Here is a 71,589-nt window from a genome sequence, read left to right on the forward strand (position 1 = left end):
TTCTTTCCTTTTTGGGAAATATGGGGATTTGAACTCAAGGCCTTGCACTTTCAAGGCAGGTGCTCTCACTCTGAGCCATGCCTCTAGCTCATTTTTGCAGTTATTTTTTTAGGTAATTGTTCACATCCTGCCAGGTCTGTGTCTGCACCTCAATCCTCCGATTTTTCACTTCCTACAGGAGCTAGGATAGCTGGTACACACACTACCATGCTGCTGCTGCTGCTTGAGATGGAGTCTTGCAGATTTTCCTGCTGGGGCTGGCCTTGAACTTCAATCCTCCCGATATCAGCATTACCCATGGCTGGGATGACAGGTAGGTGACCTTATGGCTTGTTGTTGGTTGAGAAGGAGTCAAGTATATGCCCAGACTGGCCTTGAACTGTGATTTTTCTGATCCTAGTCTCTCACACAGGTAGGATTACAGGCCTGAGCCACCAGCATCTGGCTCTTAGTTTATCTTTATAGCATTTGTGAGAAAGACAGCATTACAATTAGCATTGTAGATTGGAGAATGACATGTAAGTGGGTTTATGCTTGGGCCATGACTGGGGACAAAACCCCAAGGGTACATCCCACAGAGGAGCAACTCCTGAGTGTCACGTGAAAAGGGCAAGAGGAGGTTGAACCAAGCATTGCATTGCCTAAGGAAAAATGCCCTTCCTAGTTTTATTCAAAATTAGAATGAACGTCCCATGAAGATAGACTCACTGTTACACCCGTGGAAACAGACTAATCATATGGGAAATCTATCCTCTTAATATGTCTCCAAGCTATGTTGTTGGTTATCTAACAAGTGAAGGGCAAACCTTCTCCCCCACCCCAAAAGACAATGACCTAAAACACATGTAGACTTTGCGAACACTCTCTTTCCTACCTTCTATATAAGTTCACTCCCTTGTTCCCAAACTCAGAATTCCCACAGAATTCTGGGTTCCTTTCCTTTGTGCACTCTTGACATCGATGCTGATTCCTCTGCCTCCAAAAATACGTCTTTCCTGAGCTCCACCCATTTATGTTTATGGGCTAGGTGGATAGTAACATTAACAACTTCATTAGGCAAAAGTATCGTACAATGAATTTTACATACATGAAGAGTAAAGTTTGATATAATTGACATGTACATAGCTGAAGAGCTGTCCATCAAGATAAAGGACATGGTTCTCACCTCCAAAAGATTCTTCTCTTTCACATTTCCAGGCATGCACTGCTTTTTTTTATTATGCTCTAGAATTTGTATGAAGGGAATCTTTTAGTGCATAGTCTCTGGCTCCTTGAGACACATCCATATTGCTGACTAGATCAGCCACACATTCCTTTTCACTTCCAAGTAGTACTGTACTCCATTATCTGGATATACCAGTTGGTTTATCCATTTGACTGTTGATAGACATTTGAGTTATTTCTAGTTTATAATAGTACAACCAAAAGTACTTAGAAGATTTCTGTACAAGCCTTTGTACAATATTACTTCATTAGAATAAATACCTAGATATGAAATGTTTAACTTAACTCTAAAATTGCTTTATAAAAGGTTTGTCACTTTTTTTTTACCTTTCCCTCCTCAGTGTGTAAGAGTTCAGTGACTATATTCTTGCCAACCTTGGTATGATCAGTCTTCTTAATTCCAGCCATTAAGTTCTAGGCATGCATGCATCTTACCTGATTCGTTGCCTCCTCGTACTCGAGGCAATCTTCTTTTCTACCTTGTCTCCATGCTATATTTCAAGCCTCCACTCAAGTCTCGGAGGTCTTCCAGAGTTCATACCACCCAAAGAACCTATCCCCTTCCACTGCATCCCACATTCGTACATGGAAACAGGTGCACCTGGTAGGTGTGATCTACCTGGCACTATCTTTAAAAGGGAGATGGAAAGAAAGGGAAAAACAAAAGCCAGCATCACTTTGAATGCATTGGAATTCATAACAAATGATATTAAAAGTTGTACCTTCTTAAGGAACAGTGAGTTATGTTACTGTTCAAGCTGAAGTTTAAAACAAACTTTCTCTTCCAAATAGCTTCTCTTTCTTCAATAATCTCTCCCCTTCACACAAGTGCCATTTGTAGTAAAATATAGCCTTCATATTTCTGCGAAATAAACCAAAAGAGGGAACTAGCAAGAAATGACTGCGAATGATGTTTCCATTAAGAATTTCCATTCTTTTCAAGTTTCAGACGTACAATTTAAGTGCTTGTCACCTTGGGGGGAAAGAATTCTAGAGTTGTTCAGCCCTGGGTTTTAGGTAAGAAGCAGGACCGTGTTCCAGATGCGCCAAGACCTTAACAAAAGCTTTGTAACTGGAGGAACGCCCACTCCCTACCGGGACGTAATACAAGCCTTATAAGCCACGCAAGGTAGATGGAGCACAATGAAGAAGATTATTTTGTGTTTGTCTTTCTCTTTACTAAGTGAGGTATCATTTGAAGCTGATACTTTTAACTATTTGTTCCCTAGCACAGATAACAACCCTATCTACGTAACCTGTCTTGGAGTTTGAATAGCCCAAGCTCAGTATCACTCCCTACTGTACCCTCCTCCCAGGGGTAATTGGTCTTGTGACATAGCTCTTTTGCTTGCTAGTCTGGTGCTCTCTGTTGTATAGAGAGATCTGTAGTTCTGCCCTACATGCTTCTAAGGAGAAATGGATCAGATTCCTTATCTGTGTGCCTGGTGCCTGAATTCTGAAGGAAGCCATTTTTGTTGTTTTGGTTGTTGTTACAGTACTAGGGTTTAAACTGAAGGCATTTGCTAGGCAGATGGGTGATTTACCGCTAGAACCCTTGTGATTCTCCCTTTTGTTCGTAGTGGTTATTTTTCAGATAATGTCTTGATTGCTGCCCAAGCATGAAGGTGGGCTGTGAATTTATTATTCAAGTATTTTAGGCTTCCCCATGTAGCTGGGGTGACAGACATGCACTTCTGCACCCAGTTCTCAGTTGAAAAGGGGTCTCATGAGTGTTGCTACCCTAGCAGTTCTCAAACCGTGATGGTCCCAATCTCGGCTTCTCAAGCAGCTAGCATTACAGGCATGAGCCACTGGTGCTCTGGAAATCAGCTGTTCTGGATGTCAATGAAACAGATACCAGACTCAAGCCTGAATGCCAGAGATCTTTAACACTACTTTTGCAAAGCCAGAGGAAGAGGAGGATGGGGCTGGGCTCACAGATGGGAGGGCTTTAGCAATTAGTGACCCATCTGGAACCTCTTCTGCAATGGTGAGCGTGTGACTGAGTCAGTAGCCAAAGATTGGTGGGCCTTGGCGGAACAGCCCTAAGAGTGGAAGTCTGTGTGCTTTTGGCCACAATGAGCATGGCCTTCATCTACATGGGGTCTAAAGTGTTGCATTACACTTGCATAGGGCAATAGTTTTTATGCAAAAGAAAGGAAATGACTTCATTTTTTTATCCTGGAAAGGAAGTGAAGATCCCCAGAGCAAGACTGCACAATCAGCCCGCAAGTGTTTATATTCTTTCATTTTTTTGTAATTTACAATTTTATTATCGTTAAGTAGTTGTCGGTACCTCTGTACAATGGGATTTCAGTCTGCTGTGTCAGTTTACATGCCCAATGTATCTTGAGCACTGAATACTCTTTCAATGCTTGCCCACATGAACATGCATGGGCACACATACACACGTGTACACCCACGTGCACACACACTAGAAGGGTAGCTGGAAGGGGCAGACTAGAGATGGTGGCCCATTTTTTTGGCAAGCTTCCCACTGAGTCTTGAGGTCGACTTGTCCTCTCTGTGAACCTGAGCCGGCCTGGGAATTTTCCCTATAGTGGGAGAGAAGTGAATCTCAGCCACCCCAAGGCCTGGGCTTTCAGATAACTGGCTATCCTGCTGTACGAGAAGCTCAACCACTTCCCTGCCAGAGATACTATAGGTGGAGAGAAACGACAGGAGGCTGCACTAAGCTCAGCCTTCCGGCTGTTCCTGCCAAGGCCCAATGCTTTGCAACCTGTATCCCAACCCAGTCATCAGCTGAGTACCACTGAGCGACTCCAACCGACCACTGAATGCAAAGACACCAATTCTTAACCCACATAAAAGGAACAAAATCTTTGCCTGTATAAACTCTTTGTTTTTCAATTCACCCAAGTTCGAGTATTCTGTATAATATAGTGATAGAGTCTTGGAGTCCCAGGAAAGAAAATCTTTATAGGAATCTCCAACCCGTGTTCAAGACTCCCATTCTCTTTTCAAGACCCCAACAAAATCCTGCCTTTATCTTTCCACACCAGACTTTCCCCTAGTTTGGATGTCCTGGGCCTCTTTTTATTTTTATTTTTATTTTTTTTTTTTGGTGCCTGCCCTGGGGCTTGAACTCAGGCCCGAGTACTGTCTATCCTTGAGCTTTTTATTTGCTTGAAGCTAGTGCTCTACCACTTGAGCCATAGCTCCATTTCTGGCTTATCTTTGTGATTAATTGGATAAGAGAGTCTCATCTCATGGACTTTTCCTTCCCCAGCTGGCTTCACACTGCAGTCCTCAGCTCTCTGCTTCCTAATTCATAGCTAGGATTACAAGCATACCCCCCCAGTGCCTGGCTCCTAGGACCTTTGAAGTATAGTTTTTAAGAGACAAAGGGAGCTGATTTGATCAGTTTCAAAATTTCCTTTAGGATGTAATTACTGTATCCAAAGGGATGCATTCAACATAATAGAGCCCCATTCTCTGCTGATGTTGGACTCCCTGTGACATGAATTTTACTAGTTGTCAGAACTGTTATTTCAAAGTTAAACAAACAGATTAGGAAATGGATTATGAGGATGATAAAGTACATGTGTTCAAAAAAGTTTTTTTGGAAAGGAAACATTCAAGGGCAGAAAACCATGACTATTTTGGAGTGCTAATCCTTCTCCTCCCCCCCCCCCGCCCTTTTGTAATCATTACATTGCTCTCACCTCAATGCTCATGTCCTAAACCCTGTACTGCATTCCGGGATATAAATTCAAAGGTTCCCAATTAGAGGCTCTGTTCTGAGCTATTTCTCCTCATTTTCTCTCTCTCACCAGCTAAAATTAGCCTCCCTGGCTGGGATCTGGAGTTAACGCCCCGTACATTTGCTCCAGCTCTGAATTAGATGCCAGAAACACCTTTTCAGGCTGGTTCCCAGGGTGCACATTGATATATTGTGCTGGGGGCATCAATATGATGTTCAGTGATGCACAGTTGTTTCTATTCTAAGGGATACATTCGATTGTTTATAGAGCAGCAAGAAACAGCCTAGTCTTTACCTGCTGACACAATGAATATGTGTGCGATGCGTCTAGATTCATGGCACGGATGTGTGTGGGCAGTGATCAGCTATCTGTGTGGCTTGCAGCAGGTAGGACCTGACTGGATCTTAGATCCCTGGATGGTCTTTTTATTGGATCCAGCCACAAAAAGACCTTTTCACAGCTGGGTAAAAGCATAAAAGACTTACTAACATGATGTATCCTATTTATTGGGGAGTCTCTAATTCATTCTCTTGACCCTCTCACATTAATTTGTAGGACACTTTCCAAGAAAAAGTATTTTCCAAGTGCAAGAAGAAATCAAATTTGTCTAGGGAGGAATTAATGGGTTAACTAAGCCTTTCTTTTATTTTTATATTTTTTATTTTTCTTTTGCCAGTCCTGGGGCCTGGACTCAGGGTCTGAGCACTGTCCTTGGCTTCTTTTTGCTCAAGGCTAGTACTCTGCCACTTGAGCCACAGCACCACTTCTGGCCATTTTCTATATATGCGGTGCTTGGGAATCGAAGCCAGGGCTTCATGTATATGAGACAAGTACTCTTGCCACTAGGCCATATTCCCAGCCCCCTAAGCCTTTCTTTTAAAGTTAAAGAAAACTTAGAGTGCTTATATGATTTTTGTCCTCACACTAGAACATTTTGAGAGCGAAAGTTGGTGCCTTCTAATAATTTTCCAGTACACTTATAAACATTGACATTGTTAGCCAGTCAAGGGTGTTTTCCCCCTTGAGATATCCCAAGTCAATTTGGCCTTTGCAGTAAAGGGGACTCACTATTCCACAGACCAGGAAGTAAGTACAGAGATCTGCTGGACATTGAAACAGTTCAACCAACTTCTTCTAATGTCTTCACTCTGCCCAACTCTAACTTATCCTAAGACTGCCTCTTCTTGGGGTTGTAGGATGGATGCAGTTAATATACTATGGGTTTTGTGTGTGTGTGTGTGTGTGTGTGTGTGTGTGTGTGTGTGTGTGTGTGTGTGTAACTGAAAGAACCTCATTTCCCTAGTGTTCTAAGCAAGAAAGGCCTGGTTAAGAAATGTCCATCATCTGTCCACTGCTGTATAGGTGACATGGCTGAAGACACAGAATACTGATGGAGCTGTGTTTGGATCAGTTTCTCACACATACTTTGAACAGTTTGGATATGTCCCTTTTTTTACCCATGAAAACCTGGATAACGTTCACACATAGGAGAGGATTAGGTATGGAGGTACATACCTATAACCCCAGCACTCAGGAGACTGAAACAGGAAGATTGAGACTTTAAGGTCAATCTGGGCTCTATTGTGAATTCTAGGACAACCTAACCTATATAATAAGACTAAAACAAAAAGTTGGTTACTGGTGGCTCACACCTATAATCCTAGCTACTCGGGAGGCTGAGGATTGTAGTTCAAAGCCAACCTAGGTAATTATCTAGCAGAAAGCTGGACATAGAGATGTGGTTCAAGTGGTGGAGTGCCAGCCTTGAGTGAAAAAGCCAAGTGAGAATGTGCAACCCTGAGTTTCTAGCCACATCTCTCTCTCTCTCTCTCTCTCTCTCTCACACACACACACACACACACACACTCGAAGGGGTAAATATATCTGCTTTATCAAAACATGTCTGAAACTTAATTAAATGACTTCTTGCATGCTGTGATAGTTAAGAGGAAGACTCTGGTGTCCAGTTTCCTCTGGTAAACCCAGGTTTTTCCTTTAATCCTTATGTGAGCATGGCCAGCGTGTTTAACCTAAATTCCACTTCCCCAGCCTAGAGATTGAGGGTGATAGATTAAGCAAGATACTATACCCAGTGTGATGAGGAGAGCATCATAAGCATGTAATAATTGTTTACTGAATGTTAAGATCCACTGTAACATTTATTAAAACAGCTGTAAATTTAAGATGATTGTGACATTACAATACAGATTTCTCTCTCTCTCTGTCTGTCTGTCTGTCTGTCTCTCTCTCTCTCTCTCTTTGTTTCCTTCATGGTTCCTGGATCAGTAAGTTCCTTCCCCAAACAGGCCAAAAAAACAGCATTTCTTTTCTTTGAATCATGTCATAGAAAATATTTCTGTCTTGGAGCTGGCTATAAAGAAATTCTTTTATGCCTGGAGGGCCAAGGAGAATGCCCAGAGCATTTCCCACACGGTCTACTAGCATTTGATAGAGTAAGGTCTCCATAAAAATCCCTAAGGATAGCATTTGTGAACATCTAGACGTTTGAACCTATGAAGCTTCACAGGAAGGCAAATGAGAAGTCAACCAAAGACTTGAAGGTCAGATGCCCCTAAATTCACAGAATTTGACCTTCTATGCTCATGTCTTCTCTGAATACCTCTAGGTGTCTCATCACCTGGCTGTTGGTTTATATTGTTTGTAAATTTTTTGAAAATGTAATTGCATTGTTATCATTAAGGTGCTATACCAGAGGAGTGACCCTAAGTCAGGTAATGAGTACATTTCTTTTTTTAAACATTGTCACCTCTCCTTACCCTTTCCCCCAGCTTCTCCCTCCTCTTCTGCCTATAAATTACACAGCTCATTTTCCACATAATGTATACTACATGGCATGATTGCATTTGTTCACCCTTCCTCCCTCTCATTCTGTGTTCCCCTTTGCAAACTAAACTGGAAAGTAAAAACAAACAACAAGAACAACAACAAAACTCCATGTTTCCATTTCCTGGAATTTCTTTTGATAAGTAGTATTTTAAATGTTCAGAGATGTTATAGCTTTGGGTTCCTCCCCTCAGTGTATCCTCCTTTAGTCTGTTTGTGTGTGGACATCTAGAATCCTGTGTGGGTTATCATGTCCAGTTATATTTTATATGTAGCTTCCACATATGAGACACAATATGTGCCATTTGTCACTCTGAGCTCATCTATTGTAAGGCATCTGGGCTGTTTTCATAACTTGGGTATTGTGAATAGTGAGTGCAGCAATAACCATGGATATGCAAGTGTCTTTACTGCGTTCTGATTAGTAATGATCTAGGTGGATGCCCAAGAATGGTATGGCTGGATCTTAGGGAAGTTCTATGCTTATTTAATGGACATTGAGTGCTGTCCTTTAGCTTTTCACTCAAGGCTGGTGCTCTGCCCCTTGAACCACAATTCCACTGGCATTTTGCTAGTTAATTGGGCTTAAGAGTCTATGGATTTGTCTTCCCAGGCTGGCTTTGAACCATAATCTTCAGATCCCATCTTCCAGAGTAGCTAGGATTACGAGTGAGAGCTACTGGCGCCAGCTGGGTATTTATTTTTAATCCTTTAACATGTTTTAAAATAAGTGTATTTTATATACACAGTGTTTTCCTGAATTCTGTGACTAGTTTCAGCAATGAATAGAACAGAAGGAGTGGATTGTGGCAATCCCAATTTGTAACGGGTTTGTCAAAAGATCCAGAAGCCCAGACTTGCAACTGAGAACTGAGTCTGAAGAGGATGGAGATGGTTTGGGCAATGGAATCCTCATTCTGTAAGATAGATTTCTCCATCTGATACAGATATTCTGCAGATATAAGGTATAGATAGAACGAATCCGATCAGGCTTAGAGGACATCTACCTAGCTAGTACCCGCTGCAGGATGGCTTGTTGGAAGGGAGAAATGCCCATAGCTTTTGAGATCATAGAAGACTCCCGCATTGATTGTGGTATGACAGTAAAGAATATATTTTATCAACAGTACAGAAACTCAATGTTTTTGGTTAGTGGAGAAATAATGAAGGCAGGCATAGAGAGAGAGAGGAAGAACCAGGGCAAAGTCTGCAGTACGAGAGAAGGATGGTAGAGAATAAGCAGATGAGTAAAGTTGTCCTTCAGAAAATTTAAGCCTTTCCACCCACAGCGAGTCCGTCATCCTTCTACATCACCACAGTCTAACACAGCAGAGTTTTCCAGCATCTCACCGCCAAAGAGTTCTCCCTTATATTCAAGATAAATCCCCTGGGTTGTCACCCGAGCCAATTTTATATCATCACACAGGGTAAAACGTGCAAAGGCTTTTGAGATGTGGAAGGCTGAGATGGAGCTTTAGACATGCTGCCGAGGAAAAGTGACAGGGCTTAGTGACATTCACATCTCAGTGACAGGAGCGAAGGGTAGTGTCAGATGTAGGCCCGAGATAGTGCACTGGAGAGAGCGGGGAGACAATGATATCTGTGGCATAGAGAGAGAAGAGAGAGGTTGGTCTGTTTGATAAGGAGTTGGATTTATAAATATGAGGTGGCATTACTACTAGGTCTTTGGGAGGAAAATCAAAATGGTGCCAGAATAGTAAAGACATTTTCCCTTCCTGTCTGTCTTCAACTAGATAAGTCAGAAGCTACAAAAGAGGAGAGAGAATACTATTTATTACAAGCAGCAATAACACTCCGCAGCTTGTATCCATTGTGGTGGGTTACCCATTTTTGGTGTGAGTGGAGGAGAGGGGTGGTAGTGGAGGTTGGCTTTCTTTGCTTCCAGGGGTTTTGTAACAAAAGCAATTCTATCACAGACGCTGAAAAGCTACTTTGGCTGAAAAGCACTGACTCCTTCCCAGCACCGGTGAATGAACTAAAAGCCGGAGAGAAACCTTGCATCCTGAGTCCGTTCTGTGCCTGTCCTTTGCTCTGAGCTCTCCCCTCCGCAGTCCCCTTCAGTCAGCCACTCTGGAATCCAGCGAGGCAGGACTTACCAGAAACAGTTTAACAAGGGGAAGGGGAGGAAAAGCCCCCAAGGAAGCAACGGCTGACCCACCCACCTCCAGGCTTTAGTAGATTCCCTCCAGGCAGTCTAGTCTTGTTTATCCTGACAGGGGTAGCCATTTCTCTAAAACTCCTGCCCAAACAAGAACTGAGGTAAAGGTCTACCAGGCCCTGCTTGTGAACACATACATGCCTTTGGCTCTCTGCCCAAATTCTTTTTTTTTTTTTTTTTTTTTGCCAGTCCTGGGGCTTGGACTCAGGGCCTGAGCACTGTCCCTGGCTTCTTTTTTGCTCAAGGCTAGCACTCTGCCACTTGAGCCACAGCGCCACTTCTGGCCATTTTCTGTATATGTGGTGCTGGGGAATCGAACCCAGGGCCTCATGTATATGAGGCAGGCACTCTTGCCACTAGGCCATATCCCCAGCCCTCTGCCCAAATTCTTGAAGCAGAAAAGCCCCTATGTTGCTTCTTCCTGCTGCTTGGGCTGCTTTGGCTATGTAACCAACCTTAGGTCGCCCTCCACCATTATAGTTTGCGTATTTGGTTTGTTGGGTAAGCAGATGGACCTGATGTGTAGAGCTCCTTGAGTATACTTTTTTTTTTGCACTGTACACCAATGAAATTATGAATAAAGTCTACCTTATCAGTGCAATCTAGAGTGTGTGTAGTAGCTCACAGCTGTAATTCCAGCTACTTGGAGGCAGAGAGCAGGAGGATTAAGGTTAGAGGTCAATCTTGGAGAAAAGAGAAGACCCTTCCTCCACAAATACATGGAGTACCTTGTATGTCTGTGACCACAGCTAAGTGGAAGATGGCTATAGATGAGGGGTAGGAAAGAGGGTCACAATCTGAGGCCTGCGCTGGTTTATCAAACATCTTTTCATTACAAAAAGTTGCTTGAGGGCTGGGAATGTGGCCTAGTGGCAGAGTGCTCACCTCGTATACATGAAGCCCCGGGTTCGAATCCTCAGCCCCACATCTATAGAAAACGGCCAGAAGGGGCGCTGTGGCTCAAGTGGTAGAGTGCTAGCCTTGAGCAGAAAGAAGCCAGGGACAGTGTTCAGGCCCTGAGTTCAAGCCCCAGGACTGGCAAAAAAAAAAAAGAGAAAAAAGTTGCTTCAAAGTGTTGTAAGTAGTTTCACTTGCTATTCTCTCAGTAGCTGGGAATTTTGCTGTATCAAAAGTAATAAAAAAAAAATAAGGTTCTGCCTGTGAAATTTATATCTCCATTTTGGAGGTAGAAATGAAAAAAATCTAAAGAAGACTCTATCCCACTAGGAAGACAGACCATGAAAGTAATAGTCTTTTTATTTTTGTTTTAAAATCACACTTTGTGTAACCAGGTATAGGCTTGTCTTGTACCAATATTGTATCTCTGTTTCCAATTGAAGCAAACAACATGCTTTTTCTTTTTGCAGATAGTAAGTACAAAAAATGATGCTATGGAAGGAAGGAAGGAAGGAAAAAAGGAAAGAAGGAATCTATTATCCTTGAGAAATTCATTCCAGATACCGGAGATCATTCCTGAGAAGCTTTAAAATGTTATGTGCATGTACTGATACCAAGTTAGGGACACAGTGAAGTTTCACTTTGTATGTTATACTATATCGTCTCCTAAATTTATTAAGATGTTTAAGAATTTAATTCTTTTTTTTTTTTTTTTTTTTTTTTATTTTTTTTTTATTATCAATTGAACATAAATTTTTTTTTTTTTTTTACAAGATGCTGTGCAAAGAGGGTGCAGTTACATAGTAGGGCATTGTGTACATTTCTTGTGATATCTTACAACCTGTTTTCCCATCCCTTGTCTAGGTCAGGTAGACCCATATGCAGTATACAATGTATCAAGCACATATACAGTGTTCACAGACTTGGTCTCTACTGTCTCTCCATCTCCCTTTGTTAACAGTCATATATCAGGGAGATCATGCCCCTTTGTTTTCTGTGTTCTAGGCTTGTCTCACTCAACATTATTTGTTCGAGTTCTGACCATTTCCCTGCAAATAACAATATTTCACCATTCCTAATCGCTATGTAGTATTCCATTGTGTATAAGTACCATATTTTTTGGATCCATTCATCTGTGGAGGGGCATCTGGGTTGTTTCCAAATTTTGGCTATTGTGAATTGTGCTGCGATAAACATGGAAGTACAAATGTCCTTTTGATATCTTGGGTTTTGCTGTTTAGGATAGATGCCTAGGAGTGGTATGGCTGGGTCATAGGGTAGGTCTATATTGAGCTTTTTGAGAAACCTCCATACTGTTCTCCAAAGTGGCTGTACTAATTTGCACTCCCACCAACAATGGAGAAGGGTTCCTCTTTCCCCACAGCCCCTCCAGCATTTGTTGTTTCCTGAGTTCAGAGTATAGGCCATTCTAACTGGGGTGAGGTGGTATCTCAGGGTTGTTTTTATTTGCATTTCCTTTACTAGCAGGGATGTTGAGCATTTCCTCATGTGTTTCTTTGCCATTTTTATATCTTCTCTTGTGAAGTCTCTCTTTAGCTCTTTTGCCCATTTCCTAATAGGTTTATTGGGCTTGGAGGGGCTTAGTTTTTTGAGTTCTCTGTAGATGACAGATATCAGGCCTTTGTCTGTTGCTGTGCTGGTAAATATCCTTTCCCATATCGTTGGCTGTCTTTCTATTTTGGTGGCTATGACCTTAGCTGTGCAGAAACTTTTTAATTTGTAGTAGTCCCATTTGTTGAGTCTTTCCCCTATTTGTTGTGCGCCTGGGACTCTATTCAGGAAGTTCCTTCCTGTGCCTATAAGTTCTAGTGTCTTTCCTACTCTGTCCTTCAGTAGTTTCAAGGATTCAGGTCTGATGTTGAGGTCCTTGATCCATTTTGAGTTGATCTTGGTGCATGGTGATAGGCTTGGGTCTACTTTGAGTTTTCTGCATATGGCTGCCCAGTTCTCCCAGCACCAGTAGTTGAAGAGGCTATGTTTATTCCATTGTATGTCTTTAGCTCCTTTGTCGAATATCAGTTGGCTGTAAGAGTGCGGTTTTATTTCTGGGTCTTCAATTCTAATCCACTGGTCTTCCGATCTGTTTTTATACCAATACCATGCTGTTTTTGTTATGATGGCCTTGTAGTAGAGCTTGAAGTCTGGTATGGTGATACCTCCTGCACTATGTTTTTTGCCTAGAATTGCTTTGGCTATTCTAGGTTTTTTGCTGTTCCATATGAACTTATGGATTGGTTTCTCTATTTCAGTGAAGAATGTGGCTGGGATTTTGATAGGTATTGCATTGAATTTGTATAACAATTTGGGCAGTATGGCCATTTTCACTATATTGATTCTGCCTACCCATGAGCATGGGAGGTCTTTCCATCTCCTTGTGTCTTCTTTGATTTCCCTTATTAGATTTTTGTAGTTTTCATTGAATAGGTCCGTCACGTCCTTGGTTAAGTTGATCCCTAGGTACTTTATTCTTTTTTTGGCTACTGTAAATGGAATCGTTTCCATAATTTCCTTTTCTGTTTGTCTATTGCTGGTGTACAGAAAAGCTGCTGACTTTTGTGGATTGATTTTGTATCCTGCTACTTTGCCAAATTGGTTTATTAGATGTAGGAGTTTGGGTACTGAGTTTTTTGGGTCCTTGAGATATAAGATCATGTCGTCTGCGAATAGGGATAACTTGATTTCTTCCTTGCCGATGTGGATCCCTTTGATGTCCTCCTCTTGCCTTATTGCTATGGCTAGGGATTCCAGTACTATGTTGAACAGAAGTGGGGAGAGTGGGCATCCTTGTCTTGTTCCTGTGTTTAGGGGGAATGATTTAAGTTTCTCTCCATTTAATATGATATTAGCAGTTGGTCTGTTGTATATGGCTTTTATTGTTTTGAGGAATGTTCCATCTATTCCTGTTCTCTCCAAAGCTTTTAATAGGTATGGATGTTGTATTTTGTCAAAGGCTTTTTGGGCATCGACTGAGATAACAATGTGATTCTTGATTTTAGTTCTGTTTATGTGGTGAATTACATTGATTGATTTACGGATGTTGAACCATCCTTGTGACTGAGGGATGAAGCCTACTTGGTCATGATGTATGATATTCTTGATCACTTTCTGGATCCTGTTAGCTAATATTTTATTGAGGAGCTTTGCATCTGTGTTCATTAGTGATATTGGTCTGTAGTTCTCTTTTTTTGTTGGATCTTTGCCTGGTTTGGGGATGAGTATGATATTAGCTTCGTAGAATGAGTTCGGGATTTTTCCCTCCGTTTCTATTTCGCGGAAGAGTTTGAGGAGTATTGGAATTAGCTCCTCACTAAAGGTTTTGTAGAATTCATTGGTGAATCCATCTGGGCCTGGGCTTTTCTTAGTAGGGAGGTTCTTGATTACCTCCTGTATCTCACCGTAAGTTATTGGTTTATTTAGTTGATTTATTTCTTCTTGGTTCAGTTTGGGCAGTTTGTACTTCTCTAAGAATTGATCCATTTCTGTAAAATTATTGTTTTTTGTTGAGTAGAGGTTTTGGAAATAGCTCCTTATGATTGTTTGAATATCGTGTGTATTTGTTGTAATTTTTCCTGTGGAGTCCCTGATTTTACGTATATGAGTCTCTTCTCTTCTTTTTTTTGTGAGTCTTGCAAGGGGTCTGTCAATTTTGTTTATTTTCTCAAAGAACCAGCTTTTAGTCTTATTTATTTGTTGAATGGTCTTTCTATTTTCAATCAGATTTATCTCTTCTTTAATCTTTGTAATCTCTCCCCTCCTAGTCGTTTTAGATTCTGTCATTTCTTGTTTCTCCAGTTGTTTTAGTTTCATCGTGAGGGTATTCACCTGCTCTGCTTCCATTCTTTTAATGTGGGTACTGAGTGCAATGATCTTGCCCCTCAGTACTGCCTTAGCTGTGTCCCATAGGTTTCTTTGTGATGTGTTTTCTTTGTCATTGTGGCTTATGAATTCGTTGATTTCATCTTTAATTTGATCTGTGGCCCAAGTGTTGGATAGCAGCGTGGGGTTTAGCCTCCAAGAGTGTGTATAGGCTCTGTGGTATCCTTTGTTGTTGAGGGTTACCTTTAATCCACTGTGATCAGATATAATACATGGGATGATGTCAATTCTTTTGTATTTGCTGAGGTTCTTTGTGTGGGCTATGACGTGGTCTATTTTGGAATATGATCCATGGGCTGCTGAAAAGAAGGTGTATTGGGTCTCTGTAGGGTGGAAGGTTCTATATAGGTCTGTTAGATCCATTTGGGCAATGGTGTTATTTAGGTCCTCAGCTCCCTTACTAATCCTCTGGGTGTTGGATCTGTCTCTTGGAGAGAGAGGAGTATTAAAGTCACCCACTATGATTGTGTTTGCATCTATCTTGCTCTGTAATTCTGTGAGAATTTGCTTGACATATGTCGGGCCTCTTTTGTTCGGTGAGTATACATTTATCACCGTGATGTCTTGATTCTGGATTTTTCCTTGTATCAATATGTAGTGTCCTTCTTTGTCTTTTTGAGTGGACTTTAAAGAGAAATCCAGCTTGTCTGAGATCAGGATGGCTACACCTGCCGTTTTGGTGGGTGCATTTGCTTGGTAGATCTTGCTCCATCCTTTCATTCGAAGCCTGTTTTTGTCCCTTGCTGTAAGGTGGGTCTCTTGTAGACAACAGATGTCAACTTTTTGCTTGCGGATCCATTCTGCCAGTCTGCTCCTCTTGATCGGGGAGTTTAAGCCATTTATATTTAAAGAGATCAAGGATAAGGGTGTTTTTTCTCCTTCCATTTTCTTGTTGGGCTGTTTTTTCCTGTTGTTTTTTTTTTTTCTTCTTGTCTTTAGTGAGCTTGTGTTTCTGCTGGACTTTGGCTATTGAAGTTTCTTTCTGAATCTGTCTGTGTGTCTTTTACGATCTCTGTTGGGTGGGCTTCCCCTCTTAATATTCGCTGTAGGGCTGGTTTTTTATTCACATACTCCTTTAGCTCCTCTTTGGTGTGGAAAGATCTGGTTCTCCCTTCGAATGTGAACTCCAGTTTCGCTGGATATTTGATCCGAGGTTGTAAATTGTTATTCTGAAGTACTTGGATGGTGTTCTTCCACTCACTTCGAGCTTGGTAAGTTTGTGTGGATAAGTCGGATGTTATTCGAATCCTCTTCCCATTGAAAAAAGTTTCCTTCTTCGCTTTGGCTGAATTCAGAATTTGCTCTTTAATCTTGAGGTCTGTAGTCTTGAATATTATGTGCCTTGGGGTGGTTTTCCTGGGGTCTGGCCTGCCAGGTGTCCTATAGGCTTCGGTTACCTGGATGGGGTCCCCTGTGAGATTGGGGAAGTTTTCTGCAATAACTTTATTGAGAACATGATTAAGCCCTCTGCTCTGATATTCGGCTCCTTCTTCTATTCCAATTATACGCAGATTATATCTCTTGTCTTTGTCCATTAGTTCCTGGAGTAATCTTCCCTGAAGCTTCACCTTTTCTTGGAGTGTGGTCATTTTCTGGTTGTTGTCAGCTGCTTCATCGTCCAGGCGAGAGATTCTGGATTCCATATGGTCCACTCTTTGTGTTATGGTTTCAATTGCGGAGTTTATGGATGTCAGAGAGCTATTCATGGTTGTCATATCAGCTCTGATCGTGGAAATTTCTTCCTTTAAAGAGTTGTATTTTAAATCTATTTTTTCATGCATTTCAATTCTCAGGGTGTGGAGATTTTCTTTAAAGGCGGCTTGCATTGTATCCATTTTTGCTTCCATTTCTTTAAACGAGGCTTGCATTGTATCCAGTTTTGCTTCCATTTCTTTCTTGGCTTCCTGGGTGTCCTTCCAGATTTCCGCTCTAAACTCCTGGAATTGTTTTCTGATTTCATTTCTGACGGTTTCGATCATTCCTGTTAACATGTCCTCATTTGCTTTTTTATTCTCCATCTCCTCTCCAGTCGTGCTGCTTTTTGGAGCTGGCGAGTTGGCTTGTCCTTTGATGAACTGAGTTATGTTTCTTTGTGATTTGCGCATCTGGAAGTCTGTGTAGTTCTTCCCTCCCTTCTGTGTAGGCGTGTCTGCGTCAGCAGGTGCTGTCGCTGTGGCCCCGCCCACCAGTGCAGGGCACGCCTATCAGAGCGGGCGCTTTCGCCGGGGCCCCGCCCTCCTGTGCACTGTGAGTCCCCTACAACAGGCACTTAAGTGGGGTCTGCCTCCCAGAGCGAGCCCTGGGTTGTTGGGTTGTGCTTGCGCCCTCCCGCGAGTCCGTTGGGGGGGGGAAGCAGTATGTGTGGGGCCCAGTGGGATCGACTGTCCGGGTGTGGCTTGGCACCCTCAGACCTCGCCTCCGCTTCGAGGAGGGGGAACGAGATCAGGCTCAGGTGACCCTGCTGGGCTGGTATTGCCCACCAGCGCCTGTGATTTTAGTTGTAAGAGTCCGCAAGGTCTAGGCGCCTCGGGTGGGGCTTGCCCTGCCGGCCGTCCCTGGCCCCTGTTGGGAAGGGGACGGGGCCGGTTCTGCCAGTTCAGGAACCTTTGGGGGCTTGGGGCTGTTCCGCCCTTCCCCTGCTAGACTGGCTTCCCAGTGCCTGCTGGGAGCTTCCCGCCTGATTTGGGGAATCTTTGTTCCCACGGGAGTGGGGAGGGGGAGGGAGGGAGATATATCGTCTTTGTCGGGCTTGGGTCTCCCGTTGGGGGAAGGGATTATGGGGGACTCACTTTTGCTGCTTTGTGTGTGTGTCCCGCACCGCCGTTGGCCCTTCAGGGGTTGGCGAAGTGTCGTGGTGGCTCCCCCGTTCCCTCTTTCTGCCGCGCTGGGTTCCCTTGTCCGAATCCGGTGTGGACCCGAACTTCTCGTCGCTGCTGGGTGTGTCTTGGTCCGCACCCTGCTTTGTGTCCGTGGGGTCTCCCGCTATATGGATTCTGCGCTCCTGGCAACCTGTCTGCCGATCGCCGGGTTTCCCTTTCCCAGCCTGACCCTGTTTGGGCCAGGGCCGGCTGGTGGGGGGAGGGTGCCCCGATTAATCTCCGGCTCCGTGTAGGTTTTCGGTTCTTCTTTTTTGCTCCTTTTTGTTTTCCTGCGTTTCTCCACTGCTTCTGGATGCTGGTTTTGCTGGGTTCTTGGTGGAGTGTTGGGTGTTGGAGTTCCCAGCTCGCTATTCAGTTGGTGCGAGTCGGGGTGCCTCCCTATTGTCTCGGCGCCATCTTTCTCCAAGAATTTAATTCTTGCTTAACTATTTGACCTACCACTGTCCACTAGTCTCAATTATTTAACAGCTTAAAGTGACACTTAATAAGTATGTAAATGAAAGCGCCCTAACGCAATACAGGTATCTTCCTAAGTGCCAATTATATGCCTCAACATTCCCTTCAATTTGAATGTGTTAGTAAGAATCTAATTACACTGGTTTATAGCTGATGGAATTACAGAAGGAGAAGATCTCTCTCCTCCATACTTATTAGACCTCAATAAGGGCTCCTTTGCAATCTGTTGCTATTCAATTACCAAGTAATAACTGTCTTAATGAATCTAATTGAAATGCTTATTTCAAACTCCTAACCCACCAAAAAAGAAGCTTTACTTGGAGAGCTTCCCTTGAATGAATGGTGCCTGACTTGTTTACCCATAAAGAAGTGACTTTAGTGGGGTGTGGATCACATTAGTGAGAGCACCCCGCCCGCTGAACATCAAGGGCATTCATGATTCCATCATGTATATATCACAAATCAGAAGACAGCCTATGACCTTGCTACTCAAGCCATACCTGTGTGTATGCTCACACCCCCATTCTACTGCTCTCTCCCTTCACAGTGCAAACTTTTGCTTAGCTCTCTTTCTGTGGAAAAAAAAAGTAATTGAAATACCTGTCATCCATATGTATAGGGTATTTACTATTTAACTAATCTCCATAAACTTCCCCACCCAGGCATTTATTATTGTACCCATTTAACTGCTTTGGAAACATGATATAGTTTATTTTTTGGAGAAGCCTAAGACGACTAATATGTTCATAAAGGGTTGAGATCATGATATAATCACAAGGTCCTGGCTCTGGAGTTTATTATCCAAGCAAAGATTTGAAAGAACTTTGGTATCCACTTCATGCAAATTATTTTTACTATGCAAAGGGAGTCTTTGAGCATACACAGCTGAAATGGGACCTAATGCTCTAGGCCTGTGCTTTGTTAGTCTCCGTCTCAAGCTGGGCTTGCATATGCAGTCTGGGTTAGCCTTGAATTCCAGATGTTTTTGCTGGAATTACAGGCATGTCTAACCAGTCCTGTGCACTTTGATCTAAACTATGCTGTGTTATCTAAAAAGAATAAAACAACTACAAAAAGAAACAACAAAACTTCTTGAGTGTAAGGTTTGCCAGGAAGGAAACCTGCCACATGGTTTAGGCAGAAAGGAGTTTATTGGGGCGAGAGCAAACTGCTGCCCCCCCCAAACAAGATGGAGGGGGGCATCTGCATGGAGCCCTCCCAGGAGTGGACCTTATATTGAGCAGAACGTTCTTTCAGTGGAAGGAGGAAAGATGGGAGTCTGAGCTAGACTCAGCTGGACATTGCTAGAGGTGGTCCTCTAAGTCCTGCTACCAGGAAGTGTCACCTAAAACAACCTTTGATGCCCAAGCAGTCCTGAACCTGCCAAGGTTTTGTCACCCCTGTTCCTACTTTCCACCCCAAGATCAGAGGATCCAATCACCTATTGCTTTGTGTAATGATCTGGCTCTTTCTTTGAATCTTTTTTTACTTATTTTTTGTTGGCCCTAGTCCTTGAACGCTGGGCCTGGGTGCTATCCCTAAGCTCCTCTTGCCCAAGGCTAGCAATCTTCCACTTCCAGGTTTTTCTGTGATTAATTGGAGATAGGAGACTCATAGACTTTCCTGCCCAGGCTGGCTTTGAACCTTGATCCTCAGATCTCAGCCTGAGTAGCTAAGCTTACAGGTGTGAGCCACCAGTGCCCAGGTTCCTTGAATCCTACGTTTTGTTTGTGACAAACCTGAAAGCATGGCCATCCAATTAGGAGTCCATCAGGAGACCTCAAGTCTCCTGGCATCAGCGAGGATTACCTGGGTCCAGAGCCTGTGACTCAAGTCATCATGCAGGTGACTTCCTCCAGGTCATCACAGGTATCTCAGAGGTAGGGAGGGAGGGGTGGAGTACGCCTAGCTCACTCAGCTGTCGCGTTCCGTGGTCTCTTTGCTTGTCGGGGGAGTCTCCTGAGCCTCTGTTTTCTTCATGTTGGTCCTTTTGAAACCAGCAACTCCCCCAAGTCTGTTTGCCATTGTCTTGAAATAGTCTAGCTTGGTCCTTGGGACACCAGAGCACCTGCTCCCATTTTTGTTATTGTAAGAGACTTAGTTTTATCATTCTTGAATCTCCAGCTATGTGAAGTCTGACACTGTCTATAAAAGTCACTCACTACATTCTTATTTGAAGAAAGAATTGAATTACTAAAAAAGCAATCCTGCCTTGTGAGCATAGAGAAATGATAGGGGAAATGAAGTTCTCTCCCTTTGCTGGGAAGGGCTTTGTGTACGAGACTGAAGGAGGTTGGGTTTTTATCATTATTTATTGTCTTTTGCCACTGGGAAGGATTGAAGCATTTTAAATAATCATGTAGTGAGTCAGTGATCAAGGCTGTTTTGGAAAGATCATTCTGATGGTTGTGTAGAAGACAGATGGCTGTGGTAATAAATTTGATATATGCCTACGCTTTTGTTGTTTTCTAAGAGTGACGATGAAAAGAAACATCACTGAACAAAGACTTTGAAATTCAAACACAAGAACTACTGTCTCCATTCCATTGTTTATTAATAGAAATAAACATTTTACCCACCGTACATAGGCTAAGGGTTCTGTACGGTTTTAGAAGACAGTGTATCCTCACAAGACAAGAATGAGCCAGATATGTTCAATTAATCATTTCAATAAAGTAATGTCACCAGGAACTCTCAGATCCTTAATGAAAAACAAGACTGTCCTCAAAGAAGGATGTTTACAGCTTCATTTTTAATGTCTTGCCTCTGGGAAAGAGAATTCTTTGATTTTAGCAGCCCTTAACATGTTAGATATCAAATTGTATGATTCTGTAGCCACTCAAAGATTCAAAAAGTTACACCTGCAGAAGGTTGTATTTCTACATTTAGAATTTTCTCAGAACTGACTAAAAGATGTTAGTCTGTAGCTATTGGTGACTTGATTTCATTTTCTGATGCTTTTTGCACCTCTAAGGTCATCTGAACACCTTTTTTGTTACCATAACACCATAAATAGACTCTTTGTCCTCTAGTCCTTGACCTGGACTAGTTTTGACCCAAAGAAAGTGGCAGCTATGATTTCATGTGATCCCCAAGCCTCTGCTTTAACAGATCGTGGAGTTCCATTCTCACTGGGTTGGAATGTTCCACTTGGAAAGAAGCCTTCATAGCTGCATTGAGTCTGAGAGAGAGAGAGAGAGAGACCTTGTGGAGAGAGGGAGAGAGGCCATGTCCAGCCTTCCCACACAGCTCAGCTCAAGTCTAGGGCACAATGACCAGCCATCTTTATAGACAGCTGTACCAGATGCCTGACAACAGATGCATGAGTGAACCCAACCGTGTTCTCAGTCCCATCTGAGTTCAGACCCCATTGCTAGCTTTCACAATTGTGAGCAAACAGTAGCATATTGTTAGCCATTACATTTGAGCATGTTGTGATAGACAGAATCCTAGATGTGGCTTTGCTAAGAACCCCACCCCCTGCTTATTCCATCAAATGTGAATTTAGTGTAATTGGAATCCTGGGCCAGAGGCCCAGCTCTGGAGTTTCCAACATGTCCGGTCTAATCTGGTTTCCCCCATATACCAAATGAAAGGCCAGTGGTGAAGGGCAGAGAAAGGTTCATTGCTGAGCACAGGCCCACTGTAGGAAGGGGCAAAGAAAGCACTTCAGTTCATCTTCAGTGTCCAGACCTGAGGTCTAGGTCAAATCGATGAAGAATTGGGCAGGAAGAGAGTTGTATGCCTAATAAAGCACTCCCAGGTACAGGGTAGCCGGGCTGGTCATGGGTTCAGCTCTGGTTCTCCACGGGGCTCTGAAGGAGAAGTTGTTCGTGCTGTTACCGCTTGGGACAATCTCGTCCTCATGAGAGGCTCACCCGGCTCCAGGTGCAAGCTGTCCTCTGTGTGGGAAGGGTGCCCATGCTCTCCTGTTCCTTTCCATGGGGGGAATGTAATGTTCCTTTCTCATCAGAAAGATGGTACCCATCAGTCTGTTCTTCCTAGAATTCAAGGTGGTGGCAGAAGAGACTCAGTCAAGAAGGTAGACAGGGGTGCCAACTTGTCCTGCTTTTGGTCCACGGGAGGAAGTCAGTGTGTTTTAGAAGTGTTGCTGTGAAGAAAAATTTCCAATACAACTAAAGGCCGAGGCTCGTTGGCTTTACCATGCTTTATGCCATCACCTGAAAAGCTCCAGGAAGAGCTTAACAGCTCCAGTAAGTGTTCTCTGGATGGCAGAGAAAATGTCATAGAGATTGAAATATTGAGCAGGATTAATGCACTCTCACTGGCTAAAAGAAGGAGAGGCCTCAGGACGGGGCATGTGGGAAACTTCTAGAAGCCAAGTAGCCCCAGTCTGTGGGAGACCTGGGACCTCCTCAGTCCTACAGGCAGGTGAACCTCAGTCCCTCAGTCCACCTAACAGCCTTTTAGTATTGTTTTTCATTGCAGCATTGAGCTTGTTGTTGCTATTGGTGGGGGTCTTTTGGTGGCTTTTCTTTGGGCTAACCTGGGGTTTGAACCCAGGTTCTCACTCTTGCTTGGCCATATCTGTAGCCTTGCTTTCTGCTAGTTATTTTGAAGATGGAATCTAATGGACTCTTCTGCCCAGCCTGGATACAAACTGGTATCCTCTGGGTTGCAGTCTTCTCCCTGGAGAAAAAGGGTTTTAACATGGGACTCGGCACTTGCTAGGTAGGCATACACACAACTGCTTGAACCTGTCTCTTAGTTATGTTTTTTATTATAGGTATTTTCCAGTCGGGGGCTCATGGCTCATGTTTTTCACTCATTGACGGTCTTGGATTGATATCTTGTGTCTACTGTGCATCTGGCAATAAGGCATGTGAAGCATTCCCAACTTTCTTTGTTGGGTGAGACTGGGAGTCTCGCTTTTTCCCATACTGTCTTGAACTTCTGTCCTTTATATCTTTACCTCTTACTTAGCTAGGATTGCAGGCCTGAGCCACCCTTCCCAACCTTACTGATTTATTACTTATTTCAGTGTTGTGAGGGTCTGAATGGAAAAACCCACACCAGCTTCTCAACCACAGAACAGTATGCTAACAAATGAGAATTGCTATAATCTTCCAACTTTGAGCTAATGTTTGTTGCAGCAAAATAAAATTAATCAACACTATTTCATAACATCTTGAGTAAAACACACACTAAATTTTACAATACATAGGAAAGAGTATAAAGCAGAGGATTTCAACTCTGGCTGCATACCAAAATCTTTAAAAATACCAGTGCTTGGGCCCACCCTAGAGATGTTGATTTAATTGATTTAATTGTTCTGGGATGTGGCCCAGACATTGGTATTTTTAAAAAGCTCCAAGGGTGATTCTAATTTCTAACCAGGATTGAAATTCACTAATATAAAACAAGTTATAGGTAGGTAGATAGATGGATGACATGGGCAGACTTCTCCCTCGTCTATTCTCGTTAGTCCCATCCTGTGACGTGCTGGTCAGTCTACCATTTGCAGTTCTTCCAGCTGGGAGACATAACATCTTATCAGCAGCAGGACAGGGAAGACAGGAGTCTGTCCATCCACAGGAAGTCTAACGTCTTCTAAGTTGGTTAAATGAGCAGCTCTGTTAGTCTATCATGGACTTGAGTCCATCTGTGCTCTGCCTGCTTCAGCAATGCGGTTCTTCCTCTTCATCCATCTTTACAGCACCAAGGAAGTGGCTGTCCATCTAGATACTGCATGCACCATGCTACTAAGCACTACTAAGCTAAATAGTAGCACTGTGCAGTACGTTACAGCAGTTCCTCTAAGTCAAGTACATAAAGGTCAAAAGCGTATCTATCCATCACTACTTGACTTCTCCCTTTCCCCCTCTCAAGTCTCTATTTCCTTTAACTTGTAGCAAAGAATCCAGTTAGAACTTAACATGTGGTGTTTCCTAGCCTTCTTCATACAGTGTTGTTTGGGATAGCACAGTCACATAGTTATGAGGCAAAAAGTACTTTTCGGTGACTTGTCTGTATTGAGAGAAGTCTTCTGAGTCTCTTGACATTCTCACTTAGATTTGAAGACCTTTCATTTGTTTTCTACATTCCTAGTAAATGCCCGTGATTAGTTCTGTCCTCTTAAGTATCTGGAAGCTGCATCAACCTTTGAGGGAAATGATGTTTTGCCTTTTTGAACCCTCCCTCAAGACTTTTATCACCCAAAGGGTCCAAATTGCTTACTGAAAAGGGATTCATTCTCTGAGGATTCCCCCCACCCTTTCTTTCTTGTCAAACATTTATTTCAACCCCAAATGGAGTTCTTGTACAAAGTTCTAAGCAGCTATTCTGCCAAGGATTTGTTGTTGTTGCAGCAAGGTATTGTGCTGTCCTGTGTTTATAGGAATTACAACATTTTTTTTCTCTTATGTTTTAATCAGATGTGAAACCAAATTGTTAGATTTACACAGAGCTGTATAACATAGTCAACCTGTCAAACATAGTTAACTTGAGTCCTTTTTACAGTCCTTCTAAATAGTGTCCTAAAAGTACTCCCATAAGGGAAAAAAGAAAGCCTAGGGTGTTAACTGTGTTCGACTAGGGCCAGTTTCTCACCCAATGTGTGGAAGGCCTAGCACAGCAGGAGTCTCAAAAAGTCATAACCAAAGTGTTTTCAGTGCTCTAGGTATTGAGCATTTAGCAATCACAATTATTCATTAGAATAGATTGCCTATGTAAAGCGGAGAAAAAATACTGTTCCTCCAGAGATTTATCTTCATTCCCTGACAGTAGTCTATCAATCTAAACCCAAGAGATCCATGTCCAGCTATGGAATAATGAAAAGGCTGTCAACATCGGGAGTTATTTCCCCTGCAGTGGCGTTCTCCCTTTTATAGGCTTGTTTGTAGGGAGGAAGACCTTTCTGTGGAATTGTCTTGGATAAGTGACACTGGTGTGGAAGTCAGAAGAGCAGAAATACCCCTGGAAAAATAAGACCCAGAGCTAGGCTCTTACATTCCAGTTCCCCATTGGCTGGCTGTAGTGATTCCCATCATCCTGAAACGTCATCATCTCTTTAAGGTAGTCCACAGCCTCCCTTAAGAGAGAGGAAAAGTGATTCTTAAACGGAGAGAATGTACTTCTTCGAAGTGGGGGAAGGCAGGAAGGACAGGGAACTTGGCAAGGGGTGTGGTTTACCTGACATCCTCAGTGCCATGCTGTCACGGAGGAGCAGCTTTGGCTCTGCTAATTGCTTGGTGTTTTCACAAGGTGTCATTACTGTAATCATCTCATTGTCCTCAAAGCTACCTGCGCTCTATTCATGGCACTGCCTTGCTTTTTCGTGTTCTGGAATCCAGGGGAGAGAAGGAAGACAAAGGGGAAAATGGAGCTGCACAGTTCTCCCAGTCCTTGCCCTTTGAGGCAGAGAGAAGCTGAGGCCCATACATCCTTCTCACCCCGCCTTCCTCGTGTGTCTCCTCAGCCTCTGCCCTCACTGGCCCCCCACTGCCCCAGCTCCTCTGCCCCCATGGTTTCTCTTTTAAACAAGCTTCACTTGTGCCTTCTGCTAGCTTCACGGGGGAAATGCTTGTTTAGATACTTTAGAAACCCAAGGACAGGGCTGGGAATGTGGCTTAGGGGTAAGAGTGCTTGCCTAGCATGGGTTCGATTCCTCAGTACCACATAAACAAAAAAAGGCTGGAAGTGGTGCTATGGCTCAAGTGATAGAGTGCTAGCCTTGAGCAAAAAGAAGCTCTGGGACAGTGCCCAGGCCCCGAGTTCAAGACCCAGGACTGGCAAAGAAAAAAATAATCATTGATATGTCCTTGAAACTAAGCATAGTTAACAGTGATATGCAGAGGGTTCATCTTTCAATGAGAATCATGAAGGCAAACAAGGTCAAAAGCTATCTCCAGGATTTCTCTTTTTTTTTTCTTATACTTAAAAGAAAAATAATAGAGAATTAAAAACTATCAGAATGAAACCTGTTTTAAAGTTTTTCTGTTATTTTTAGGCTCATATTTGTAACTATATACCTAAAATAATTTTAGAACTCTTACCTGGTTTGGTTTTAGTATTTTGCTATTCCTAGTCATTTGTGATACTTAAGTAAATTAAGTAAATATTACTCCACTTCTGTGGAAAAGGATTACCCCTAGGCGATTGGAAATAATACTTTAGTAAAGTCCTGGAAATGTGATGGGATTACTCAACTCTCCTTCAGAAAGTAGCCTGTATCGGAATAACATTGAATCCTAAGCTTTTGTTCTTGTTTTCGTATTGATGGGGGCTTGAACTCTGGGCCTCTAACTCTCACTTGACTTTTTCACTCAAGGCTGGAGCTCTACTGTTTGAGCCATACCTCCACTTCTGGCTTTTTGTTGTGTAATTGGAGATCCAGTTGTCTGCTAGGGCTGGCCTTGAACCAGGATCCTCAGATCTCAGCTCCCTGAGTTGCTAGTGTTATAAGTGTGAGCCACTGGTGCTTGGTGGGAATCTTAAGTTTTAATCTTTATTTTATCAATCACCCCAGATACAGAATGACCATTAAAAGTCTGGATTGCTGGACCAGTGAACAGCTGTCAGCTTGATCTCACATCAGATTCCATGGCCTAATAATAGGCCAAATGCTAAAACTTTAGGTTTCGGATTTGCAAAAGTTTTCCAGGGATTCCTGCCCCTTCATATACTTTGCAAAGTGGTTCTCCACAACCATGAATGCTCTTTGAGAACAGTTAAAGAATGCTGTAATCTCTTCTGTGATCCCTATTTGCAAATGCTAAGAAGGGATTTATACTTGTACAATGCTCATTAACATCAACAGGTCATATTCTAATGAGCATCTAGAAATGCTCATTAGCATTAAAGGGTCTTAGGCTAAGGGAGCAGTCATCAAAATCTTCAACAGACTTCCTGTGTACCTCCTTTCGGCCCCACAGAAAGCAAGATAGCTTCAATGATCAGAAAACATTCTGAGATAGTCTGACTGTGTAGCTCCCCCAGTCATAGGGAGAATATATGACTTTAACTGGGTGTCAAACAATTGTAGAATAAGAAGTCTCCCCAGAGACACTCTTGACATTCTATAGATGTAAATCTAATGTGGAAGGTTGCCCTAAACTTACCTTAGGTAGGTACAATTCAGAGTCATCTGGTTGGTTTTTGTAAGATCTCTGAATCCATCCTCTATGCTTACTTCTAGCCAATGCAGTATTAACCCATGCACTTTATTTCCTCCAATAATAGATTTGGCATATTCGTTACAATGGCCAAGCAAGTGACAGACTCCACTGAATGTTTTATTTTTCATTGGAGATTTGACCTATAACCTTGCATACTGTAATTGTTCTGCTTTTTTGTGGTTGTTGTTTCTCCTCATTGTATATGAACGTGCTGGAAAGGGGGGCTGGGACTATGGCTTAGTGGTAGAATGCTTGATTAGCATGCATGAAGCCCTGGGTTCAATTACTCAATACCACATAAATAGAAAATGCTGGGGGGGAAAAAAAAGAAAATGCTGGAAGTGGTGCTGTAGCTCAAGTGGTAGAGAGCTAGCAGTGAGGAAAAGCTCAGAGACAGTGCCTAGTCCCTAAGTTCAAGCCCCAGGACAGGCAAGAAAAAAAAAAGTAGTGGAAAGAGTCCATCTTCCTGATTGAACAGTGATCCTCCCTTTTCAGCTCTTCATGTAGAGGGTTAGCCTTGTGCATTGGGTTTGAGTATGAGAGTCTGTAAATTAGCCTTCACTCATGAATTTCTTGTCATTTATATTTCCGTAGTTGTCACATCCACACTCCATACTATCTGTACCTTGAAAATGGGAAAGGCAAATCTTACCATTTTGCAATATATATATAGTGCATGTTGGGGATTGACTGAATAGGTCTCAAAGCAGTAGGAAACCTCAGAGAAGGCAATCCACACAAGCCTTAGGGGCCAATAGAGGCAACTAGACACACTTATTGTAGTTTCCAAATAAGAGAAGAAACCTCAGGCTAGATCTCTGGTAGAGTGATAAAGTGTGAGCCCAACTCACGCAAGGGTAGGATTGTCAGACGCGCTCTAGGGAAAAGACTATCATTAGGTACAAGGGTAGCTATACAAAGATATATAAGGTGCTTTTTATCTTTTAATATGAGTTAAATAACTCCATAGAGCCGTTGGGCTGTGACAGATGCCCCTGTAGTCTGTCACATATGCCAGGGACACTAGCTCCACCCCAAAGGCCCAGTGCCCATCCATGCGAAGCTACCATGCTAGATATGGGACATTTCCACCCACAGAAAGTTCCTGTATCTGGGGATAGTGCTTCTTCTCACTAACTGTCTTTCTATACATGTAGTGCTGAAAAGGTTCATCTCAAAAAAAATAAAGAACATTTAAAGAAAATATACATAGATCCTGTATTTTATACTTTCTTTCATCCAAACCTAGCATGAGCTTAAAATACATTCAGTTGCATGACGTAGCAGTTTATCAGCTTGCAATCAATATTTAATTTTAAAGAGAATTCTACAATAGGATAGAGACTAGAAATATGTTATGTTTCTTTATATGTGAATGGAAGTTGATTCATGGTGTGAATATCTAAGACATGACCTACTTCTCCCTTTATCACCTCCCGTAGCACCCCAAGAATTAGATTGATTTTGTTATAGGTCCATTCCTCTTTGTTAAACTTCTATTTAATGACGAATAAAACCCTGGTAGAGATTCAAGCATTTAACGCGTTATATATGCAAAAGTGGTAAACATCCAATATGGATCCGAGCTAAATAGCTTGAGGTACACCGTTTATCAGGCTTTATTTTATTGCTAGTCTCACAGACATTGCCCATCTAAGGGGACAGGCCTCACGTTCATAAATAGCCTAAAAAACCGAGCTTTTGCTACTGTGTTCTATGCCCTAGATTGGCAAGGGGGCGAGGGAAGTGAAACTGGAGGGAAGGCCAATGGCTTCCCTCAGAGGGCAGGTGGTGACAGCCCGACTGGCATCTTGGCCATCACCATCTGGCACGGGAGATACCCTTTCTTCTTAGGAAAAAGCTGGGTCAGCTTGTTTCAATGTTCTACTTGGCTTCAACGTTGCCACTTCCTAGAGTAACCTCAGTTCTAGTCAGTAGGATTTCTGGAACCAGAAATCCAGTTAATGCGTTTCACTTAGGCTTGATAATGTATTCCCCATGAAAAGCACCAAGTTCCTTTACCCTCCTTCTTTGAAATGGGATCTGAGGATATTCATAGATGTAGTTTTAGGGGATAGTGAAATTCACCTTTTAGTCCATGGCCTCCATTACACTACCAAAAGTGCCCATGGTGGGGGAGAAAAAAAAGCTAGCACCGTTTCTAAAAGGAAGAAAGACATTTTTAGAAGGAAAAAAAAATGTCACTGAAACCAGAAAACCTGCTCTGTTCGCTATAGATACAAGAAATCCTAATCAAATAGAAATATTCAAGGGCTAGGATGTAGCTCGGTGGCAAAGCGCTTGCCTAGCAAGTGCAACGTCCTGGGTTCGATCCCCAGTACCAAAAAAAAAACAAAAAAAGGCAAATAGAAAGATTCAATATACATGAAAGATATATAATGTAGAAAAAAAATCCTAGGAAGAAACAGATTGAAGATGCACTTAATTATGGCTTGATCCATTTGTCCAAATCTGTAAGGGTTACACGGTGAGGTGGAAGACACCTTCACCCCTTAACGCCGGCAGCACATGGGGTGAGGCTTACCTAGCTTTCTTCCAGTGATGCCTTGTAGCATGTTTTCTGCCTGGTACCATGCACATCTCTGGTGCTGGTTGCTATGACGAGAGACAGACAGGTGTTCCACCAGTCCATTTATGTTGCCTAAGGGTCCTTGCAAATTTGTCCCCGCCTCTCCAGACTGGAACATGCCATAACAGGCATAAAAAAGGGACCTCGCGACGGAAATGGCCGTGAAATGCAGCAACCCTAGTGAGACCACACTGGGAGTGAGAATAAGCTCCTAGACGGGAACAGGGCAGTGTGTGCAGATGTGCTGTTGAGGATCAGGAGATGATGTGAAGATAGAGGAGCTGCAGGTGGTTTTGGGCAGGAGACGCATATAGAAGCAAGAAGACAGGCATTACTACAGCCACTGACATTTCCTTGAGGCGCTGCATTGTGCCCAGCCACAAAGGACATGAGAGCCACCACCAACATTCCAAGCCAAGGGAAGGACTGGGCAATCCACTGAATGAAAGTAATAGATATGGAAAATTCCACGCACCCCCCCCCCCCACAATTGCACGAATCCTGCGTATCAGTTTTAGTTTTGAACTAAAACTATGTTTAAAATTTCATGTGAGAATACTCAGCATGAACTTTCAAAGTATTTGTTGTGGCCCACAACGTGAGCCGCTAATGCATTTGATTCTTAATGTCGTGCTTTGGCTCAGCTGACTTTAAAAATAGTTTCTTTTACTTTGGAGGTTCTGACTTTCAGTCTCAGCCTGCCAACAAGAAAATGGTAGTGTGACCATAACCACCTCGCAGATATTCCAGGTAAGAATAGTTTGACGTTTTAGAGAATTTTTACTGGTGTTGACTGACTTAAAAATATGATGCTCTGTAAACCTCTTTAATATCAAGAGGCCAAGATATAATGATTGTATATTTTATTTTGACTTTACATGCGGTGTTAAAAACCCAAAGTACATATTATTTACACATCCACAATACAAGTTTACAAGATCTCTATACATGTTAAAGTACTCTATAAAACAGTATAGAGCCACTTCACTTGAGGGTTACTTTTTAATGCCGTACCATTAAAAAAGATACAATCTGTGTTTACCTTTGCACAAATGGATAAAGCATTTTAAAAATTAAATTAACAGAATAGAGACTAGAGTCAATGTTAGAAGTTTCAACATAAATACTGATAGAACTCACATTACAGATTACAAGGCAGCACAATGTTATCTGGGGTCACACAGAGTTACCACGCTGGGATTAATATTGGTAAGGTAAATTCAAACACATTTGTCGGTGGTGGACTGAGTAGTGTTTATCATTGGTTGGTTTAATTTATTATTAATCTGTAATATTTTAGTCGCAAAGCTGAAGTGTTTCAAGAACAGATGAGCTTCCAGAGATCACGGAAGTCATGTTCTTTGTAAAATAATGTTCTCAAAGGAAAAGAACAACTCTTAGCAATATCCTATCTTCTGTATAAAAAGGATCTGGTTTTTCGCATCCCATCCTCCCCCAAATAAGATAACCCCATCAGCATTATCACAAGAAATCAGCCGAACTTATTTGTATGACAGACCAGGAGCCTTCCTTAGCGGTGGTACCTTTAGCTTAGGTTCAACAGACAGTTGGGCTCTGGGCCGCATTTTTAACTACTACTGTACGAGGGTCCTGCCAAACTGTGTGGACATGAGTCTCCGTGCTTTCCACAGGTGATGTGTGTTCTCTGGGAAACCCCATCTGACTCCACATGGTCACCGTTTCATCCTTAGGAAAGCGGGAGTGGAATGTTTTCTTTTGTTATCATGGCAAAAGATGTAATGCTGCTATTCGAGTGGATTGCTTAACAATTCACTGTTTTAGGTTGCTTTTATGATTTCTTTTTTTAAAAGTCTTTTCAGGTGCTGGTTGAAGAAACATTGACAACTGGCACTCAGTAAGTGATGTGCTATACTGAACACACTTGACATTGTAGTAATTCTATCATCCTCGTGAATAAGGCACAAAATGCACAGATTCAGGTAAACTCACACGTGGTATTTACAGTATATTGTCATTACCTGCATGACTTAGACAATTCTCACATAACACAACATAGACAACATGACTGTACCACTGAGAGACTGTACCACACACAGCTCCTGCTAAGCCAATCATCATTCCTTTCCTATGTCTTTCTTTTGACTTGCTTTGGGGAATAGGAGGAGTTACAGGAGGAAATTTTTTTTTTTACCATATTGGGGAGGGGATAAAAACTCAACACAATCTAAATCAACTCTTTAGTAGTGTGTCCAAGTTTAAGTAGTGTAATTCAGGCTTTGATTCACAGTGGACTACTGAATACTGATGGCTAAATCAAGGATACCTCTTACCATCTCTAGCTCCATAAGCTGAGGCAAGACTGGAATCAAAGTCTGAAATGAATAGCAGCACAAAAAAGACTTGGAACTCTTACATTCTGGCATTGTGTACCACACCAGGTGAGTATATAATTTTGTGTGTTCAGGGATCTTTGATTGTATTCCTCTCTCAGAGCTGAACCCAAGGACTGATGTAGGATGAAGTTAGTGTTTTGTTCAGTCATGCTCAATGTAAACAACTCCATAGCACAAAAAGACGCAGTGAGCACCTAAACAAATCCTAGTGGGTACGCATCTTTCTTGCTTTCTCTCAAGCACACACACACACACACACACACACACACACACACACACACACACACACACTCAGACTGGCAACACAGTTTGTCGGTGGCATGAAAAAATGCCACCCATGAAAAAAAATGCTACAGTTTGGGGTCAAAAGACTGATTTTTTTTTTTTTTTTTTTTTTTTTTAGCAAACTGCTTGGTAATATACAAGTTCTTTTTTCGGGACAACTTTTTTTTGTTTTTGACATTTGTGCAAGAGGCAAGGTGAATGCATACATATTAAAATGTTCACATTTAATGGGAAGACCACACATAATGGCAGTCTAAATTGAACCCATTTTCAAGTATTTGTTCACAGATTCTTCTGAGTACTGTCTCAGCTCTTTTATACTGGTGAAGGTAGCCCTGGGGAGCTACATACCACTTTTGCTTCCAACAACAGAAATGGAATTACCAGCACCTTCCTTTGTCTGCAGTTAAGTACACAGAAGCTTTGCTGCAATAGCTACATGTGGCAAGTTCTGATGTTGCCAAAGTTAAAAGCGTCTCTTTGGCCACTTGGTTCTCTTAAAATACGAGCAAGTCTCTTGTGTTAAGGTACCCTTACAACATCATCCTCTCAACAACAGGACAGGATAAAGCCACGCAGGAATAGCACACTTGAGACCTAGTAAGTGTATTTGTTCAGTGGTCTGACTGATGTGGTTTGAGGAACAAAGGAAGGCTTTGGTGGCACATCAGGTTTTAAGGACGGTGTCCTCTTTAGTCCCGTCCTGGGAAGCGTGCCATTACTGGTATAGCTGCTCTGTCTGGAGAGGGAAGGCTGCAGATGGACACTCACTGGTGTCCCCTGAATATAGTCTACCTTCGCCCCTGTGGGGGTGGGCATATAACCTCCATGGTTCATACTAGGTTGTCTGGATAACAAAACACCGTTTGGTGAATTTAAGTTTTTAGGCATAGCAGAGATAGAGTGTCGCTGTGAGGAACTTTTGTGATAACCCCTTTGTCTTTCCAGGGAAGTCATTGGGACCCCAGGAGTAGTGGGGACATCTACTCGCTTAGTTGGACTATTTCTGGGCAGCGTTGAAGGAGGGGAGTAGAGTGACGCCTCCCGGTTCGGGACCTTTGGCGGGACCTCCGACACTGGTCCCACGGGATCCAGCATTAGGGCCTGGTGAGCCATTTGGATGTCTCCCATGATGGCTTTGGGGTTGCTGTTTGGGTCATTTAGATGCTTGAGGAGGTCATTGAGGGTATTCCTGGAATCCACAGAACGCCGGTGGTCCCTCTTACTGGCTGACTTGGTAAGAGGATGATCAATGTTTTGAAGCTTCTTTTCAGCTTTGTGCGCATTGGAGTTTGAGAAAGATGTGTTATAGTCATGGGTAGCATTTGGAAGAACAATGGCACTAGGGATATGCCCATGACTTAGTGGGGAATGGGGTGGAGGACTAGAAGGAAAAAACTGAGAGGTTTCCTTCCGTGAAGCTCCGTGGCCATGGGTCTTGTCTGAGTGGCTCTTCACAGACTGGAGTGGCTTCTGGTGCAGCACAGGTGTGGACTCGGGCGTAGGCAGAGCAGCCAGCTCTGGAGGTTGGCCTCGATGGTCCATTGCCATGGACTTTGTATCCCCATTGGGGGGTAGCTCCTTCCGACTGGTTAGTAGGTTGCTGTAGAGTTTAGGAGAATCAATATTCTGTTGATATTCCTTGACTGGGCTGTCAAAGAGACCATTCAGTTTGGCAAAACTTCCACTTGAGTCTGTGCACGACTGTGCAGACTCTGCATCTTTATGTATCTTTCTGTTCTTCCGAACAAACATATCACGGTAGCAGTATACCGCCACACCTGCAATGAACGCGCCCAAAACGAAAGCGGCAAAGACGCAGGTGATGAGGACATTCATGTGGACCATCTGGTTGGATTCTCCAGATTGGACTTCCCATCGGACACCTGCAATAGACACACAAGGGAAGTCTGAATGAGGTGCTTCCACTGGACTGACCCTCCCCTCACACGGCCCTGGTGCCTAGCTTGCAGGGTCGAGTACACACTACTGAGATTTTTCTTTCATCACAGTAGGTTCTCCAGAGACATATGATTGCTGCATAACTCTATCTCCCACTGATCTATATTTTTTTCTGTCCTTTACCCCATCATCTCTCATAAGTAGTTGTTAGATATCTTGTTTTCACCTAAAAAATTAGTTAAACGGTCTGTACGTTCCCAATAACTAGTTTCAATCCCTTGAAATGCTTTATCTCATGATTTTCTCCTCATTCATAAATCAGGATTAAAGAGCAGCTGCTGGGATTAGGAAAAATGCACAAATTAGCATAAACATACATTATGCTAGGAGAATTATGCTAACTTAACTAGTATAAGAACACAGGATTTGATCATAAACTAAAAGCATCTGCTTGGTCATTGTGAGGCACAAGTACATGCTTGTGCTGATTTGTTTTCCATTCCATTTCAGGGCAAAGCATTCTTGAATTACCTGCTATAGAAGAAACCCAGTATAAGGAAACAATATAAGGCAATATTTTATGAATTAGATAAGTAATACCATTACGTTATCTGGAGGTAGTTGAGAGCTATTTAAATTAGACCTGGAGGAGACGAGTAAATTAGTTTGTAAATATTGGAATTTTTAATGCAACCACAGACATCTAACAGTCATTCAAAGAAATGTTAGTTTAAGAGGTATCTAAGTCTATTACATGCTATACACACACCTATCCCAGAATAAGTGAGCTAAAGGGTTTTGACAACTCTACATAGCTTTAGGTCAGTACTAAGGGCTTTGAATATTAGTCATTTTAAATAAATGATCATGGTTATGGAATTTAGTGGCATTGTGAAAGACAAAGAAAGAAAAAAATAGAAGTGATATACTTGAAGAAAACAAATCAGAAAGAAAAATGGTTATAAAATGTTTTATAGTAAAAAGATATAAGACCAAAAATCAACAGATGTAAATCATAAATGACAAGGCATTGATTGACATAAAAACTGATTGGAAACCGGATACCACAGTTTAGTAGTAGGCGCTGAGGAATAGATTTTTTTTTCTTTTGTAAAGTACTATATCTAATAAGGTAGCTCAACATACAGCTGTTTTATAACTGTCCATAACCATCACTTTTTGCCCATGATAGAGGCAGTGTCTGTTCTGCATTATTGCTTGTGGCATTCAAGCAACTTTGTACCTCAAATGTCCACTGCATATTGCATTTTGGATTAAAGCTAACCAAGAGGCTGGGAAAGGCTCTCTTAGGTAAAAATATTTGTTATCAGGGTATCTGCCATTCATGAGTGTTCTTTTTTTTATGTTGAGGTGATCCTCAACATTCCTTGATACCAACAGGTTCTCAGCTTCTTCAGAGAGAAATCAACACAGATTAGATTGTCTGAGTGGCATTCCATGCCTTTCCTCCTTTAAGGAATGTACTCAGACTTAACAGTAGAAAACCGAAGTCACTCCAGCCAGAGGCTTGGAAGAAGTGTGGCGGTGGCAGCTCCCTTAAGATTCACCACTTGAAACTGCACACTCCCTGAGATACTAGGAATCAGGTTTCCACACAGTTAAGAGATGAGTTCCCTGATGAGGCCTTACCCTTTGGGATACCCGATAAAGAATCAGTAAAATCAGAAGTGATTGGGTCATCTTGAACTACAAATTTCCGGGAACTCGTCAGTTTAGGTCTCCAGGTATCAATCACTTTAGATGTGATTTCTGGGATACTTGCCACTGTGGTTATAGAAGATGAAGATACCTCCATGTCTGTGGTGGCAAACAGATGTTCATTAACATGGGTAGCATCAGAAAACTTTTCTGATTGGTCTGTTGCATTTTTAAGTTTAAATAAATATGGTAAGAAAGCTTGTTCTATCTAGGACTTCATCAAAATATACCTGAAGAGCCTACACCATAGCCTTTTCTTGCAAGGGAAGTATGAGAACTCACTGAAGACATGATAAGCAGACTGCAAAATGGAAGATATTCCCAGGGAAGCTGCGTTATTTTGCTACTCATCCTCTGGTAAGTTCTTTTTATGTATATTTTACAAAGAAGGCACTTTTATAGGTGATTGGACATTTATTTCCTTCACTGGGGAAGCTACCATTTGATTTCATCTATCAATACCTATTTATGTCTTAGTAAACACTTGATACAGATAAACCTGTTCTGCCTGACCATGGGCCTCCTATCCACTAAGGGCCTGTCTCTATAGCAGAGATCACAGCTTATAGTCTCCAAAATACCTAGGGAGTTTCTACCAAAGAATAAGCAGTAATGCAAACAAAAGCAAGGATGTTTAGATACACAAGATCTTCCATCCTTCTCCCTCCCCTCGAGGAAGAGAACTACTCTGAACCCCAGAAGCAGCAACCGGATTCGAGAGTTACTTAACTTTTTTAGATGGCTATTCCTGACCAAGTCAATTTCCCTCCAAAGGTAAGTACATTCAGCTTTGAGGCTGAAACCTTAGATCCCAGTTCTTACTGGGGTAGTCGTCGCAGATGAATGCGCCCGAGCAAATACAGATGGAGAAGCACAGAGAACCACTGACCATCTTAACACACCAAACTCAGCTTCATCCAGCTGAAGCTCCTGAGACTGACATTCAGCGTCCCAGGATCACCGCAAAACAATCCTTAACACTCATAAATACACATTTTCAGGGAAATGTGTATTTGTTTACTGGGTCTTAGGAAAGGTGAGGAGAGAAGGGGAAAATTATGGAAGTCCGCCATCCATTCCATATAGATGACCAGAGGAAACATTCACGATGCAAAGGGTGAGAGAGAGAGAGAAAGCTTGGGTGGGTGGGTGGGTGGGTGGGCGGGCGTGCAGCTGGAATGCAGTTCATGTGAACCTGTTGGCTTTTTCTGAAACGGATGTGCCTTGCTCAATGATGAACTGTTAACATGCTACACAGGGGTGAAGTGTTGAATTAGAATAAGTCTTTGGGTACCATCATCAGTGGGGTTATGAGTCAAAGCAGAAAAATGAAGGGCTGCCAAACTGCGCAAAAGGGAGGGGGAAAAGGGGTTGAAAATGTTGAACTCAAGGAAAGCAAAGGTGGTTAATTCAAAAACATGAGACAAAACTAACCAGATGTTGGACCGCCAAATATTTTGTAATCTGGTGTAGTTGAAGTAGGCAAAATTTCTAAAAGAATTAAAGGAACAAGGAATCAGTGAAAAGTAACCAAAAAGAAAGCAAAAAATTTATGAATTCCAAGTAACTTAAAAAAGTTAAAAGAAAAGACTACAAATTAAAAAGATTAACCTACTGGTTAGACTACTTTTCTCCAGATTTTTGTTTTTCCTATGAAATTGTAAACGGTGAGGAAAAGGAAAAAAAAAAAAAAGTAAAGATTATTTTCTTTTGTATCCCCCATGACCAAACAGCTCAGCTTTTGCGAAGTTTTAAAGTTAAATGCTAGGTGGTGTGCGTCCCGGGTCCTTCCCAAGGCTGAGTGTAAAATAATGTTCACGTGCAGAGGTGGTCCAAAAGAGGTGTCTCGGGAGAAGGTTTGTCTTACCATGGCAGTCCCCTAGATGGGCCGTGTTGCCGTATTCTGTGTCTTGTTCATACTCTCCAGCACTGTGGTTATGGAAAGCAAAGAAGTCTTCGGTTAGCAGCCTTCATAGGGACCCAAGTGACCACCAGAGCAGAACCAAGAAGACAGACTGATTAGTCAGGATGGGCAGAAAGCGCAAATCGACATTTCAACACGCACGACTAGCTCAAAATGCATTGAAAAATGTCACTGGGATGGTTATAGAGATAAAAGGAATTCCCCCCCCCCCCCATATATCCATTTCTCTTAAGAATCATTATGTCAGTAAGTTCCCTTCCTTCTCACATTTCAGGTGGTTTTTTTTTTTTTAATTTTTTTACTTTGTTCTCATTCCAAAAAGTGAGGGAAGAAAGAAAGAAGGAAAGTTTCTTAAGCGTAGAGCTTTAGAGACCCTGGAGAGGAGACAGTTCATCATGAACACGACAAAGCCTACTTACGGCACCTCTGCAGTTACTCTCCCACAGGTCCCCTGGCTTAACCAGCCACAGTACGGGTCACGAGAGGCAATGCACGACCTGTAGAACGGTAAGCACAGCATGGCTGGAGTTTCCTCATCCACGAAGGCCCAGGACCCAGCGTAAGTTCACAAACGTGCGCTTACTTCTTACACGATCCGTACCGCTCACAGCGGCTGAGGGGAATGCGGACCACACAGCTGGAGAATGCCACATACAAAGCATGGTGGTCTTTATCCAGCTGTAACGAGATGACCTTCTTCTCTTCCTCATTCTCTGCACTGCACCTATTGGATGGGATAGATTATTGAAGACATACATCTAGTGGGTCGGAAGCCGCATGGACTAATAAGCAAGGACGGCTTGGCTTTGCAGTGATTGGGGAAATTTTAGTGTACTTGATACTAGCGAGCCAAACAGGCACATAGTTTGAGGAATAATAATCATGTGATTTGTATGGATGGTTAAATTTCGGGGGGGGGGGCAAAGGGTTTTCGAAGATTACATTTGTGAAGGGCGTGGGCGAATCTAGTGATGTTTGTACACATTTGAATCATCGCATGTTAAATGTTTACCAGGGTTTTCTTGGCTCTAATTCTGTTACCTATATCTTGTTTCAATTGCTCAAATCATTTCTTACATTCTGGTTTGAAGAACCCAGTAAACTATAAATACTAATAAATATGTGCATAGGAAGCATCCTGAAATATACCGGGAAGACAAAAGGGGTAGGGCTAAAATTAAAATGTTCTCATTTCCACAAGTGAAAAATGAGGACTGAATTATTTTCACATTCATCAACTATTATTCACCCCTCTGTACACTAGTGCACTGGCTCCAGGAACCCAAAAGACATGAAGAAAAAAACCTAAACAAAACCAAACCCAAACCACTAATTTAAAGGGCTGAGAGGAAGCGAGTAGATTGAATTGGGATAGACACCAGAAATTTCTGAGCAGTGTGCTGAAGCGCTATCTCCTACAATACACCTACTTTGCTTGGTTGTAAGCTTCAATTTCTTCCAGTAACACGCTGTCATTCAAAGAGAAAGGACTGGTCTTTGCCAAAACTTTAAGTACAATGCCAGCTTCAGAGCCAACGAAGATGACTGTGTAGTTCTGGTGGGGCCCTGCGGAGCGGTCCACGGCGATGGCTGTCAATCTGTACCTGCGAGAGGGTGGCGGGGGAGTCAGACTGGAACGACAACCGCAAGAGAGCACAGGACGGGAGCTGGCCACCGCGTCCCCCCCCCCCCCCCCCGCCACCATCCCACCTGACTCGGGTCTTTGTGAACCAGGGCTCGTCGGCAATGGGGGGGACCGCAGAGTCCATGAGGGGGTGGGATTTGATGAATGCTAAGGTTTCATCCGGGAAGTCGATGGAGGTTTTATACGCTTCAGCAAGGCCATGTTTTGCACAGCAGCCAGGCCTGAAAGAAAAAGTGTTTTCTTACTGCTCACCCCCCCCCCCCCAGACCCCCCAAATTGTATCTAAGGAGTTAAGTACACACTTTGAGAGGAAGGAGAGTCAACAAAAACACAGGAGCCATGCTAGTTCTCTGAATTCCACACTGGCAAGCACAGGGTGCTAGCAGACTGCAGGGGGCTGGTGACGGGCTGTATCTGAGATGCTACACAGGAACCCCTTCCTGGACCGGGAAGTTGGCCCAGCTGCTCTCTGAAGATGGATGGATGCTTCCAATGACCACAGGGGGAGGTTTTGTTCAAGACAAAAATCCTTTTCAATGGGTTTTCTTTACCTTGGCTTTGGGACTTTGTCTTCAGGGACTGCTGTCCAAACAGAATCTGGAGTTTTCTGTTCTTTAAACCGTCCTTTGAATACCTTCTCAATGTCTTCCATGCTAAACGCACAGACTGCAGAACCAGGAATGCTGAACAAATTTAGAAGCGCGAGAATGATGAGGAAGAAGCGGGATAGCAGGCCAGTGGCCCCGTTCCCTGCAAGGGAGCACACAGCCTCTTTAGCAGCCTCAAGGACGCGTTCTTACCTGTTGAGCTGCGTGGTGAACACCCCGACCACAGTGGGGACACCGTTGATCTGGATGATGTCTGTTATCGACTGCAGCACATCAAAGTAGAAGAAAGAATCGCCCGGGACGGAACAGTTAAGCCGAGCCTTCAGAAACGAAGTCCAGTGTTTCTCCAGGACCCGCTGGGAGCCACCCATGTCATTCTTACATATGCGTGCCACACGGGAATATACAGCCTGTCCAGGAACAAAAGAGAACGGTGGCTTATCAGGAGGAGGGAAAGGACTAGGAACCAAGTGCTGATATTTAAGTGATGAGAGACTAGAAATGCTCAGGATATTTGGTTCAAAAAAAAAAATGTAGCCATCCTCTCCTGGGGCATCTGTGCAGGAAGAAGGCAAACGAGATATACCTGTGAGCAACACATCCCATTGCTCATGAGATGCACAACCAACGTCAGGGCGATGTGATGGGTTACGCCTTTAATTCCAGCAGCTGGGACACAGAGGCGTATCTTAAGAGTGGATGCTAATCACCCAGGCTCTATCTCAAGAAGAAAAATAAAAAGTGGTCTTTAACCTCGGGAGAAACTGAAATCATTTAAGATCACTTTCTGGATTAAACAGGATCCCTTAGTTTTTCAGTCCTGCCTTTTGACGAGGTAAAAGACTAGCCTATCAATGGATTTCTGAAGAGTAGACAAAGCCTCCATAGTTCAGAGGTTATGTGGAGAGCACTGTCGATGGTGATATTTAAAAAAAATGTAACTTTCTGAAGGCCTAAGAGTTGCTGTCCCCAATTTAGTCATCGTTCCGGTGTTTCCCAGCACCCCGATCTCTGAATTCAGCCTTCCATGCGTTGTAACCAGGACGCTGGAAACCATTCTGTCCCGCTCACCAAACTGGCCTCAACTCCCAATACGAACCCACTCCGCATACTCGCCTTGCCTAAGTTGTTGTGTTCCACTGCAATTTCACGAAAGAAGAAATAGACATAGTTTCCATATTCTATGGCATGAAGGAAGTGTGGCTCTGAAAGAAAAAACGCAAACAAACTGGTCCTCAAAGGATAATTTAGGATAGGATCTCTACTGCTAGGGATTACGGACAGATGTTGGAGAGTCACATCAAGGCACTGATTTCGAGGAGCCCCAATATGGGTGTGTTCCAGCTTCAGGGGCCTGTAAGTGTCTTTAAAGTCAGCTAATGGACTGTAAAAAGGCCTACAGGGAACTACACTGCAGCAAAGAGCTTTGTTTCAACAGACTTATTCATTAACCTACTTAACTAGGGAAGAAAACTTATTACCCTGAGAATGAAAAAAGAAAAACCCACAACTTTGCTAGAATCTCAAGAAGCAAATGACTCTGCAGTTGTGGCCTCACGGAGGATTCTCAGTGTAACTTAACAAGGTGGGCAGATGGGGGTGGGCGAGTCCGCTCTCCGCATTTGCAGTCAGACAAACCGGCACACGAGACAAGAGTGCTCTCTAGGCTTCTGTTTTGGGGGTTCCTTGATGAACTTCCTCTTCCTGACATGCCTACAAGGTTCCCCTTCTCTATCAGTGCTCCGGTCCACAGTGAAAGCAGTATGTGTTTGTTGCAGATGAACCACCAGAGAACTGCACACGGTACTTCTGGTCAGCCTTGGCTGCTGCTCGCTGGAGAGCCACCCCGCCCACAGTGCCACCCAGCCCTCTTCCCCGGTACCTTTGATCCACTTGGAATCATATTTGATGGTGCGAAGAGCAGATCCGTCCCCCATGCTTCGATAAATAACAGCATCACTGGCCAAGAAGTCCGCTACTGTGGCAGAATATAGTTTCCCATCTGAAACCAAAGTGATAATTGGGTAAAATAACCATAATTATCCAGCAGTGTGTTAGACCCCTTGCGGAGCTTCCACCTGCCACCATTATCTAGTCAGATAAGTATATACCTGACGTTCAGTCAGCCTCTACCAAGTGGTCCTATCACATTATCTCATTTTACAGATGAAGGACATAAACATCCAAAATTAAGGAACTTACTCAGGGGTCACTAGCTTAGTTAGCAACAGAGCCACAAGTCCGAAGACGTATAATATGCATTAATATGTCCTGGCTCTTGTTTTTTCTTTAAAAAAAATGTGTTCAACTATTTTAGCCTTTGAAATACCTGTGTCTGACAAAGTTATGAGCTTTTTAATTCCTCCCCCATTTAAATTCATTTTGTCCCTTCGGTGTCATGAATCATTTATATTCATGACAGCACAGGTTCTTACCAGCAAACAGGGCAACATTGGTTTGTCTGGCATCAAATGGGCATCTTGCCAGGCCACTAATTTCTTCCCCATCATACTCTAAGGTATTCAACTACAAAAGAAAAATAAATAGACCTTGTCACTTCTGTTCACTGTACCTGTTTGAACGCAATATTGCTTTATTTATATTGAAATTATATTGAAGAATTCTTCTTTGCTTATTTTTAGAACATTAGGGATCAAACAAATTTCTGGATTATAGAGAAAGGGCTGAACTTGAGTAGTAGGCCAGCGAAGAACAAAACAAGATCAAAAAAACCCGCTTACCCTATAATATCTGCACATAGGATTGAATGCATTGGTACCACAAACGAAAACCATCTCATCGTTTCTGGGAACAAATACTTTGATAAAGTTGTGGCATTCATCCTAAAGAGAGTAAGTACATTGAGGTTACACATAACATATGGTGATGTCCTGGTATGTAGCTTACACAAAGACCCTAGGAGGTCCTGTCTGCTGCACTCACTTTATGCTTGCCTTTCATAGCACAGTTTTCTCGATCTTGCTGTCTGGACCTCCATGTCAGCTTCTGTATTAAGCAAACCAGAGTTCAGGATGAACATATATGGAGGAGGGAGCAGTAATAACTCAAGTCCTAAGTAAATGCAAACAAATTTCCTAATTGTTAATGGCTCACCTTGCTTGGAATGACTTCTGTTTGGGGGATTTCATTTAAGTTGACTGTATAAACTTGATCCCTGGTGGAAATAAGGGAAGAAGTCAAATCATGTTGGATGCATAAAAATGCGAAGTTACTGCTCATTTAGTTCCACATATCTGCCTTTGCTGTGGTTTGGAGGTCCTCTGGATTGTCTCTGTCCCAAATAAAATTAACAGAGTTCTTTTTCATTAGTGAGATGCTTTTATATCTATACTACTACTGTAATCAAACACAAGTTCTCCAAGCCCGAGTCAAACTGCCAGTTGGTATTAGCATAGAGATATTTCTAATATTTGCTTCAACAATTCTAAGTTAAGAGAGAATAAGGAATGATCTTTTTTCCCTGCTGCTTTAGGGAAAGAATGGTATATGGGTTGTTTTTTGTTTTTGGGTTTTTTTTTTTTTGATGGCAGTAATAAAATAGCACTGCTGAAGGCTTTTAGCTCTGTATTTTGTTTTTGGTATATAACACTGACTCTTCTCTGTGAATATTTTGGGCTACTTGCAATTCTCGATCACAATCACATATTAGTTTTTCATGAACTAGACACATTAATGCAAGCACCACAAGAGAAAAGAATTTTAATCTAATAAACCAATGAGAGGAAAATTACCTGCCAGCAATATAAAGTGTGTCTCGAATTTTCAACATCAGCTGAAAGTCCAGCCTGTGCTGTGATTCATTGCCTGAAGGGCGTCCTCTAAAAACCGGATATTGCTTTGAATCTGCAAGTAAAAATGGGCTAACCCATCAGTCAGGATTATGGAGCTGAAGAATCAATAGACAGCATTGATTAGCTGTATATACTAGTTGTAGAAAGGTTTTAACTAAATTCCTCTCTTAAGGTCTTGAATATAAATGAATAAAAGGCAGCAAATGTCAGCAAATGGTCTTTTTCTTTTTATACTGAAAATAGATACCATAATGGTCCTTTTGTTTATGCTCAAAGAGTATATGAGATATATAGACCATATATCTGCCTCGATACATGGGTTGCCAGAAAGGCAACCAAACTGCTCCATTGTTTTCAAACACGAAGACATGATCGCAGAATACATTAACATGCAAAAAAAAATCTCTCCCTGGTTGTGAAAATGAATATGCTTCCTTTTTAGGAGAAAACACTGCTGTGGGTAACTTACAGTGGTAGTCAACAGTGTTAAGGGGCTCCTCATCTTCGGGAAAGCTGACTGCCCTCAGCTGCGAAGCCATCAGGAGCAGCGTGCAGACACGAAGCAGGAAGAACTTCATGGCTGGACCACGATAAAGGCAGAGGAGCCCCTGCTCAGAAACTCGACTCAGCTACCTAGAAAACAAGCAGTTTGGAAAGGTCCGTGAAGCTGTGTGATCTGACGGGGTTTCTCATTTGTAATCCGCTCTTTTCACCCCCAGATCCTTTCCCAGCCTCCCCCCCCGCCCCCCTCCAGCAGTGATCCATCAGTTATCTCCAAAATCACAGGCGAAATACAGCAGAGTGGCAGGCCTAGGTAGAGCATCTGGTCAGCATCCTGACGTGTGAGGCAGATTGGCCAGCATTTTTGAGGTAACTAAGTATGTCATTGCAGCAAAATCACCAGAACGACGAACAGAAATGCTGGCTGCTGACTTGGCAAGGAGATAGGCAAAGTTGGGATCCGAATTTTAATTAAACTCCATTCTGCATCCCTTCCCCCAGTCCTGAAATGCATCCAATACAGTGTGTTCTCTGCCCCCCCCTACCATAAATTGCCCAAGCTGCCTCAAAATTATCTGGAGAGCTGACCACCCTGGCACCTTCTCATCAGCTCTTTGCTGAAGGCCTTGCCAAGTTCCCAGATCTAAATTCTTAAGTAAGAGTGCTTCCTAACGCTCAGCCAGCCCCACGTGGAAATAATGACAAGTGACTTGGAGCCGTGGGGGGGGGGGGGGAGGGAAGGGGGAGGAAGGAGGGACTGAAAAGAAATGAAGTGATTTCATGATACCCAATCAAGCAAAGTGGGTTAGGGTGTGTCCACAGCTGACACCCAGCCCCTGGAGAACTCATGTTTTTTAACATAAGACCATTTGGACACAAACCAGTAATGCCTTAAGGACCCCCTGACATCTTGGCTTCATTGAACTTCAGTGCTCTGGGGCATACCCAATGCATCCCCCCACTACCAGGGCTGGGAAGATGAAATCTGGGACCAACTGGAGGCCCGACTCCCATCAGGGGAGTCCCTGCCTGGTTCTGTTCTCCATACTGGATGCAGGTAAGAGGGCTTGCCTTCCAACACCCCCCTCCCCTCTTCTCTCCCCCTCCCCCCTCTTTCCCCTTCCCCCTCCCTGTTCTGTCTCCCTTCCCCCTCATTCTCTGTCTGCCCTCCTCCTGTCTTCCTTCCATCTCCAGCCTCCCTCCACTCAGGCCGCTCTCTCCTATTCTCAGCGTTTTTTGTCCTCTTCCCCCCTCCTCCTCACTGGCACTCCCCCCTCCCCACCTCTTCTCTCTCTTCTTTCACCATGCTTCCTCTCTTTCTCTCCTCTACTGGTATCACTCTCCCCTGCTTCACCTCTCTCTAGTTCCTCTCTGCTCTCCCTCCTCTTTCCTTGCCTGTGTTTTGCCTTGCACCTCGCTCTACACACACCACTCCCCTTCTCTTTCCAACCTCCCACTCCCTCTCTCTATGGCCCCCCCTTCCTCTCAGACCTTTCATCTTTCAAAAAGGACTCCATTCCTGTGCCCTCTGGCCCCTGCTCAGCTTTAGCCCTCTACCCGCTCTTACCTATCTCCTGCCTCTCTCTCTCATACACACACGCACACCCCTCCCTCTCTGGGTCTCTGTCTCTCAGGACCACCATTTCCTTCTCCCCCCTCTCTCTCTCTCGCTTTCTCTATTGGAATCACTCCTCTTTCTCCTCCCATCTCCCTCTCCCTTTCTCAACTATCATCTCTTTGGTGTGTGCTCTTTAGACTCCCCCGCCCAGACCTCTCATCTCTGCCACTCATCTTTCTCTGGACTTTTTATCTTGTGTCAGTTTCTCTCTGGACTTCTCACCTTTCGGTCTAGACCTCTCACCTCTCTCTGGACCTCCCATCTCTCTCCAGCTCTCCGTGTCTATCACTGTTGGGACCACTCATCCCTCTCCTCTCTCCTCTCTCTTGCTCTCTGGATCATTCATCCCTCTTTGTCTCTCTCCCTTTCCTCTTTCTCTCAAACTCATCTTTCTCTCTTGGGATCACTCCTCTCTCTTGCACCTCCTCTCTGGGTCTGTCTGTCTGTCTGTCTCTCTTTCAGCACCACTATCTTTCTCCACTATTCTCTCTCTCTCTCATACACATACACACACTCTTTGGACCTAGCATCTCCGTCACTCTTGAGACCCCCCATATATACATATATGTGTGCATACACACATATCCATATATACTATCTTCCCTCTTGCTCTCTGGATCTTTCATCTCTCCCTAAGACCTCTTAAGCGCTCTGAACCCCTCCCTTCCTCTCTGTTTCTCTCAGGACTATTATCTCTTTCTCCTCACATCTCCCTCTTTAGACCCCTCATCTCCCATGTGTCTTTCTCTCTGGACCTTACACGTATATATGTGTACATACATATATGTATATGTGTCTAAATACATATATACACATATACAGACCTCTCCTCACCTTTCTCTCTTGAGCTCTCCTCTCTTTTGAGGAGAGGTCTGGGGAAAGACAGGAAACATGCAGCAGAGACCTAGAAAGAGATGATAGGTCAGAAAGTAGTCCAGAGCCAGAGAGAGAGAGTTGTGAGAGGTCCAGAGGAGGGGGAGACAGATGAGAGATTCTCTCTCTCGCCTCTCATCTTTCTAGTCACTAACCTCTGGCCTCTCAAATACACCACTCCTTCCTCTTCCCACTGTGATTTCTCTCACACTACCGTCTGTCTCTCCCTTCTCATTGGTCTCTCCACTCCTATCTCTGCTCTCCCTGGCTAGAGCCTGCCTTATGGTGGAGCTTCTCTACAACAACTTGCTGTGCCACTTTAGAAAATGAAATGTAAAAGTCTAGGGGTGCTACAGTCATCCTCCTTATTTGAAATGTCTTGCATGTTAAATCATACATTACAGATGTGTACCATTTGTTCTAGATCGATACCTTCATAAAGGTACGAAAACAAGCATTAAATTATATAATAATCACAGTAAAAGAATAAAAATCAGAAATACAAAAGACCTTTAAAGTGGGGGGGGGAAGTGGGAAACTTTCCTATGCTCTGCTTTGCAATATCAACTTTCATAATTGTCATTTCTAATTTCTACGTTGAATAAAACATTTGTCTTTAACCTCAGTTCTATCTACTTAGTATCCAATTCCTGGTGGTGATGGCGGTGCAATTGTGCAAGTGCTTCCTGTTCCATTGGTGTGAGCAGCAGTTTCCTATGGATGAGATGTGACAGCATGTCTTCTCAGGCTCACGAGGAACTAAATGGCTCATACACATATAGGACCAGGCGTGACCCCGAGAGCCCAAACAAGGTTGGGGGGAAGAAGTCAATTTTCCCTAATAAATAGTTATTTAAGAAAAAGTAATCACTTAGGTCCCTTCTCAAGGACCCCCGACCCTAGCCCAAGAAGCATACTCCTGTGTTGTCATCAACCAAGATGACCCTGTCCACACATCTGCCATTTTTTTCTGAAGAATTATATCCCTCTCTCTTGCGTTTCCATACGATTTTCAAAGTCCTAAACAAAAGTTCAAGCAGTGTAAAAAGGCAAAAATGTTACCCAAGAGGTAGATTTTGCAAACTTGTCATCCAAACTAGCCGGACAGTTAATGGCTCTTTCTCTTAAGCATTGGGGAGGAAAGTCTGAAATACTCTCTTCCTAAAGGAATGTGAAACAGATGCATGATAACCGAAGTTCCTGTGAGCTTTCATCCTCCACGATGCTGAGGGCATGGCTCTTCTCAGAGGACGGGGCAGGGCGGGGCCTCAGCTGGAGGAGCGGCTCCCCTATGACCCAGGCTGGGAGGACTCACTGCTGATTCACTGGCCAGCACTGAGTGTCCAGCTGTAGGCTGAGTTATCACTTCCCGTAACTCATTATCTGATGCTGCCGAGAGCACTTCTCCTAACTCCCGCCTCTGAAAATAAAAGCCCTGTCACTCACTGCTTCCTGTAGCTACCTAAAGCTTTGTTTTTGTTTTTTTAAATACTGATTTGCTATAGAAGTTATAAATGAAAGTGTTGAATATCATCACACTGATAATCCACATAGGGCTAGATAGGAATAGGAAGAATCTGGAAATAGGGGAGAGAAATAGAGAAAGAACATGGATATTTAGGTTAGAAAAATGAGTTCAAACTTGCTTTTGACATTTACTTCCTGGTTCTGGACTCCAAGGTGACAATCTTTTCAAGATTCAATTTTTTCCAGGGTAATTATCTTTCCTATCTCATTGATTCTTCTTAGGATTGAGATAATCTATAGATAGAGCATCTAATCTATAGATAGAGCAGATCTATAATCTACTGATATTGAATCTATAGATAGATTATAGGATCTATATAACTTATAGATAGATAATCTATAGATGAAGCAGAACTGAAGCAAATGTCTAGTGACATTTTAGTAAATATATTTAATTGGGCAACAAGGCTTTTAAAAGAGTCATTTTTTTTACCCTTTCATTTTGTCCAGCTATTTTCAAGCTTTAGGTTTGTCATCACAACAATGACGAGGATAAGATATAGCTTCAGACATGTGACGCCCCAGAGCAGAGATGCACCTCCCTTGGGTGTAAGCCTACAATGAAGGGTAGTCCTGCGAGAGTGGTTATCCTTCAAGTCCCCCAGTGAGCACATGTCGCCATTGTTGGGTATCCCATTCTCCCCCCCCCATCACTGACACACAGTGCAGAAAGCTCTTAACAGGAGTGCTGTGCCAACAAGACAGAGATGGAGCGACGTAAGGGCGTGTTCAGACTCCAGTGCTGCTTTAAAAAAAGCAACCTTTAAAGGGAGTTGCAAGAATTGAGCTCCACACTCACACTTTTCACTATAAGATCTCTACAGATCAGGGTGCCGCTAGGAAGAAAAGACCACAGCTATGAAGAAAAAAACATACTTTGGGGAGTTTCATGGAGCACACACTAACAATTGGTGTTAGGAGGAAATAGCCAAAGACTATTTTGATTATTGAAAAACTGCATCAGGAAAGTAAAAATTAACAACAAAAACAAAACACAAGAGAGTCCAAGTTCCTGATTCCCAATCAACTTAAGTCCAGCTTGGATGGGTATAAGGATACATAATCTTCTACTCTAGCTGCTTGCCAGAAAAGATAAGATGAAACCTCTCGAGAGTGCATCCAGAGACTACGGGGATTTTTTTTAACAAGCAGGTTTATTTTTCTTAAACACAGAAACAGTAATTACATTCCCATGCTAAGAGAAAAGCAATAAAACAGACTCAAAGATAATTCAGACATTAGAGTAATCAGACATGTTTAAAAAACAACTCTGCTTATTTTATCTAAGGGAAAAGAAAAACATGGGAATGTGGAGTTTCACCAGAGAACTGTAATTCCTAAGAAATGATAACTGTACAACTGAAAACACACGAGAAGTTCTTAATAGATATAACATATTGTTTAGTAACGACACGTTATTTAGTAACATATTGGTCTTAGATAAAGAGAAGATTCATGAACTGGAAAATAGATGAAAAGAAATTATGAGACAAAAATAAGGAGAGATTGGAAAAAAAGAAGCTGGGCACTTGTATCATCTTGTGAAAAGATGTAGCCTCTTGGAGTTGTGAGAATGGAGAAGGAGAGTGGACAGAGCACCATTTAACAAGATAACGTCAGCACTCTTTCAGAACGGACAAAACCACATTAAAAACCTTTTAAGAACTAAACACAAAGAAAAACCACACTTAGTAATACTCTAAATGCTGGAAACAAAGACAAATAGGAAAAAATAAAGCTAAAAGATATATTAACTTCAAAGGAACAAGAATAATCCTGACAGCTGACTTACCATAGAAACGACGGAAAGCAGTAGACCATAGAATGAGATTTTTAAAGGGCTGAAAGAAAATAAATTTCCAGCCTAGCATCCTGTAACCAGTGAAGATATCTTTTAAGTACAATAAAAATAAAGATGTTTCAGTCAAATAAAAAGTTAAGAGATTTCTTATTAGCAGCCTCAAACTGGGAAGGACCTCCGCACGTCGGAGAATTTACACAGGACACGACTCTGGCTCTTGGAATGAAGTGGGAACGCGGGAACGAAGGAGATCCTTCTCAGCCCTCGTCCAGAGGAGCTGGGGCGCCCACCAGTTGGAAAGCCCCCCTGGGCCCCTTTTGGAAATGCCACTTGTCATGGAGGAGGTGCTTAGAGACTTCCATTTCACCCACCTCGAGAGCCCCACGTGGAGCTGGCTCCTTCTACTCTGCCAAAGATGTTTCCAGATCGCTGCCTCCTGACGTCTCCTAGAAAGTCTCAGCTAACCGGAGCTTGGGCGCCTTCTCCGCTCTTTCCTCTAACTTCCCAGTGTCTCCGGCTTTTGGAAGCCTTCAGCAGACGCAGTGTAAAGTCACCAAGTCAACTGTGCACGCTCTGATCCCAGTCTCCTGTCCTGCCAACTTGGCTTATCTGACCACTTTCGCCAAGGCTTTCTCCTCAGGGTCTCGAGCCTGCTAAGTGCCCTTCTTTGTGCTTGACAGTCCTTTTTCTCCCCCCTCAGACAGAAGTGGCAATGGCCAAGCAGTTCTGCCCCTGCTTTCAGACTCCTCCACCCTCCACCTGCCTCTCTGGCTCCGTCCTCAGAGGGGACGAACTCACTTCTGTAAGGATGGAGAAGACGGAACACTAAAGTCACCGTCCTCACAGGCCACCTGGCAGAACAGAATTCCTCATCTTAATAGAGAGAGCCCCTACCCTTGGAATATGACCTGGAAGACTTGAGATGGTCTCGATCGTGTCTCTGTCGTCACTTCTTCAGGACTCCAGAGATCTTCTGTCCTGTTCCTCTACCACCCTGAGCCTCCGTCCCTCTGGCCCCGTGCTCTGCTATCCCGGCTGTTTTCAGTCCTGGGATGTGTCACACCGCTGACATCACCCAGCCATGCTCCTACTCCCCCGGCCCTTCTTGACGCCCATCCCTGGCTTGGTTACGTGCTGGTCCTCTTCAAGTTCTCAATGCCTGGGAGGAGCTTTGCAGTCCCTCAGGACACGTGCGTCTCTGAGCTGTCACAGGGGGTAAAGGAGCGAGTCGTGCGGTCTGCATCACCCGCAGCCCCGCAGAATTGCCGAGGGCGGGGTTAGCATTTTTGATTCCTGTCTCATTGAAGTTTATATAAAACTATCGAACCACAGAAGGCAATAGACCCTGGGGAGGATGGGCGTCCTGGCGGCACGGAGAGCTATGGCTGTAGTAGAAGGGGCATCGTGCACGGGGGAGTCTAGGAACTCCAGGGGGCGCTGTTCCCACCAAGTGGGTGGGAATGAGGAATTACCCAGATGGACTGCAGCCCTTCCCATCCCCACCCAATCCTCTTCTGCACATAGGCAGGTGCCACGCATGGGAACAGAGGGGCTGGAGCCCCTCCACTGATGCCCCCTCTACTTGGAGATGCACCCTCCCCTCCCCCCCACGGGAAGCTGGGGACGTGGGAGAGAGGAAGAGCCCGCCAGCGCTGTCCTGCTAAGGACATTTTCTAATTAACTCCAGCTTCCCATGTCTCCTTCTATCTCTTTCGCTCACTTCAGTTTCACTTCACTTCAGCCCATCAACAATCTTGAGTGCCAAATCCAAGGCAGGCTTCCCTTAACAGTCCTTGTCCCCCCCGGGGGGCGGGGTCCCCGGGACATACTGGACACAAGCTGAGATTCAGATACTCCATGGCCGCTGCCCTGCCTCTCCATACCCCTCCCCTCCTCTCAGCTGTGATTCTGCACCATTCCCACCTGCGCGTCTACCACCACCGACCACCGGAATCCACGTCCACCTGCTCAGGTCTCTCTCCTTGAGGTGATCTGAAGTTAGCAGGCCTAACATGGAACCTAACAAGCCTGGTCTTCATGTCTCACCCTGAGAAATCTCCTACAGAACACACACAAGCCTAGAGCTTAGAGTACCTGGGTTCAAATCTAGGCACTATCATTACAGACCATGGGAGACCTGGGCGTGTTATTTAAGCTCTTCATGCCAATTTTCCCTTTTTAAAGAGAACGGTCATAGCATTAATGTTGATATAATGATCTTGATGTATGTGAAGCATGTAGCCAAATCGTCCTTAGTAAGAACCCAATCATTCTAACTATTATTATTGTTATTGATACGTTTATAGCTTAGTCCCTTGAGTTGAAACTTAGGAATTATCCTTTGGTCATCCATCCTCTTTTGATCTCCTCAGCATATCCTGTGGTTCTACTCTTCATTGTTCTAGAATCCACTCTTAGCTGCTTTCTCCTCTAGGCTTCTAGTTTATTCACAAAAACAATAGGATCCTTCCAAAATACAAATACTATCGAGTTAATTTCCTGCCTGGAAGCAGTCTAATGGTTCCCAATGGCCTTGATGTGCAGTCTGAATTCATTTCTACGGTTTACAAAATCCTCCACAATCTGAATCTTGGCAGTTTTTCCACTGTACCTTCTCATTCCTCCCCCCCCTCCCCACAACCCCCCCCCCCCCGCTCCCAAAGCACTGTGGGTCCACACACACTCTTCTCCCAGAAGACCTTCAGCCCCGCTTCCCTGCTCCTTCCCCATTATTCCCAGCCCTCCCCATGAGGGAGGCAAATCTCTTCCCCCAGCCCCATCACCAAGTGGCCCCACTCAGGATGGCCTATCACGTGACAGCCTATCACATGACCACCGACCATACCCACGCTTTCCTCGCAACTCACGGCCATGCGGCCATGCTCACAGTCTCCATTACATGTGAAAGACAGCGTTGAGTGAACAGCTCCTGGGACCTCGTCTCAGCAGGAGAGGGAACAGCACACATGCGTGCACACACACAGACCTACACTAAAATGTCTACTCATCTGGCAACTCTCCCAGGACAAATGGGGGGAGACGGAGCCGTTCCTGAGGGTCCAGAGAAAGCAGGGTGCGCGGGGCCGGGGGGTTTCCTTGACTCCCTATTACCCGACAAATGCGTGCAGTATGAAAGTCGGCCTGTCTCGTGGCTGCCTTACGCTTGAAATTCTACAAAGGAGAAATTTCCATTCTTTGATGTATGGTCATTTTCCTCCCTCTTAAGAAGTAAGTTGGGTTTAAAGCATAACATAAGCCAAAAAACCGGAATGAGTCCTCTGATCATAGCTTTTCTTATAGCTGCATTTTGACAGGAGAGAAAAGGAGAGGTAGAAATAGATTCTATGGATGGGAGAAGCCGCACGGTGGGTTCATTACCAATGCCTCACTTTTAAAGTTAATGTCTTCCTCGAAGTGGGCTCCAACTTGATTTATTTTCGTTATATTTTATGTGCACAAAGAAGCTGGCAACTTCAAGAAGTTTGCTGAAAAGTAGCTCTTATGCATGGTTTATGCTGAAAGTCTTGACTCTTAAAGTATATTAATATCTGAATCACTAATGTTTCTGGTCACATATTAATAATTCAAAAAGGAAATGAACTTAAGAAGAGTTGGGCAGGAAGGGACAGAGAACAGGATGTAACCTGTGTGTGGTGAATTCCAAGCAAACCTAAGCCGAGATCCCAGAACTTGATCTTTGATGAGAACTAGTGCCCTGGGGAACATAATTCCAGTGACAACTCACCTACCGGTCTTTTCCCATTGGCCCTCATGCAGACCAAAAGACAATTTTAAAGCTCCATTGTCCTAGAAACAATCCTGTAGAAGGCCAAAAATCACACGCAGAAATGAAGTCTGAGGATCTCAACAAAATGAAGAGAACCCCAGGAATCAGCTTCTTAACGGAGGAAGAAGGGGACTTGGCTCTGTGCAAACGGAAAGCGCGTGAAGTCTTTTGCAAAGGCGAGAGGGAAGAAAGAAGTCCTAGCGTGAGATCGTGGAGACGGCAGTGGTCGCCGAGCCTCCTGTCTACAGGGAGGATGGAAGGGCTCTCAAGGCTAACTAGTGAAGAGAAAGATTCGGAGCTTTTCCTGTGTTATCCTCCCCACGCACCTCCGCCAGGCCTGCGGGAGGCCTCCCAGCTCTGGACAGAGGAAGGGCTCTGGGCCCCACGCGAGGGCCCGGATGCCAGAGAGCTCAGCTTGTCTTTGGAACGCTGGCTTAATTCTACCAGATGACCTGCCGGGGCTGCCATATGGCCCGCGTGTGACATTCTGTTTGGGATAATAGGGCCTGGGTCGCTGCCTAGCTCTGCCCTCCGGGCTGGGATGACAGAAGTGGAGCGAGTTTGTTCAGATTCCACCCGCGTGGCTGCTGCAGCTGCTCTCGAGATAGGGCCTTGGGCGAGGTCCGGGGAGCCTTTGCAGATTTGCAAAGAACATGAACACCACCACTCCGGGAAAGAAGGTGGAAGGATTGGGCTACTTCTGTCGAAGGACGAGAATACCAGATCAAGCCCGGGACTTCTGATCCAAGAGAGGTCAAGCCAGCCTCGGCCCCCTAAGTCACCGCGGAATCCAGCCAGTCTGGTTATCACCACTGCCAACAACAATGACAGGAACTGGCTCTGCGTCCAGGAGATCCTCCAGCTTGTCCATCTCCAAGGGACCCATCGGAGATTGCCAGGCGATTGCTGAATGAATGATTTACACAAGGCTTGAAACGCTTCAACAACCCCGAGAAGGAAAAGTGGTCTCCCCAACGCCAAGATTTCCTAGTCCAAGTCCTCTGAGTTTTCAAGCTGCCCAAAATATGGCCTTCGTGTCTGTCCTGTGTGTTAGGAGGTGACGGTTGCCCGTCTGCGGAGGGAGGGAGGGAGGGAGGGAGGGAGGGAGGAAAGGAAGGGAGGGCGCGCAGCGGCTTCCCTGAAGGCGGCTCTGAGCTGGTTTTAAACGCGCTCTTCCCTAGTTAAGATGCTCCGTACTCCGTATGGCCGGAAGAACTTCCTGGAAGTGATTTCAAAATAGTTACCTTTTGGTTGTTTCATTTCGGTGCTGGCGCTTGGCTGGGGCTTTGGCCAGGGACTCTGCTTCTCGCCTGCCGCTTTCCACCAGCCACACCTCCACTTGCAGCTTTTTGCTGGTTCATTGGAGATAAGAATCCCAGGATTATCTCTGCCCAGGCTGGCTTTGAACTGCCAGTTAGACCTCAGCCTCCTGGAGAGCTAGGATGACAGGTGTGAACCACCACGCGCTTGGCCCAAACAGTTTCCATTTTACAAATTCATCTTCTCTTGCTGATGGAGACGGAGTCCCTGGCGTTCGGGTTGACCGCGCAGGTCTGGACGAAGGATGACGCTCCAAGGCGAGCGAAGGCCGGGGGTGTCCCCGGGACTTGCATCTCTGCACCCACAGCTGTTTGTCGGGGTGCAGGAAGGTTTGGAAGCCTCCGGGTCCACAGAGGAGAAATCCAGCCGTGGAACCTCAACGCGGTGCCTCACGCGGTCGGTCACCCTGACCCGCGTTTAGCTCACTTCCCTCCAGGATTCGCCTTTCCCCAGACAGCAAGTCCCCCCCCCGCCCCCCGCAATCTCCTCATCTGCCTAACCCACAGCAGGACGCGCCGTCGGGGATTCCTGGATTCTGGATTTGGGGACTGGGCTGCCGATTACCCAAAGTGAACTGATTACCAATGCGCGCTTGTAAATGGCTCCATCCCCCCCCCCCCCGGGCGTTGCTTAGGATACAGACTGCACGGGCCTGCTCTGAACCCCGGGGCTCCACCACCACCGCCTCCCGTGTGGGAGGAGAGACCACACAAGGCCACGGAGGGGTGGGCCAGGAACCTATGGCCACGGGGCCTTAGGGCCCAGGCCCAGGGGGTGTCACCTGCAGCTCCTTCGGCTCCCAAGGCTGCGGGGAGGGATGGGGGTGCTCTGGGACGTCCCCAGCAGAACTTGCTCCTCCGATGGTGTGGGCCGCTCGCTGGGGACTTGCTCCCTCACTGCGCTGCACAGCCGTGGTTCCTGGACGGCACGGGCCAGGGGCTGGAGCTTTGCGTTCCACGGCGGCCTGGGCTCCAGCCGCACCTCCTCCCCTCGGCCCTTAGACTCGTTCTGGAAGGGCTGGGCAGAAGCGATCATCTCCGCTGCACTTGGGATCTGGAGAAGCCGGGTGTGCGCGCCCCTCCGCTTTATCTTTACCACCCGCAGCACAGGCCGACACCCAGGGTCTCCTTAGTAAATGTTTGCTGAATGACTGAATGGCCACTTTACAGACAGGGGTTAAAGAACTGCTGGAGGTCACCCAGCTCGGAAGACGCTTCTTGATTATCTGTCTTTAAGTCCACTGCACTTTCTAACACCTGGACAACAAATCTCCAAGTGGCTCCAAGTGGCTTTGCATAGACAGAAACAATCGCAAGGAACACAGTGCCCTTCAACGGGGGTCTAACAACAGAGCCCGGAGGGATCAGAAAGGAGGGGGGGGGTCTCTGCCATTCCCTCCTCACTCTGGAATGTTCTTGCTGGGAGTAGCTACCTCCGGGAGTCGCCCTCTGCCCCCTCGACCACCTCCAAGCTCTGGGCTCAGCTTTCTCACGGACAGGCACGCGGTACCCGGCTTAGCTCCCCCCTTCACCCCAAGCCCAGCAGTGCGTTCCTATGTCGGGGTCTGTGTCTCCTCCTAAACAAACCAACGCCTAATAGAGTGATTGGTACGGGCTGATTCCCTCACAGGACCAGGACCCTGGCCCGGGGCTCCTCACTCTCTGTCACCGGCAGCCTGAGTTCGGGGAAACTGAGGCAGCAGCCGGTGTTTCCACAGACAGGCGAAGTCTACGAATCCAGCCGAAGGCAGGAGCCGCATGCGGCTAACAAGCAACGCAGGGACCCGGGGCTGGAGGTCCCTCTCCCCCCCTCACCTTATCAAAGACGTGCAGCAAGCTGACAATAAAGGACTTCCACCCTAGAGAGGCGGGGAAGGATGTGGAGGGCTTTCTACCAGGACTCAGGGCAGGAGGGCGGGGAAGAGGCCGCAAGGACCCAGGGCCCGGCAGCCTTCAGAGAAGGAGATGCCAGCCCTGGGGTGGGGGTAGGAGGGGGTCACCCTTGTAATCCTACCTACACAAGGAGGCCGACGTATGAGGATCCGGGTTCAAAACCAGCCTGGGTGGGCAAGTCCTAGAGAGTCTTAGCACCCATTAATTGCAAGAACAAAGCATTTAGTGGTGTGGTGCAAGTGGTAGAGCACCAGACTTGAGTGAAAGAAAAAAAAAAAGCCCGACGCGAGTTCGAGACCCGGTCCTGTGCTCACAGGCGCACACACCAATAAATGAAACCTAAAAACCCAAACAAACAAAGCCATGTTACCTAGCCTCCAAGCCACCCACAGAAGAAATGGAGGAGGAGGAAGAGGAGGGTGGGGAGGAGGAGGACGATGGGGGGGAGGAGGGGGGGAGGATGGGGGGGAGGGGGGAGGGGCAGGAGAGAGGGGGAGGAGGGAGAAGAGGAGCTGCTGCGAGGCAATCTCCCTCCTACCTCACCTTCTGGAAGCATCTCCCAGGACTGCTTCTCCACAACCTTTTAAAGGGGGGACGGGGGGTGGCGGGTGAGAACATGCGAGTTAAACCACTGGGTAAATTGCAGAGGTGCTATGCAAGTGAGAAGCGAGCTCTATTTAGTCACCGCGTGCATCGCTGCGTAGACCCACACCGCCATTCCCCAGCGCAGATGAACAGGAATATTCCCCTCTCCGCCCTGCCCTCCCAGCCCTGTGCGCCTTCAGTTCTTTACATCCTCCCTCTCCGGTGATTTCCGGTTCCCTGCTCTGACCCATCATGGCTGACAGCTTTTCTAACCCTGCTCCCAGGCCTTCTCTCATTCTACCTTTTATGTTTGCTTGTTAGGTGGTACTGGGTTTCGAACCCAGGACTTCTGTTTCCTAGCAAGCACTGTACCACATGAGCGCCTCCCCCTAGGCCTCTTTCTGGGGGGGCAGGGGGAAAGACAGGGAGTATCTTTAGTTTTTAGCTAGTCTTAGTCAGATCTTATCTATGTCTCCTGCATCGATTATGTTCCCTACTTTCCAGCTTGTACTGCGTGCATATTGAACACAATATAGGACCGCAGGCATGCATGCCCTACCCTTCCAGGCTCCCTCCTTCCAGTTTCGCAATGGTTTCTCTAGGGTGAGAAGCCATGGCCATCCACTAGCCTGCCTTTCTGAGGAGACTCTGGTTTCCAGAAGGTAAGATCTAGCATTTAGTAGAATTAATAAGCTCACGGGCCAACACCTGACATGCGTTTGCACCTGCTCCACGGTGAGGGGGGAGTTTCTCATCGCGTGCTCACGGGGCACATCTGGACCTGTGAGCTGGAGGCAGATGCTGGCGACTGGAGAGGAGAAACAAGAATGTCCACAACAGGCTGCTGACCGAGCCGCGGGCGCTGTCCACGGCACCCACCGTCTTTACCAACTTACGGGTGAGGAAATCAAAAGGGAACCCGCCTCCAGTAACGAAGTCAAATAGCAAGGTTTAATTTGTTTGACTCCACTATCGGAGATCTTCTAAAAAACGAACACGGAAGAAGAAAATGAAAGGAGAAAGGCATCTTCCATTTTAAAAAAGATACCACTTCCATCGGCTGGTGGCTTATTCCTTCAATCCTAGCTATTAGCATGCTGAGATCCCGAGGAGGACTGCAGTTTGAAGCCAGCCTGGGCAGAAAAGCCCCCCAGAGTCCACCTCCAACATAAAGAGCAAAAACCCAGGCTAGAGATGACACCCAGATGGTAGAGTGCTCCCCAAACAAGCAAGCTCAGCAAACACGAGGCCTTGAGTTCAAAACACATTACTCCTGTTGTACTTCCAGCGTGATTTTTTTTTTATCACTATTGTAAGATATGAGCAGCACTGTTTTCTTTCTTCTGCTCTACTGGTCTCACCAGGTATCAGAGAAATCAAGCCAGACTCATGCAGGAAGGACAAAGCCGAGACGCTGTTTTTGTGAGCTGTGGTCTCCAGCTCTTCCGCCTGTCTCCACCTGGGGTGTGAAGGTCAGCCGGGGGCCGAGGCCTCTCCCGGCCACCACTGTATAGAACATCAAAGTTGTGAGCTGTGCCCGGGAGGAGCGGGCGGCCGGACAGCGGAACCCACCCTTCAAGGTCAGAGGAGCCAGTGGCTGGGTCTCTTCTTGTCCAGGTGTGCCTGCTTGGATATAGGTCCAGGGTCAAAAGCTCACATGGCTCCTTCTGCCCCTAAGTCCTTCAAAGGTAAAGAAAGGCAGTCTGTCAGCATCTGGCTGGCCTGGCAGAGAGGCTACCAGGGCAGGAGAACACGTCACAAGTCTCCACCGCCGAAAGGCTTGCCCGCTTCCAAACTCTATTTTCTGCAACCAAAGAAAGGCCCAGCAAACGCCAACCTCCCCACCCCCCACCCTATGCCTGCGAAAGGGACTCGAAAAGGTTGCAAACGCATGAAACCCTCAGAAAGAGTCACTGGATGATGGCTCGTCCTCTTTACACACCCGAGAGCAAACACCCCCCATATACACCTGTGAGAGGCCCTGGAGAAATGATTTTACCATGCACACTTTCATGCTCACAACCAACAGCCAAGGTATGGAATCAGCCTATGGGCCCCACAATGTGGAGGGAGCACGGAAACGCAGAGCTTACGTTTTAAGATGCGGCTGCTGTTTAGAAACACTCTAGGAATCTGGCCTGTGACGGCTGGAATAACCACATATGGAGGTAGGTAGGGTCGCCATGCCAGTTCTGGGTCCAGAACGTCATAGGTGGGGAGCTTTTACTTCTTCATGCTTTCAGTGTGGTTGGAACCCAGCCACCATACAGTGAGGAAGCTCAAGCCGTTGTGCGGAAGCCTTCAGGGAGAGGCAGTAAGGCCTCGGCTGTCAGCCTTGGCAGGCTGCTGGCTGAAAGGCAGCGCCTTGTGGCCTTCCATGCGGTAAGTAACCATCTTAAAATCCAAGCCTCCAGCCTCAGTTGAGCCACCCTGGTAGATACTTCTTGGAGCAGAGATGAGTGTCTCTACTAAGCTCTGCCTAACTCGCAGTCTCCTGAGCTAAAGAAACGGCAGTGGTGGTTTTCAACACTAGGTTTTGAAATGGTTTCTGGCGTGGCTAGGTGACACACTCCATGTGTGTTGGAGGAGGGGAGTTTCTTCCTAGATTCCCCAAATAGGGTTTCCTTTGCTTCTCCTCTCAGTTCAGGCGGAGAATGAAATTGTCCGTCAGCGCTGGACGCAGTGCAGGCTGGGACTGTCTGAGAACTCAGCTGTGATGACAATTCCAGCACATTCCTCCTGTGGTTCTGTATGTTGGTCAGCACAGAACCTGCCCCTAAAAATGGCCCGTCCTTGTCTCTTTAATAAAATAAAAAAAAAAATCAGGCTTCGGCAGTTTAAAAAAACACAAAACTTTTCAGATTTCTTGGGAGCTTGGTTTTGTTGTTGCTGATAGGAGTTGGGGAAGTGGGGTGTATACAGATGGCAAACCAAACTGTGTGTGCCTGACAATGAGACAGGAAGAACGAGGAGGCCAGGATAAAAGAACAGAGAAGGAAGGGCGGGACAGTGACTCTTTCGATTTACAAGGACCTTACAGAACACACAGAGGAGACCCACCAATCAGAAAGCCATCTTGAAGGACTCCCATGGTCACTATTTGACCCAATATCAATCTCCACAACTCTGAAGAAGGCACACGATGGCTGAGAGGGCCTCTAGGGTTGTCTTCCCGCGGCATGTCTACGCCAGCTGTGTTCTCTCTGACGTATTCCTTCTCTAAGAAACTTTCTGATCACTTTTACCAGTGTTCGTGTCTTGCCTGAGTTCTCTCGCAAGACGCCAGGACTGGGCAATTTATCTGTTCTAAACTTCTGCTAACGTGTCTGTTGTCCTGACCAGGAATTTAGGGATTGTTTCCTTTTACTAAAAGGTAATATTACAAACTTCTAATTCTATTGTCTTATTGTCAAAGAAGCTATCATCTGAACAGCTGTGTATTTGTGGGGAACAGTGGAGTGGATGTGTTTTAGGCCCCAATATAATTTTAGGCTTTATAAGCATACTCGAGAAACTGGAGAAGGTACATTCTTAGAAAGGAGTAAATATCAAACTATTACTATCTATTACTTTGACCTCATTAAATACTGCAGACCTTTAATATTTATTAACTTGATTCATCAAAAGATTTTGTTCACTCCCACTACTATCATATTCTCATTTCTCCTGTGTATACCCAGCAGATTTTATTTTATATACTTTCATTTGTTGTTATTTGGCAAGTGACCTTTTCGTATTTTGGAAAAAAAAATTGTTTTCCTCTAAAAAGTCATATACCTTTGTGAATTTTACCCACTTTTGATGTACTAGAAGTGTGTGGTGTGTGTGTGTGTGTGTGTGTGTGTGTGCAGGAATACAAAGTAAAAAAAATAAGCTAGCAATTATGGAAGCAAAAATTAAAGAAAAATTCCTTACTAGTTGTTCACTAGTAAAATTACCTTTAAAATAACAATACTACTAGTATAATACCACCAGTTTGGAAGAATAGGTTGCTTAAGGTGAGATAGGTCAGCACAACTTGGCAATGTGAAATAAACACATTCCTATTTCCACAAATGCACTTCTATGCCAACTTTTCGCCCAATTTTACTCCCAAAAATTTACCCTAAGCAAATAATCTAAAGTAGGAATAAGAAAATACCATTGGGAGATACTTATTAATAATAGTGAAAAATGGAGACAACTGCTATGGAGAAGGTACAGAGAGAGCTGGTTAAAGTAAAGATATATTCAAATAAAAATACATCCCACTAGCCTCCAGGGATATTATGCAACCACTGGGATGACAACAACAATACTGATAATAATAATAAATAATCACTTAAGTGAGAACAATGAGAATATAATGTATGCTTCCGGATCTTAACTTGATTAAAAAGGTGCATACAGAAAAATACTAGGAAGAAATAGAAAGTTATGTTCAAGATTTTTTTTCTCCTTCCTTTAAAAAACAATACGTGGCCATTTTCTTTTAATTCCTAACAAAAGGGGAAGAAATACACGTTCCATCAAACACATAAAAAAGTTACCTTCCACTGCTAGGGGCTGAAGATTTCTTGGTGAGGATAGTTATTGCCTATCTGTTGAATAAATCTGTATCCTATGGGCTATTTTTCTTGACACTTATCAGACTTATTTTAGATGGTTTCTTCCTACAAAACAAATCTTCTTTATCAGTCTATCCCATGTTTATACTGTAGGTATGTCCCCAGTCTGACCCATGTTTATACCGTAGGTATGCAGTAAGAGAGAAGGGAGGTAGCTCAGAGACTTCCGCTCAATTAGCATATTATAATTTTGGCTTTGCTCCTTTTCCCTTCCTACCTCTGATTTTTTCTTTCCTTCCTAAGCTTCCAAATATAAACTGCTAAAGTAAAACCAGCAACAGCTTCTATTTTTGGAGTGAACTTGAATCCGATTTTTGCAAAGATCTATGCCAGTTTAAAATCGCTGCTGTTCTTTTGGTGCCAGGAACGGCAATGATTGTCTTTTGCATTAAAAATTACGACTTACAAGTCACACTGGAGAGGAAAACCTGGCTGAGACCTCTCCGTGGTCACATCGACACCAGAAAAGGCAAATGGGAAATTGATTTCCACTGTGTACTTGGATACTAAAAGCCAAAAATCATTTGTACCCCAGTTGTTCAAATATTGGCATTAAGATTTTCTGTCTCTACTCTGAAAACATGCACAGGAAACTAGGGACTGAAGAACCCGATCTGTGAAAACCCAAACTTGCTGTGAAGGAAGAAAGGGCATCTTTTTGGCCAGCCTCCCTGCTTTTCTCCTGGAGTGATCACCCTGGGCCTACAAAGACCCAGGGAAAAACAATCTGCCCATTAAGCAAACGTCAACTTGAATGGGGAACAGAACCTTCCATGCATGTTTATCAGAAGCCAAGTGATACCAGCTGATCCGTTTCTATGTTGCTCTGAAGATAAATGGTTGCTGGAACGCAGATACGATTTCAGAATTTGGTCACATCTTGCCATTTTTCTTAGTCATAAAATAAATACTACAGCAGATAAAGGCGATTTTGTAATTCTGCATTTTGTTGTTAGAGCAAGAAGTCAGACTTCATCTATCTCCTTGTCCTCCTCAAGCCTGCCCACGGTGGTGCTAATACACACGTAAACACATTCCCCAGACTTCCAGGAGGCGATGGAGAAATACTCTGAGAGCTGAAGTTCCAACTCCCTGTTAGTCTCCAGGCTTCCCAGAGAAGCATCTTACTGTCATGCAGGACAAACAGGCAAACGTCAAGATGTCCTCGACCAAAATAAAGTGAAATAAGGCGAAATTTACAAGTCAGTAAGGAAGACTCGTGGTGACACACAGACATTAGCCCAGGAGGCCGGCCGGGGCTACATAACAGGATTCCATCTCTAAAAAGAATAAAAATAGGTCCGGGGCCAGTGGCTCACGCCTGTAATCCTTGCTACTCAGGAGGCTGAGATCTGAGGATTGCAATTCGAAGACAGCCTGGGCAGGAAAAGTTTGTGAGACTCTTAAATAAACTACTCAGAAAAAGTCAGAAGTGGCGCTGTGGCTCAAGTGGTAGAGTGCTAGCCTGGAGCAAAAGGAGCTTAGGAAGAGAACCCAGGCCCAAGTTCAAGCCCCAGGACTGGCAAAATTCAAAGGAAGAAAGAGAGAAAGAAACGTTCACCCCCCACCCTTCCCCAAAACCCAGTCGTTTTTTGTTCAGTCCCAATGGCATGATATAGCTTGAAAGTGTATCATTCCTTCTCGCTCTCTTTTTTTCTCTCTCCGCCTAACTTTTTGGAGTTGTTCAGAAGAATCCACATTAACACCTCTTGATTAGAGTCACAGTAAAAACTGCTTAATATTTAAGTGATGAAACTCCTCGCGGTAAGTGTTGTGGCTTTGATGGTAATTGGCTCCTGATACTGTGACTTCTGCTTGGAGTCGTTTGTGGCTTTTCGTGTCGCAGGAAGGCGAAGACAGGACCACAGCCTGCTGGAGGAGGGAGAGGCCTGCTTATTGATGCAAATATCTAGAGGTGGGTGATTAGGGACACTCTGAACATCACTTTCTCTTGTGATCTCAAATCTGCTCAAGTAAATGGTGGTTCCAGGCAGACCCAAAGGTGTGTGTAGAAAAGAAAGATTGCTGAATGTTAGTTATTTCAAACTTGTTTTCCTTGAAATGTTTCTTCTCATTGCAATTTTCTCTTGACCTCAGGCTCATGATAAAAGAAGGGCATCTCAAGTCTGTGGCTGCCATGAAGCTGCTCTCCATTTTTTTTTTTTTTTTGCCAGTCCTGGGGCTTGGACTCAGGGCCTGAGCACTGTCCCTGGCTTCTTCCCGCTCAAGGCTAGCACTCTGCCACTTGAGCCACAGCGCCGCTTCTGGCCGTTTTCTGTATATGTGGTGCTGGGGAATCGAACCTAGGGCCTTGTGTATCCGAGGCAGGCACTCTTGCCGCTAGGCTATATCCCCAGCCCCTGCTCTCCATTTTTAACAGGCCGTGTAACAGCGCTGACAGATCTCAGTCAAGAGTAACAGAACCAGGAAGACCTTGGTTCCCGTACTGACTGGAGGCAGGCACTGTGATAGTGTGACTCTCTTGCACCTCGAGGTGAGAAGCGTTTGGGGAATGGTGCCCAGAGTGCGAATTTCCATGTGCCCCTTCCTCTGGGATGTTTTGATTGGCTGACACCCAAGGCAGACAGCTGGCTGAAATTTTTTTTTTTTTATCATCATCTCAAAAGACACAGACGTTCTGGGGCCCCAAACCAGAAGATTCTCAGAGATGCCAATATTGATATATTAGAGTTTTAAGGTCTTGGATGTAATAGATTTCTGGTGTGAGTGTAATGAAAGTACAGGAGTGACTTGAAAGTGACTTAAGTCTCCTTTGGGAAATTACCATAAAATCTATAGAGAGGAAAGGACAGCACTGGATGGAATATGCAGAATAATACCAGGACTCCAGTTTCATGTTGTGAAGCCACCGAAGGGCAGGTAAGCCTAAGGCTAGAAGTCAAGAGTCTGGCTACATAGCGCTAATCTTTCTTGGGAAGAGTCCTAACTTGATTTTACTTTTTCTTTTGGCCTTGTAGTCTTCAAGGTCTAACTTGTAGTTGAGAGCTGTAAGGACCCAACATTCCTAAGTCAAACTCTAGCCTGACATCATTTTCCTTCACTCTTCCGCCTTAAGCCGTCCATTCCTGAGGTGTGAAGGTCAGTGATTAGCACCTGGGCGCCAGGGAAGTCCGGAGGGTGCGGGGTCTGTGACCGGTGGGTACTTGGTGGGGACTCCTTCCAATTCACCGCTGCCTCCTCAGATCGGCACCGAACAAAAGCCTCTGGAGCAGCCGCAGCCTGCTGGGCTGGGATCAGCGATGCGAAATGGAAGTGTGACCTTAGAGTATGAACAGTTTCAAGACAGCGAGAACAGAGCAGTTCAGCACTGGGCCGCATGCACTGCAGAGGTGAAATGACACTGACCCTCTGGGTAACCGATTCCATCTTGATCCTCTTCAGGCAAAAGGAAAGAAAGGCTCTTTGAACACTGGAAGGGTTTCAAAACAAGCTACTGCAGGTGTGACTAAAGGAACATGCAAAGGAGCAAAGAGTCTTAGAAGCATCTAGAAACAACTACTAAGATGCAGAGATAGATTTTGCTGAGGCCATGACTATTTGGTTCATTTTTTTTAAATGTCACCATCATAATGTTAAACATTTCACAGAATAATGAAGGTTCCCAGCCTTACCACAAGAAGGTGGCCAGAACCATGGCCGATGCCAACTATACCTCAACGTGATTACAGAAATGCTAATTTTTACCAGAACCACTCTCATCCGCTGCCTAACTCTACGTATTGTCAAGTGGCTATCCAATTATATTCTTTTGGAACCAATCCACGTACAAACTCTAGAAGTCTTTTATATATGACTATTTCTTATAGTGCCAGTCATACTTGATTTAAAAACAGGAGTAAGAAGCAAACCTATTACAATTTGTGGGGTTTAATTCTGCCAGATTCCATGCTAAGTACTTTGCATTTCTTTCTTTCCAAAGACCTCATGATGTCCCTGTGAGGTAGAAATATGATGCTAACTATCCAGCGGAGATAAAAGGGCCCCATGAGATTTAGCAGGGGAACCAGAATTTGAACTCAGGATCATTTGAATTCATAAGGAACAACAGTTGGGAAGGAACAATGGAATAAGAGCTATTATAGGCCTTTAAGAAACAAGACTTTATTTAATAAAGCCTGTGTGCTGTTTCACCTTGGCAGAAAAAAAAATGCAACTATAAAACATTGCAAGTAGAAATGTCAGATATTGAAAATCTAGGCAGTTAATTTTTATAGCTTCATGCAAAGGCAGATCAGCTGTACAAAGAACGGCAAAGGAGGAGCCTCCTAATCCATACTTTATGAGGCCTTCGACCTGATTTATTGTTTTACTGTTCCAGGAAAAAGAGGTTAAACAGTACAATGAGAAGCAAGACTCGGCCATGCTAAGATTTCCACTTTGGTAACCTGCAATATATTCCACTAAGGGACAAGAAAAAATTTAAAAAGCGGTAACTTCCTTCAATCACACAGGATTTATCCCATGTAACTGAAACACAAGAAACCTTAAATTCAGAACTTTGAGGGTTAATGTTCTTTTTTTTTTTTTTTGAAGTAGGAACCACAAGAAAACGTGAATTTAGAATTAGGAAATGTCTCAGATTGAAAGATAATCTTAATGTTTCTGTCTCTACCTCCTAACAGATAAAATCACCTTCATAATTATGGATTTATTTATTATCATGTTTCTAAGCGTTCATCTGGTAGGGGCATCTTATGCTCCAATTTTAAAGAGATGACAAAATAAAAGATGGAAGTGTAGTAAAAGCAAACGTGTATTTTATCCACTTTGTGGCAGCATTTTCCATCCACGTCAAAGTTCAACCAGATATCAAATGTTTACAGCTTGATAAAAGTTTGGGTGCATCTATCTACAGGTAGATTTGTGTGCTATCTATGATATTTACATAGAACAATATATAAAATACAAAGGCTTTGAACAGAATGTTAATTTTGTTCATAGACTGACAAATAAGTCAGTCTTCCCACTACAGACCCCCCATCTAGGGTAACTAGAGGGGTTCTATTCCCAGCCTAACACAGTGTCAGACCCCAGACTTGCGCAGATGATACTGTCCTATCTACAGAAACAAGGGGAAGTCTTTGTGGGAGGAGCTGGCCTGGGGAAGTGTTAGATTCTCACCAGGTGAGTGCCAGTTATTACGAACATGAATACACTACCTCAAGGCAAGACCAACAAGTTAGGAGACGCAGAAAAGACCATGGAAAATACTCAAGTCTTTGATGACTTTGTTGAGCCAAATAATCAATCAACCTTGGAGACACTGTAGCTGATTGAACAGGGTCTTAATTGTCTAAACAAATTTGAATGGGGCTTTCCATTATTTTCAGTCTAAAAACATCCCAACGACAGAAAACCCACCATCGCGGTATAGTGTCCTGGGAACTGAGGCCAGTTCCCATGCATTATCTCCGATTGATTTTACATCTCTTTGAGAATACATTCTCCATTTTACAGGAGAGGCAACAAAGACTCAGAGAAACTAGTGAAATATCCAACTTCTCACGTCCATGGAGCAAAAAGAACAGGATTCTAACCTAAGCCTGACTTCAAAGACCGAGTGTGGGTGCAAGCGTAGTTCCTACATTTCCATATAGCTTTGCACGCGCATACACGGATGCGTGGGGAAGGGACCATCTATGTAGCATAAGCATTGGTGGTTTGTTTTTTTCCTGCATTGGGAGTTCGTTCTCTTTACTTCTCAGGCGTGTGCTAGTCCAACTGTGTTCTTATAGCGAGCTGATACTACAGGTGGCATGCGCACTGAACACTTACCAACCTGTCCAGAGCCCAGGCGTCAAAATGAACAATCTGCCAGTTCTAAGTGAAGCCTTGTGCCTTGTAGTATGGTGAACTCCCATGCCACCCTGACCAACGGGTCCCCTGGGTGGCGAATCGTCCCTTTGTGCACACGGAGCCATGCTGCCTACATTCTCCACCCACCTGTCGCTTAATAGGCAGCTCGATGACCTCATCATGGAAGGAATATCGCAGCGCTCGCGCTTAAGAAACCCTGTCTTTTCCTTAATAACGGCCCAAAGTACCAGAAGAGTAAGGTCAGCAATTGATATCCACCGAAGACAAAGCAAAAAGTGCCACCCCGACGTGAAATGGCAAAAGTACAATACGATAAGGCATTCTGGGGAAAGACCCCGTCTGGATTAGCTTTTTACTATACATGGCTCTGTTTTGTTAACACTTTCGTTAAATCTCTGCGTCTGATTTGTAAATGAGACGTCCTGCTAGAGATTTGTGCTAGCAGATGCACAGTTTCTATTGGTTACTTTGTTCTCTGAGATGTCGGGATGTCTATTTTTCAGGGTTTGGGACTACTGTCCCCAAGCAAGATGGTGAATTCGTTCCATAGGGTCTACCACACACCTTCCTTTTCCAGAGAGGATTTTGCTAGTCGATAAAGGCATCCCTTTTTTCCTCCCTGACTTCGGATGCAAGCCTACAGATTTCTGCGAGACAGGCTACAACAGCCACGACCAGTAAGTCAGATTTGGCTCTGTCTTCTGGAACTCCTCTGCCCTTCCGGCGCACGGTGCTTAATGGGGGGGTGGGGGGGGCGGGGGGCCTGAAAGGACATGGCTGAGAACTGCAGGGACACTGTGTGCTGGTAACGCATCGACTCCTCAGAGCTGAATGAGGCGCAGTTATTGCAAAGTGAAAATATTATCTATGAATTTCTGAAAATTGAGTCTCAAAGCTCTATTAGCAGCAATGAAGTGTAAGTGATCCCAAAAGAAAAGGGCAAAGTGTTGTAAAAGGCAAGTGGCAGTCATACAGTTGAGGAGTTGGAATAGCTATATGTCTCTCTCTTTATACAGCTGGAGATGGCTACATCCATGTGCATGGTATAGATACATACTTTTTTGGTGGTTCAAAGCCAGCCTGGGCAAGAAAGCCCGTGAGACTCTTTCTTCCAATAAACTACTCAGAAAGAGCCAGAAGTGGCGCAGTGGCTCAAGTGGTTCCCTCAGCTGCCCTTGCTGAGCTCGCTTCATTCTAAAGAGAAAACCAGAGCCACCAAGGCCCGGGTGAGTCTGCACATTGCCTGGCTGGCTAGGCATTAAGTAAGGCTTGATTTTCACGCTCCCAACAAATTTCTCTTGACCGCCTACTTGATGACAGGTGTACATTCTGAACTTCAAACTCATATTGACCTCTGATGTGAGCGGAGAGCAGAGAGGGACAGAGAAATGGGAAACAGGGAAAGAGAGAGGCCTTCGATAACTTTCTACCATTTTTTTTTTTTGAGACCAAGCAGAATAAGAGTCCCAGATACAGTCCCTGAGGACATGAGGCCTCACGTGCTGTGGACATCCGGGCCAACAGCGCATGCCCAAGAAACCGCATCCAACAGGTTAAGAGATGGTGCCAGAAAGCACACACCGAACCGAAGGACAGTCTCTGGCGCCGGCTTTCCTCAGTCACGCTCTGCTGAACTGAGTTGGCCTGGACCCTTTCCTACAGACATCAGATCTCCTCAGAATGTTCCTGCTCATCCAGACACGCGGAGAAAGACAAAACGCACCTCAGGATCCTTATGAAACCAGGTAAGCAATAGCCACCCACGGGGTGGGGGGGGGGGGGATGGATGAACGTGGGTAGTAGGCTGAGCACAAAGCGAGACATGAAAATCAATAAGGCTAATGGGTGCATCGTTACTACCTCGATTACTCCTAAAACACCTAGCTCATCATTCCCAAAGCAACAGAATGCCCGTTTCCAATTATATCCTATGATTTTATTGTTTCTTTTGCTGAGTACATTGAGTAGGTTTTAAGAGGCTTGAGGTCAGATGTGGGCATGAACTCTGACCCAGTTACTGTATGCTTCTAGCAAGGTACTAACCATGGTAGGCAGAATGACACCCCCAAACCCCAAAGACATTCACGCTAAGCCCTAGAACCGGTGGATATGCCGCCTTTCATGACATCGGGAATGGAGTCTATGAGATGAAATAGAAAACAACAACTTAAATAAGGTGGCCGCCAGTCCTCACGGAGATCCTTAAACATGGAAGAGGAGACGGAAGAGCCAAAGAAGATGGGATCATCCAAGCACAAGTTGGAGTTATGAGCTTGCGGGCTGGGAAGATGGAAGACGACTTCCTAAGTGAAGAAGCACCAACAGCTTCTAGAAGGTGGAAAGGAGAGCGGAGAGAACATTCTCCAGAGCGGACACGCCTAGCTATCACCCCCAGAAAGCCTTTCAGACTTCTGGCCTCTCGATCTGCGAAGGAATCAATGTGAATGGTTTCGGGTTGCTAAGCTAGAACACATACCCCGGAGTTTCTGTGTCCTTTCCTAGGAAATGAGAGGAAAAATACAAGCACGCCCCCCCCTACCCCCCCCCCCCGGGCCCCCCACCCCCCAAACTGAGAGGACGGAGCACTGTACAAGAGAACGTAAGCAAACTGCTTCAGTGCGTGACGCGGATTACAAATTCAATAAGTGTTCAGTCATTATGCCTACGGTGTTATCACCTAGAGCATAAATTTATACACCGCTGATTACAATAAACAGTGATTCCGTAAAGTATACTTCATTATGCCGTAATAATACCTTGCATTTGGGCCGCACTTAGCCGGCTTTTATGAAGCGCTTTCATTCATCGCCGTCCTTGCTGTTCATGATGGTTGCGCAGGTGCCATGGGGCAGCACAGGTGGGGATACTGGGGGTCCCCGAGTCTCCGCGGGTTGGCCATGGCTGGAATGCTTCCACACTTAGTCTGTGCCCAGCCTCGTGGGTGGTGTATGGAAATGTGCACACACACACGGTACATGAAAGCTTCACTTGGAACCAGAAAGATGAAAAAACGCACCTGGATAGCCCATTGCAAAGCAGGGGATTCCCCTGAAGAGCTCGGCCACCGGAGCTCGCTGAGCGGACCCCCAACCCCCGCCCTTCCACGTGGGGCCCCGATACTCTCGCTAATGCACCCAGTCAA

At 44.5% G+C, this 71,589-nt stretch overlaps 1 protein-coding gene across 9 annotated transcripts; it reads right to left on the reverse strand.

The window, feature by feature from the left end:
• Positions 1-32,477: 32,477 nt before the first annotated feature.
• Positions 32,478-47,147, reverse strand: Sema6d (semaphorin 6D). 9 transcript variants are annotated; one of them, XM_048332333.1, is made up of 19 exons: positions 47,052-47,147; positions 44,568-44,731; positions 44,039-44,150; positions 43,401-43,461; positions 43,230-43,292; positions 43,028-43,129; positions 42,722-42,812; positions 42,169-42,288; positions 41,403-41,491; positions 40,479-40,696; positions 40,230-40,361; positions 39,744-39,899; positions 39,464-39,637; positions 38,617-38,757; positions 38,453-38,530; positions 37,977-38,038; positions 37,544-37,600; positions 36,041-36,208; positions 32,478-34,374 (listed from the first exon to the last, which is right to left on the reverse strand). In XM_048332333.1, the coding sequence occupies exons 2-19, from the start codon at positions 44,674-44,676 to the stop codon at positions 33,086-33,088; spliced, it is 3,222 nt and encodes a 1,073-aa protein (XP_048188290.1). In that variant the 5' UTR covers positions 44,677-44,731; positions 47,052-47,147; the 3' UTR covers positions 32,478-33,085. The 9 variants fall into 9 exon arrangements, with proteins under 9 accessions (XP_048188290.1, XP_048188291.1, XP_048188288.1 ...); XM_048332334.1 differs by having other exon boundaries at positions 47,042-47,084; XM_048332331.1 differs by lacking the exon at positions 47,052-47,147 and having other exon boundaries at positions 44,568-45,284.
• Positions 47,148-71,589: the final 24,442 nt, after the last annotated feature.

This window comes from Perognathus longimembris, chromosome 23, assembly GCF_023159225.1.
Source record: "Perognathus longimembris pacificus isolate PPM17 chromosome 23, ASM2315922v1, whole genome shotgun sequence".
NCBI lineage: Eukaryota > Metazoa > Chordata > Mammalia > Rodentia > Heteromyidae > Perognathus > Perognathus longimembris.

Coding starts and splice junctions, on each gene's coding strand:
- Sema6d (XM_048332338.1), bottom strand. CDS start 44,676: ATGAAGTTCTTCCTGCTTCGTGTCTGCACGCTGCTCCTGATGGCTTCG. Junction 43,293..43,400: donor CAGAAGTCATTCCAAGCAAG/GTGAGCCATTAA, acceptor TGCTTAATACAG/AAGCTGACATGGAGGTCCAG. Junction 38,758..39,463: donor GAAGCTTACAACCAAGCAAA/GTAGGTGTATTG, acceptor CCCATCCAATAG/GTGCAGTGCAGAGAATGAGG.